A 54,130-nucleotide genomic window follows, 5' to 3' on the forward strand; every position below is an offset into this window, starting at 1 on the left:
AATAAACACCTAACACATACGTTTTTTTATACACAAGGCTTCTAGGCATCAGAGTGGTTCTGTCTGAAACCTTGTAAGCCTTAATCTTCCAAGACAAGGAGATACAACTTTATGCTGCACTTAACTATAGCATTCTCACATTTCGACATACATTTTTGGCAGGGAGTGCCACTTGGCCTGTGCAAGCAGTTTAGGAGCTAAGCTGGAGCTAACACAGCAGCCAGTGAAAACCACAATGACCAAAACTGTCTATCAATGGTTGAGAGTGGCACTGATACTAGTCTTGCTAAAGGCCAGTTCAGTGCAGCATGTTTGGTCAGAGAGCAGACAGAAGAAAAATAAAAGCAGAGTGATATATAAAAGTGGAGCACAGGCTAAATGTGTCTTAGAGTTAGCGGGATAGGCTAGCCACCGCATGGCTAAAGCAAACAAAGAGTTGCCCAGGGGACTGAAGTACACTGTGCTCTGACACTAAACACAAATGGACGGAGAGACAGAAGCACACACGCATACACATAGGAATACACAAGCCCGCAGGTAGCCACAGCCATAGGTTGTCAAACACACACAAATCTGTGTATACTGTAGTAACACATACAACATTTAGTTGTATGTGTATCTGTTTATTGAACAAATAAACAATTTGATTTGAAAAGAAAAGAAGAGAAATGTGTTTTGCTAACCATGATTGAGTTCTGATATCTAAATGCAGCTGCAACTCAGAAATCAGATTTCTATCCCAGAGAGTCATTGAACTTCCTCATAATTGCACTTTTTGGCATATTTATTAATTACACGCGTAGTTTTTCAAAAGTTCCATCAAAAGACTAGTCTTAAAATAAGACTTTTGAGGGCTGAGTGGGACTCAAAGGATTGAAGACTTGTTTGAAGATTGTTGACAAAGACTTGAGTCAAATTTGTATGAAGTGTCCTAATAACAAGTCCAGTAGCTGGGTAATGCCAACAATAATGCAGTCAGTGCTCCTACTGTACTCTCTCCATGTCAACTGAAGGATCTTTTCTCCTCTCTCTCTCTCTCTCTCTCTCTCTCTCTCTCTCTCTCTCTCTCTCTCTCTCTCTCTCCTGAGTGTGTGCCACATATGTGGGCTCTGTGGTGATGTTTCTCTGCTCAGAATGGATACACCAGCTCAAAAACGTCCTTATTATATTTATATTTTACTACACCACTAGAAAACCATGCCAGCTGGGCTGCAGAACTTTGGGCAGAAAGAGGGAGAGAAAGCGAAAGGGGAGGAGGGCAAGTGAAAAAGAGAGAGAGGAAGGAATGAAAGATGGAGAAAAATGGAGAGAGGCAAACAACAAGCAGAATAGAAAAGAGGATAGAGAAAGACAGACAGGTAAATTCGGAAAGGGGAGAACAAATTAAAGTGGAGTAAAGAGCAAAAGAGAGGGGTGGAAAAATACAAGTAAGGCAGACAAGTGGATAGAAGGATGTTGAGTGGGCACCCTGAAATAGGCTGTGACAATATGATTACCCTGGGCGCTAAAAGGTAAACACAAAAATGGGCTAACGAAGAGTGGGATATGAGTCAATTTGCTCTCACACACATACACACTCCCGTGCACACACATACACATGCATATACATGGGCATGCTAACAGGAATCTAAAAAAACAACAACAGTGACCTCTGATGAGTGGAGCTGGAGGAAGGACAGAGGGACGTGGCTTTAAAAGAACGCAGGGAGGGACATAGAGAACGAGAGTTGATGAGGGATGAGGAAGGGAGAAAGTCCACAGATGAAGAGGGAAGAGGTCAGGGGAGGGTAAGTGGGATGACAGGAAGATTTAGTTGAGTGGAAGGAGAGGATGTAAACCCAACAGGAAGGTGTAATGCAAGTGAGAGAGAAGACAAAGTTAGGAGGGGAAATGATTGGAATAGGAATAATTGGTTATGGAGATAAGTAATCAGAAAAACTTCACTGTTTCTCCCCTACTCCTTTATTCATTATGCAGTCTAAACACAATCTCCAAGTTCCATTCATACAGTATGTTTTCATTACATTACATTATATTAATTTGGCAAATGCCTTTGCCCAAAGCAACTTCATAAAATGCATTCAGCCTCCATAGGACCAAGCGCCAAGACTGCTCAGTGCTTCAGTAGAAGTGCTTTCAGTAGAGTTTTATTTTATTTTCTAAGAAATGAGGCTGTAACTCTGCTGCCCTATGAGGCCTGTACAAAGAAGAACCTTAATCAAAATAAGCACTATAGGGTCTTTGGTAGACATCTTCACAAATCGTAGAGTAATAGTATGGTGATAGCGATGGACAGGTCACTGTTTTGTTCCTTCCCTTAAATAAACATATATTCAGTCTTAACGTGTTTGCAAGGCAAGCAGTAAGGCATGCCTTCACCTGATTGTCAAATGATGAAATGATAAGAATATCTGGGCATCATCAGCATAGCAGTGGTAGGAGAAGCCATGCAAGAGTATAATGGAATAAGTGTCCTTGTATAGAGGGAGAAGATGAGGGGGCCCAGACTGCATGTTTCAGACACTGATGCTTTCTATGTCACCTGATAGGAGCACCCATCAGAGCATTAGACACACAACCCTTCAAGAGTGGAGAGGAGGATCATGTGGTTAACATGTCATCAACGCAGCAGACAGAACCAGAGTATAAGGAGAATGAGTTTGCTCTAGTAGTGTGGCAGCACCACTGTCACCACATAAAGGTTTAACTTAGGTAGGTGGCATGCCTTGAATCCAGACTGTTGAGGCTCTAGAAGGTTTCCCACTTCCCTAAATTATTCTACCAGCAATCCAATCCAAATAAAACAATCAATTAAGCCTTTAGCCACCACACCTCTCGTCTACCAACCTCTCGTCTACCATCAGCAACCCTCCAGCTGCTGGTACTAATGCCAACACCACCTGCATCAAGAACCCAAAATCAGAGTGATGATGTTCAGGAGAACCATGTGGCTTACACTTACATCCAATCTTTGTACAATCAAAGATTTAGCATTGATGCTCTATGTCTGTAAATGTATCTGTGCTGATTTGAATGTCATGGTCAAAGACCATCCAATGGATAACAATCCCACAAAGCCTCCGGATAGAATATTTTAACATCTGTTGCCATCAACATGTTATTATGGGGAGAAAACACATCTGCCGTGGTTTCCTTTGAAGTAACATTAGAGTTTTGTTCTGTTTGCAACTCTTGATGCCCTGTCTGCAACTGAAAAAGATACTGCAAAGCTCAATGGGATCTACTTGGCTAAATGAAGATTCATGCATAAATAGTGCAATAGGACTAATGTAATATCAATCCAGCACTTTCAGAACTATGGTTCTTTTGCTAATTCAGCAATAGAACTAAAACAAAATCTTTCCACAGCACACACAAGGTATTTATAGAAATCTACATCAGATTCACTTTCCCATGAGACAACTAATTAGCAGAGTGGAACAGCTACTATTGAGGAAGGAAATTGGGACATTGGAACAATTTGATTGAACAAACATCAGCGTTAATCGAGATTGTTATCAAAAGGAAGTGATACTGGCTACTCCCAATAAAACTATAAGACCACAATAGCCACAGTGTCTAATGCGAGAGCAGGTTTTGGTACTTTTTTTTAACCTCAGTCTTTTTTCAGGAGCACATTGTTACACAATAAATCAAAGAAATGCGTCCACATCTGTACAATACAAAAAATGGCTGTGTGCTCATCCATTGTAATTTATAGATTCATGTTACAGAATAACTGAACAGTTTCCATTATTGTCAAGCCTTCAGCAATATGATCCTTTTTAGCAATCATTCAATCTTAAGACCCCGAGTTCATCTGGTTGTGTAAATTCATTTGAACTGTAAGGCATCACAGTCTGTTGTGAGCAGGGATGATGAATGCATTCATGGAGATTTTGTGTACTGTCCATATCTGTATGTGGCTATGTGTACTGCATATCTAGAGTATGTGTTGCTATGTGTTACTATGTGTTGCTATATGTATTGGTTGTGAAAACAAATATCCCTCTGGGACAAAACATCTAAACCTAATCTAAGTAAGATAACATTTATTTTGCAACTATGAAAAAAGTGTTCAGTATCAATTAAGCAACATAAAAATCCGTCACTTGACTTGTTTCACGCTTTGCAGAAAACCTGTTCATTTATACGAGTCTGGGTGGAGCTGTGGGGAAAATCTGCCATAGATGATTTTCTGTCATTTTGAACAAATTTTCACATCCTCATTCATTAATCAGACACATGCTTGCAAAGCTCATGTGCAACTATCAATTACAACATTTCAGCTTGAGGAAGTGTGAAGAAATAAAAGACTAACTGAGAGGTAAAGAAAGAGAGGGGCTGTCAAGCGAAAAAAGTGACATAAACAGAAGCACAAAAGAGACATGGCAGAATGAGAGGAATCAAAAAGAGAAGGGAAATAGAAAAAAAAAGAGGAACAAAGAAACAGAGTTGATACCGGTGAAAAAGAGAGCAATAACGAAAGAATAGAGATAAAGGAAGAAAGTGAAAAAAGAAAGAGGGCGAGAAAGAGCTAAAGAGAGAGATGGATGGCTATGAAGACTGGTACTGATCAGTAGCTCTTTCTGTGATGCGGCTTCCAGCTTCCAGCCCACCGATTGGTCAGCTGCCTAACTCGGAACATGCGTTCCCACAATCCCTCATCACCACTTCAATCCCACCACACTGGTTCACCACTCTGTGGCTCAAAACAGTGCCTGCTGGCATGGGCAACATATCAATAAATTCATTACACATTTGTACTTAAATATTTATACTGCAGCAGTGTGTTTTGCACAGAGATGGTATTTATAGTGTGTGTGTGTGTGTGTGTGTGTGTGTGTGTGTGTGTGTGTGTGTGTGTGTGTGTGTGTGTGTGTGTGTCTATGTGTACTCATATTTATAGCACGGTGTCACATCGTAGCTCTGTTCTGCGGTGAGACAGCTGTCTGGGGTGGGGGTGGGGGGCGTTGGCCTATGGGCAGGGTGGAGGGGGGGTTTATGCAGAGCAACAGAGAACAAGTGGAAAAATTGGGGGACAGGCATTTAACAGAGACGTAGATGAAGGAAGAGGAAATCCAGTTGATGCACTGAGAGAAAGATGAGAAACAAATGGTAAAGAACAGAAAGAGGTGGCACACAGTAAGTAAATGGGAAAGCAAGAATTAGTGACAGATTTCAATGAAAAATTAAACAAAACAAAAAAATTGCTGAAAACAATCAATATTGCTGCTACTACAAAACAGTGGAAACTGGGGAAAAAAAAAAAAAAATTAAATATTCTTTTATTGGCACCCCCACTCCCACCCAAAGACTCACTTGTGCAAAGAGAGAGAAATATTTATTCTGTGGAAAACAGAAACTAGGGAAATTACATGGTGTTTTATTGTTCAGCTGTTTATTGAATGAAGACATTCCCATTCAGAGGCCCTTTTAGATACTTCACTATTGTTCGTACAGTTACAATGGTTTTCATAAAGTCCATTCAAAACAGTAGCAGGAGACTACGTGCCATCTAGAACATGGCAGCGAGGGTGAAAAGGTCACAGAGGCATTAGCAAGGCAAGAGCTCAAAAATAATTTATGATAAATAACTGTTTTTGCTGTTAACATAACCAACAAGAAAATAAATAATAATTTGTAGTAGCAGATCCTTCTGTGGCCACAAGTGCCCTGACAGTTGTCGTTATCCATGCTAGCTGAAAGTGGATGATCCTATAGTGATGATCAATATATCAATCCATCTCTTTCCCTTGTTAAGAAAATAAAAACTTTCATCGGACTCCAGATTTCCTTTTCTGCCCAGGACTTAACTGTTCCTTTGGGAAACAGTATAGAAAAGAAAATTCCAGCCTAATTATAATCTAGAACTACGGGTCATAAAAGATCTCCACCTTTCTTCCAGGTTTTATCCACAGTTTAGATTCTTCACAGTGGGGGCTGATACTTGATCCAACGTGGAGGTCTGGCTATCAAATCTTAGTGCTTTTTAAGCACTGACTAAACTATGTGAGTACAGAGTAGCAAACAGTATAAAAAGCTGCAACTGATTTTTAAAACATTTTAGCTAATTATAAATCTAGTCCTACAGCTCTAAAAGTCTGAAACCACTTAGGGATGGGGCAGTGATTAGGTCAAAAAGGTAACACCCTTTCTTTGAAGGTGGTAGAAATGTGGGTAACACTTTACTTGAAGGTATCTACATAAGAGTGACATGACACTGTCATGAACACGTGACTCTGTCATGACACATGACACTGTCATGACACATGAACCCTAACCCTAACTCTAACCCTAACCATAACTTGTCATGACAAAAACCGAATGACACTTACTAAAAGAAGCGTTATGTCATAAACGTTTATAACTTGTTTATAAACGTTTATGACACATTCATGACAGTGTCATTTCACTCGTATGTAGATACCTTCAAGTAAAGTGTAACCAAAATGTGTTCAGCATTGAGGTATGTAGGATTTGTGCATTAACATTGTTTGGTATTTTAAAAGGCCTCTGGGGGTAAAGATAAGATGAGAACCTTGATGGTATTCCCAACTTCCATGAAAAACATGGATGAGAAACGTCTTGACCAAGGGTTACACATGTTGTTTTGCCTCCTACCTGGTGGCACAATTTTGATTCTTTATGACATGGGACGCAACTTAAACTTGACAACAACAGACTATACATTTCTACACGTAACAGATTAGTTGTATTACATGGTCAGAATGAATGTAATTCACTACGAGAAGGTCTATTAAGTTAAAAGGATACAACTTGAATGTGAAAGTTGCCTGATACTAGCAAAGCTCATTATGCAGAGCTAACATATGGAAGCTGTAACATACAATTTTTCATCCTGACTTGTTGCTATACTAACCCAGGACACTTTCTTAAAGGATGTCTCTACTAAAGGTGTCACTTTAACCAAACTCTTCATCTGTGTTACAGAGGAAGCTGTAGCTGACTTATGAAGGAATTTACTGATGGAAGATTTTTGGGGTTAGCTGGATGTATTGACTTGTTAACTGCGTATATGCATGTTTACTCAGTCAGCCACTAGTAAAGCAGTGGAACATACATGTGTGTAGAGGTGCTGAAAATATCTGATGGATTTCCTTTATATATGAATGTGTATTTGTGGGATACAGATGGCAGTGCTATCCTCTGATTTGCCTAATCCAATGGGCTTTAGCAAGGACACGTCATGCCCTTTAAATGTTTAAACCAGGTCACTCATCATCTTCTGTCTCAGTGTGCATGTGCATTCATAAATTAATGTGTGAAATGCGTGTGTTGATGTCGGTGTAGAGTTCATAAATGTCCCACTCCTCCTGCTTCTGTTCAAAAACACGGCTGTGTCGCACACACACACACACACACACACAGAGGGCTCCCTGAAAATAACACCCAAGTCAACAACGTCTTCATTTGACTTCATTCACGATCAGCAGCCTCATTTTACCTTACCATAATTATACCTCAACCAGCCTCCATTCCCCAGCGACAACATCTGCACTCCAGTTTCATCAAGCGGCTGAGCGTGAGATTACATTGTCAATGAATAAAATATCCATATTGGAAATATTTAACATATCAATATCATATTAGAAGGTTATCCTGCTGACACATGGGGATTATAATAATATAGATTCTCTAGTGTTTTAATGTTACTTTAAATAGTAAGCAAAATTGAGTTTTATTGCAGCATAAATATAGCATAGTTCTAAGAAACCTTGGGAACCCTACTTTTGGTCAAATGTTTGCCTGATCAGACAAAGTACAGTCACATAATGTGCACAGCCAAACACGCCAGTGGCCTAAAAGGGAGAAATAAATTAGCATAGCTGCTGCAGTGAACCGAAAAGCCTCCTAGTTCATGGTCAGTAACTTGAACTTTTAACATTTCCCAGTTTTAATTCAAAAAGAAACATGCACAAACAATAATTTAGATCCATTTTGTCATGTTTTGAATTACAATATTGTAAGTACAACTCCTCCTTACAAATTTCCAAGGTTGCACATCAATCATACACCTTAACTGAAAAGAAGAGTAAATAATTGTTTATTTGAAATGTTAATTTTCAAACTTATGCTCTCATAAGTTTGAAAGAAAAGTTGGCCCGTGTTACTGATGAAATTGAGCCTGCAGTAGTCACAAACCTTGCAATACAATACATAATGCATATAATTTAGTGTGTGTAGTTTCATGTAATACGCATTTAAGATTTGTGAATGCATACACTTTTGGCTCAGGTTAGCACACTGACCTGGATGAGAGGGCAGCAGTTTTTAGATGTGTGAGAGAGAAACACAGTGAGATGATGTGAGAGTAAGAGAGGTTAAAAGAGAGACAGAAACAGGGAGACAGCGACGGACAGACCGAGAAATTAGGGGCTCCACTGACCAGAAACTGCTCTGACTCAGACAAAGTCAACATCTTTGCTGACATCACTGACCATCAGCTCCATCATTTCAACTTTAAATGCTTTGATGGCCCAAACAACCTTCATTTGTCTGAACCCACAAGGGTTTTACTACTGCCAGTGAGACAGGGGTAGCCCTGTAGCCCTGTAAAAAAAAATGCCATGGCAGGTTTATGCTACATCCAAACACATTAAAGGTTTTTAAGTCAAATAACTTCACTGCAATGCAAAATTCTAGCTTCAGGATGTTAATATTGGCCAACGTAAGTTATGAGTTTGGTATCTCTAAAAGATGTGGAAAAAAATGCCAAATTTCTTCTTTTTTTTGCAGTGACTGCCTACTTGTTAAATGTATTCTGAATAAGAGGACTTCAGTGTGAGATGAGAGAGGTAGACAACTGACCACAGGCGTCCTGAAGGCACCAGTCAAATATACACCGACTTAATTACAACACTTCTGAAAACCCTTAACAAGGCTAACAATGTGATCCATGATAGGTTTTATATATAATATAACACCAAATGGGGATATGTCAGGATGCATGGGTTTATGGCTGTACACATACATGTTCAGCAGCTGGTATGCAAGGTTAGGGAGGCATGTGAGGTAATAATAAATGAATGACATTTTGATGGCAAGTCATTTTGATTTATAAATGCTGAGAATTTGGTAATATTTGATGAAGAGTCAATATAGACTGTTACATTAAAATTTAAGGGAAATATGTTAACATGAAACAGTTAAACCCATGGAGATTGATCTCTCAGTAACACCTATACTTAAGTGTTAAATCTGTTAATTAGACTTTAATGATATTCCCTCTTTAATTCCAACACATGTGATACAAGAATAAAGAAGAAGGGTAAGAGGGAGTTGAGGGTTTAAGGTTGTGGTTGTCTGCATGGGGGGGACAGGCAGGCCAGGGGAAAAAGGGTGGTGGGGGGTTAGGGTTTCAAACCAGCAGCTTCTAATCCTGACACGCTGCCTCTGCCAATTATAAGGGCTTTAAACACAACCGGTGGGAGGAAAAAACATGACCAGGGAGACCAGACTAGCGCCGGGGCGTATTTAGCAACATACAGGCAGACTGTAATTACATATATGGCCAACAGAGAGATTTAATGACTTTTTCCTCCTTCTACTGATTGACAAGGCCGAAGGGTGGGGGGGGGGACGCATTAGCGTCAGTGTTTCATTTTAGCAGAAAAAGACAGCAGAACATTTCTGGATCTTTGACATAATGCATTTACTGTAATATGTGATCAATAAATCTGCAAGAGAGGATTACAAAAATGTACAGTGCAGTGTGCAGATATTTGGAGACTAATTGTTGGGTTGTTTTTGTTGTGGCTCTGTATTCTAGCACATTAGACTTGAAACGAAACAAAGATAAACAATTTCATGGCTTGAGCATGAAAGTTTATTCTTGATCTTGGGAACAACATGTGTGATCTTAACTTAAAGGTCAACTTAGTAGCTTTGTTCTGAGCTTTCAACTGCATCTCCCTTTCTTCATCATCTGTGCAAGCTCATCAGGGAATTGAGCTGGGTCAGGTGTCAGCATGACCATTGAACATTGATAACGTGATAGCAAATGGTGATGGCTAGATATTAACCCTTGCCTTGATTCAAAGATGATAGTAGTATTCACACATAATTACTGATGAAGATGTGGTTGAAAGATATATATATATATATATATATATATATATATATATATAATGTCAATAATGTCAACTCAAAAGTTGAATGTATATATATATATATACATTATTTGACAGTTGACATAATTATTTACAATCTTCAGACATCAGCACAAACCTGGTTTCTTCCCTGGTGATGCTCTGCCGGTCTATACAGGTTCAACATCTTAGTTTAGCATGATAACATTTGCTACTTAGCACTAAACACACGGTACAGCTGAGGCTAATGGAATTTCAGGAATTTAGTCCTAAACTAAACTAGTGAACAAATCAAAAAAAGAAATCTTGATGATTGATGTAGATGAAAAGTCAAAGGATCACCAAAGTCAGAGGGCAATGTGAATGCCGTTGCCACATTTCATGGCAATTCATCCAGTATATAGTAGTAGTTGAGACCTTTCCTTTAAAACCACAAATGTGTACCTCATGGAAATGAGATGATACATGAAACATCTCATGACATGAAATGTCAGGGGATACATTGTTTGTGAACCATATTGGCTGTACAAACTTTGTGCCAACCCATCTAATGTTGAGAAAGTTCACAGGACAAGGGGAACTTTGACCCGCTAGATGACACTGAATATATCTACCAAATTACATGTCAATCTTCTAAAACATGATAATGTGAACCTCATGGTAGATGAAAAATAAGAGGATCACCAAAGTCAGAAGGCTTTATCTTCTGGGGACCACGAATGTTTGTATAAAATGTTATGGCAATCCATCCAATAGTTGGATATTTTATTTTATATATATTTTAATCTGGACCAAAGTGGTGGACTAGCCTGCTGACAGACTAGCATTTCACTCCCATATCAAATGACAAGTAAGAATATTGTATACTACAAACTAAATTGAAAATGAAAACTAATGCTACTTGTAACTGTAAATTATGAAATTGCTGAAGATGTAAGAGTAAATATGTCTATATGTATGTATGTATGTATGTATGTATGTATGTATGTATGTATGTCTCTGTTTCCCATCCAGTTAACCAACCGCCTGCCATGTTTGTTTAGATTAGGAAACAGACGGGGGAAACAGCATACCATTTCTTATTGTACAGTAAATGGTTAGTGATGTCTTCAGTGAAATTTCTACAGCATATCAACTGTTTCTCAGAGGTATGTCACAAAAAAAGCTGATTCTTCATTTAATACAACAATTTACCAAAGTCCCAAAATACCTAAATTCAGCCAATACCTAAATAATACCTAAAAAAAAAAGTAAATTGAATGTGTGCTTATTTTTTCTGGTGAAAATGACAACCGAAATCTACTTCTTCTGTTGTCATCATCTATTTGAGACCCACAGAAACATGATGTTTTCATATGTTGTTTGTAGATAGCGTGCTGCTCTTGTTTACGCCCTTGTGATCATCTTACATCATTACAACCACAGCAACATAATAATAGCGTGCACTGCAGACACACACAAACACACACAAACACACACAAACAGACATCCACACACACACCTCATCCCATCCTTTCATCGCAAACCACATTCACACTTCCCGTAAAACCCTGGCTTCTTAAATCGAAACCCAAGATGGGTCGCAGCCACATTTCCGGTGGGTTGCCACATGATAAAGAGCCCTCATATTGTTTAATGAGGCTGCATCCCATGCTATATTTCTCCTTTTGGCTTTAAAGACAGAGGATGTGAAAGAAACGTCCCCTTCTCTTGGTGATAGATCTCCACCACCCCCCCCCCCCCCCCCCCACACCCCGCCCCCCCGTCCTCTATTCATCAAAAGTCTCCATCTTTAATTTTCTTCTTTCGTATGTCTGTAATCTGTCTCTATCAATATATAACCACAACCTGTTACCATGGAGATGACTGCATCATTGTTCATCACAGATGGTAGGGTGTTACTGTACTATACACAGTATCATTACTGTACACGGCACGGCACTGCAGTTGTTCGGGGGTTTAGTTCGTCAACAGACATTTTTTGATGAACGAACAGGAATAATATCTCAGCTGCTAACTGTACTCAAAGAAGCGTGGTTTCTGAATCACTCGTGGAACGTGACTAAAGCCATGACACGTCCCACATATGTAGATGAAACAGATTTTGGACAGCAACCCAGGTAACAATTTTTGGTTCCCAGAACGTTCTGGGAATGTTTGTTTTTGGTTGCGGGAACGTTCCCTGAAGGTTAGCTTTTGGTTCCCATGGAAAGTTTTCCTGGCGTTTAGGGAACGTTAGTTTTCGGTTACATCGACCGTTCTCAGAACGTTCCCAGAACGTTCGCCTAACGTTGCAACCTTTAGAGAACGTTCCCCTACCGTTGTAACCTTTAGAGAACATTCCCCTAACGTTCCCCTACCATTGCAATTTATATTGACTGTATTGTTAGTCAAACTAAATTAAGTACTGCATCCCCATATTCAAATGTTTGACTGTTACAGCTTATTGTATATAATATATATATTATATATATATATATATATATATATATATATATTGATATTTTATATATTTGTATATGTTAAATATTTACATTAGTCTGGGAACATGGAAATAAATGATCTTAATTACAAAGAAGGGAAGTTGTAAGGAAACAAATGCATCTGTGTTTAGGATTTATTTCAAAGCTTTAGTGCGTAACTTTTTGATATTAAAGAATGTCTGCTACATTCAAGCCATTGCCAAATGAGTTGATACAAAGCTAATTAAGACTATAAGCTCCACACAACTCTCTCTTCATTTCTCAGTATGGCTATGTTCAGAAGACTGTGTCGTCCAGTGACTTTCCTCCCAGTGAAACTCGAGTGAAGATAAATGAAGCTCAGCGCAAATTCTTTCAGGAAGACTTCTAAATTACTTCAATCAGCTCTATCTCTCCCTTAACTTTTAGCTGTTACGTGGCCCTTTCTGGTTGGTTCACTCTTAAGTAAACCAACCAGTATGGGCCACGAAATTCATGATCCGATCACAGCATGACATCCTGCTTTAAATGTCTTCTCTCCTTGCTATCAGCTGTCTTTTCAGGCAAGTGTGCAACCCTCCTCCTCCCCTTCCACCTCCGGGCATTGTTAATCACGACAATCTGAGTCCCTTTCCGGCAGACAGGTCCTTCTTTCGGTCTCCGGGTTCCCTCTCCACCATCACCAGTGTCTAAGCTCCATCGGGGGGAATATCTGGCTTCTATACCCCTTTAAAATATTTTTAATGATGGAGTCTAAAGACTCTGTACATTTCATATTATGCTTATGTACAATAAATCTTTGCATATCTGCATCGAAGTCTCTCCTGATTGAATGACCTCTTCTGAAGGGTCCATTGTGTTTTTTTAATCCTCCGTGTCCTCCTTGCATACTAAGGCTGCGTCTCATTTCTCTATTTACCCTACCCCTTAGCCCTTGGCCTTTGGTTTGCGCTTCCGTGAGAGTAAGTGCTGTCCCAATACTCATTTTGGTCGAGGGGTAGGGCTAGGGGGAAGGGCTATATACCCCTTGACGCCAAGTAAGAACGCAAGCTTACTTGGAACAGCAAGGGCTATCCTGATTCATTGCGCAACAGGAAACATGGCTGCCAGGTCGACCAGAGAGATCCATAAATGTAAGTATTTTCGGCTTAAAGAATTGATGTAAAAATTACAACGATCTTGTTTTGTGCTCTACACAGTCCTGTACATATATATATTTGCAACCATATTTGTAATTGAAACGTTTTTTAAAAATCGCTAGCTTGCTATGCTAACGCTAACGCTAAAGTTAACGTTAACGTTAGCTACATTGCTTATTTACACAACAGTCCCGCATTTCTCTGCCTTGAATAGACTCCATGCATGTCTACAGTGTTAACTAAACTCCATTAGCAATCCGAATTTCGTTTGATATCAGTGTATAACACTACCGTCCTGTATCACACAGGGATGCCGGAGGAAACCCAGCAGCTGATCCACTTTCTGAAAACGAGCAGAAGTTTCTGCGTTCGTGTTGTAGCCATTCATTATTGTATTGGTACTGTATTATTGTAAACATGTGTAATTCATTCCTGTTCATGCACCTGTACATTGTTGTTGGTTATGATAGAGGACACTAATGAAGGAAATGGGGTATGATGGGAAAGGTTACTGGCCAACAGGCATCAGACTGGGGTCTGGAATTTCAGAATAGCTGTAGTTTTTTGTTTGTTTGTGGTCTAGTCTTTTTTGAGTTTTATACATTTGAGTGCCTTCTTTATATGTGTGTGACATGTAAGTTATGGTTCTAATAGTTGATAATGGTTCTGTAATATAACATATTTTTATATAATGTTTTTGCCTGTAGTGTTTACTTTATTGGGCAATAAAGACAGCTTTTTGTTAACAAAGAAAGTGTTTCTGAACATCAATGACATTCAAAACAGTGATAACTGAAACAGATATACAACACACCATGCAGTGTGTATACAAATATGTATTGCAAACAGACCTAAGTATGTATGATGATGTAACCAAGGGGTGTCCCATTTCATAGGGGTATGTTTTCACCCCTACCCCTTACCCCTCGTTTTTCTAGGGCCAAGGGCTAAGGGGTAGGGGTAATAGAGAAATGGGATTCAGCCTAACAACTGCGTGGAGGAGGGGTGGGGGCGAGTGCACGATCACGGAAGGCTGTATCATGTGGACGCACAGAGAGTGTTGTTGTCATTCCTTAGAATTCCTCATGGGGGAGACAGAAACTACGCACTATAGCTTTAAATATCTGACGGCGACATTTTTGAGTAAGGGACTGTTTGTTATTTAATTAAGGGGCCACTGGAGGAGTTTTGGGACCTTTAGTCAAAATCGACCTGACCCTCCCTTCACAATATTAAATTTTGGATGACCCTCCAAAATGATTGGGAGAAAAGGGATGACCCTCCCCAACAACTTATTGTACTGGTTTGTGCTTGGCAAAGATATGCAGTTTCCCATTGTTACTCTACAGCCATGATGACGTACATAACTAAACCTCTGCATTCTGATATGACGCATCACAGTCCTCTGTTATAGTGTGGTGGCCATTTCAGTAGATTTACTCTCTAACATTGTTGTGGAAACACAATAAGCATGGAAACTAAATGCACACTTAATGCATTACTGCATTACTTCAAATACTAAGTTACTCATCTAGTGAACTAGTATTCACATGAAATAAAACAATAAAACATTGAGACCATTCAGCAAAGCACATTGGGTAATTCAACACTGGTTGCTATGGACTCGTCACTAGGCTTCCTCAGTCATTGTATATTTTAGCATAGGTAAGCTTGCCGAAGCTGAACATTATCCAAAACTCAATTTCTCAGATGAGCATCAATTTGGGAGCTTGCATGTTACCACTCCTTCCTTCTCAAATTCCTTGAATAGGCTGCACATTTTCACAAATAATCACAAATAATCACAAATAAAATAAATAAATCACCGGGACCGAAAGGATATACCTCCCGTCTCATGCCCTCTCAGCTGCCAGCTGGTGCTGCTGTCTGTGGCCCGAGTTTCGGCTTTTCAAAATAAAAGCTTGCATCTGGTCAGCTATGTTTTTGCAGGGTTTTTGGGATGTTTTTGAACTAAGCAGTACGGCAATCATGCTAATGAATAAAATTATTTTTTCAGCAGATGTCTTAGTTACAACACGATTGAGCTAGCAAAGCAGTTTTGTGTTTATGTGCAAGCGGGATTTATTCAATTTGGGTAATCCCATAAAGCTACAGGTCTGGCTGACTAAACAGGGAGGGACCCATCTGCTAACAATAGGGGCCGAGACTGAGAGAGCTACATGGAGCTACATGGATAAATATGCACCAAACAAGCCACTTTGAAATGTTGCTGTTCTCATGAATACAACAGTTGGGTGACCCTTCACGGTAGACTAAAAAAAAGGACCCTCCCCTCAACAAAGAATAAAAAGACATGACCCTCCCCTATTTTCCTCCGGTGGTCCATTCCATAAATACCGAAAGGTCCCTAATAAACAGGAAAAGGGAACCGAACAATTTTTCACATGGCAATACATCTCAGCAGGGGCGTCGGACTGGGGGGGGAAAGGGGACTGAGTACCCAGAACAATGCTAGAATGAATAGCTCATAGAAAATGCTTTTCTACAGGGCCCAGAATTTTGTAGTACGCCCCTGCATTTCAGCATATAGAAATCCTTACTGCACCTGTCAGCACACAGTTGAGTCTAAAGTCCCTTTTTTCTTTACAAATAGATATTTGTATGACCAAAATCATCAATTTACTTAACAGGAATATGCCCAGGCCAGAAAACATTATGCCATGAAGGTCTTTGTTTGATGAAGTCAAAGATTCAAAGGCATCTTGAAGGGTAAGTAAAATGGAATATCATGTGTTTGTGATAAATTAGGTTGAAATCACATCCTTTGTTTTACTGTATTATATCCTATAACAATTTACTAAATATTTATTAAGTTCTCCTGCCAATAACAGTCTAACCAGTACTGGACTTACTCGTCACTCTGAGATTTAAAAAGCTTTTTAAAGCTGGCCCCTCAATTCCAAGCCCCCCCTGAAATACCCACCAGTGCAGCACTTAAGAGGTGGACAAAGCTTTACTTTAAAAAATGTCAATATTCATGCAGAGTATTTATTGACCGGTATGCGTTTAATAAATCTTTCATGCATTTCATAAAGATGTGACAGAACTCACATCATACAATTTCATTATGTTGGATAGACTAAACATAGTGGCTTCAGGGATATTACTTAAGTCCTGGTTTTTAAAATTGAAAATAGCAGGTGAAAACTTAATGTTGAATTAATCTAAAAGATTATGTAAAAGTCTGCAAGCGTTGTACCTTTCTACACTTACGTAAACTATTAATGCTTATATTTTTCTCACTATCGCCTACTATTTTGCTATCACTCAAACAGATCTGTAAACTGGATACCAGGGCAGTGTCCCTATATGCACATGCTCACACACACACACACACACACACACACACACACACACACACACACACACACACACACACACACACACACACACACACACACACACACACACACACACACACACACACACACACACACACACACACACACACACACACACACACACACACACTTACATATTGCTTCCAGCAGATGTTTCGTCCACCGCTGCCTTCCCAGAAACCCACAAGTGAGCGTATTTTCCCGCCGCAGGGTCGGGGAGCAAAACCACTGAAGAAGACCGCTGCACCCCAACATAAAACAAAACACCAGAGGGAAAAAAATGTACAGAAAACCTTTCAAAAAGGAAAGGAAGGGAAAAAAGCAAAGGATTTTCTAATCCATCCTTTATTGAGGTGGCTGGTTTTCGGCAGTGCAACCTTTTTTATGTGTGAGAAGCCTGGCCTGTAATTTGGGTAGCCACTGCGACCAGAGGGACTTGTAATAAAACGAGACTCTATTCTGGGATGCTCTGTAATAATGGACGCCACCATCCAATCCTCTTGTTAGAGATGGAGGGATGGATGGAGGAATGGAGATGGATGGACAGAGGATGGATGGATGGCATCACATATGGACAGGCTGAAAGACCGATGGACAGTGGATGGACATGAGCGCTTTATGAGGAATGAAATTGGACCAACAGAGGAATAGGTCAAACAAAAAGCAAAAACTTGAGCTAATAGCCAGATAGAGTATTGATAAAAAGATTAAATGGATGGACAGATGAATAGACAACTGGATAGTTGGCTCAGCGGATAAACTGATGAAATCAGTCACTCAAGCTCACACTAGCTAACTCATTCCCTCTCAGGCTACCTCTCAAACACACCAACCTACCTGTTGCGATCCATACTTGGCAGGACTTCTGAGTGACCATTTGTCACTGTTACAAGTCCTTGTGGTTGCCTTTTTGCATTCAGACACCTCTCTATAATCTCCACGCCATGTTAACAGTCACCCATTATGCCAAGGCCATAATTAGGAAATCACATTGGCATATACATCCTTTCATTAGAAGTGTCTATTGCTATTGCATTGTAATTACATTTTAGTAGGTTGTTATTACACCATTTAGAAGCTGTCCGTCTTACCTCAATCTCCTCCTTAATTGGTCATTTTGGTCTGTCCCGCCCCCCGGGTCCGCCCACCTCTTTGACGGAACATTCCAGTGGTCTAAGCATTTTAAGCTGGAGAGTATTACAACTGAGTCTAATATGCCACAGAATGAAAGAAATGAAGAAGGAGAAAAAAAAGTGGGCAGAGAGAATTTGGTGAAAGACAGAACTTGGGAAGAGGGGTAAAGAAAAAAGGGCTCAAGAAGAAATGAAAGAGGGAGAAAAGGGTGAAAAACACAGTTTTCTTGTTGCATGACAGATTCCCTCCCAGTCAACCAAGGCTTGTCCTTTAATACCCAGAAGCCTTCATGTGGCTTCTCAACGATTGCACATGGGGCAAAGCTGACCACATCGCTGCCACGCTTTTATTATACGGCATTGCTCACACTCTTCATGTGTGTTTGCATGTGTGTGTGTGTATGAGACTAAGTGCCCATGTACAGTAAATGCGTACACATGCAAGTGTGCATGTGCATCTTGTTGGACAGCAGCATCAGTCATGCAGAGAAGCGTTCAATGAGACTTGCATGTCCTAATTTGTCAACACTCTGGTGATGGATGGGAGAGAGAAAACTGGAAGGAAATTTTAAAATAGATATGAGAAATGTGATAGAAGAGATACAAGGGAAGAAATGTTGATTTTGTATTATTTTGCAATAGTATTTAAACAGAAGCAAATCTTGTAAAAAGATATATAATCCGCCCTCTTATGTATCAGTTTGAAATGGGTAACTATGAGCAGTGTGTCAACTTTTCTTTAATCGTTAATAAGCCCATGTAGGTAATCCCATGTACAGAAGGTCTACAGTAAGCAAATAACCAACATAGTACTATACCAACGAGGCTTGACTTCATTATGGTATTTCATACAAGTGCATAAAACTATACAGGCTCACTCACAAAAAAGGGCTCACTGGACACACTGCATTAGCTTTCCACCACGGTCAGAAGCAAGAATAGATGGATGAAGGAGAAGAAAACGAAGGACGCAGACTATGACATGAAGCAAAACATGTGTTCATTTCTACTGACCGCAAGGGCTTCCTCTTTATAACCTTCGTGACCAGCCTTGTCATGCACACACATGCACACATAAACACGCATGGACAGTGCAACTTTCTAAAACTCGCTATAAGTCAGATATCTGATAAAGAAAACACATATTTGAATGTATATAAAGCAATTATGATTTTTTTTTAATATGATATAAAACATTCCGATCTAAAAAACTGAAAACAAAACAACACAAATGGCAGGAGGAAGAGAAGGCATGAATAAGGTTGTCTTGTTTTGACAGTGACCCCTGAGACATGCAAAGACAGAAAGGTGCCAATCAACAGTAATGTTCACGCTCAAACAAAAATTGACTTGAAGAAAATACATACAAGTACAGTACTAAATACAGTAGACTTGTATAATGGTAGTTTTACTCAGTAATGCACACTAATACTGCAATGTCCACCACTTTGGAATAGCATATGAACAGTAAACCAGCAATGGGATGTGTATGTGGAAAATATGTATATATTATATTAAAATTTAAACACAGAAATGTTAATTTTATGCATTAATACTCACGTTAAACATAAATGTTAATAGTGCAATAGTTTGACTGACTGTCCAATATTACAATTGCTCCTATTGTTAAATTGTGTCAAGCATATAATGATAGGCAATATATTATTAAAAAATATATAGTACTGGGCCTTTTTCATAGTATACATTTTGACATGTCACATGAAAGAGACCTATTATACTTATTCATACTCATATTACAGTATGCCCAACGCTTACTGATTTTGAACAGGTGGTTGTGCAACAACATTATTGGATTTTGCTGCCCTCTGCTGTTCAGCAGTCAAACTTCAAAAGGCTGATTAATATTTATCTCTAACAATTGAACATACAAAGGGAAGAAGTGATTAATTTGAACAACATATGATAGTCAAATGAACCAGTGAGCTGAAAGATTTTTCTAGACAATATACCTGAAAAAACAAACATTAAAATGCACAGTCGTGTGTTTAAGAAATCATTTGGAATAGCAATTCATTTGCTATTTTAAAATGTGCCTTTTGGCATGTACAATATCCAGTTGATCTGTATTAGTTATTAGTTAACAGCAGGTATTATTCTTGATTGTCTCCAGACAGTTGGACATGAATATCATGACTTAGTGTATAATGCACACAAACCCATCTAAATTATAGTCACTCATCATCTTTAGGTCAGAACTTCCAAATATAAACAAGACAGGAAGAAACACACACACACACACACACACACACACACACACACACACACACTGTACATAGTTTATTGTAGCTTAATGTTCTTGGTCAGAGGGTTAAAAAAAGTTGTCAAATGGCCGATTATAGTCAGCCAAATAGGGCTAGAGGTGTGTGTGTATCTGCGTGCCCGTGTGTGTGGACAGGAAGTGGTGGTGGCTGGTTTGAGGTCAGTGGCAGGAAAGAATGGTAACTATGCTGTTGCTGTGACTACGGCTGGTCACAGCGCAGAGCTTTGGGTTTCCTGACACGCTGCAGCCTAAACCGCATCCCACCATCACTCCATCCATCTGCCCATACCTGCTGCATCTGTCTCATTGATGCTTTTACAATAAATCATTATGTTAAATAATCTCACTTTTTTTTTCATCTTGTATGCATCTCTTTGCTTCTCCCTCTTTGTATCTCTTTTGCATCCACCCCGAATTCCACAACAACCCAACACCCAACTCCATGCCCAGTGGCATCTATATAAAATGCTTCCTTACTAAATGCTGCTCCACCCTTCTCTTTAACCATTAAACGCTGCACAAAGGCGTGACCACAGGAACTAAAAGGCCGTGTTTCTGTGCTGTTTACTAGCCTGAGACATACCGCATCCCTCTCATTCACATCTGGGCCCACAACCATCTACAACCAATGAGAGAGGGACCAAATGGCACCTTTTCAGAATTTAGTTTTCACACACCATGCAAGCAATAATAATTTTTTTTTAATTATTTCTTTAATTAATGATGTAATATCCAATACCTTTTGATATGATAAAACCCTCATAATCTTGATTTTAAAGGGTACCGTACAGCATGTTTAAGCATTGATCTTGAGCTGTCAACACAAGTATCATACGAATGTAACTACTTAGTGATCCTTCAGTGGGAAAAAAAAACATTTACATTTGAGATTCTGCAAACTGAATCAATTGGTAATGGGCATTTCCCAAATATGTAAGGGTAATTTTTTCCAAAGTTGCCCAAAACAAGAAATCACACAAAATGAACAAAAGTACGGGCTCTGGTGGCAAATGAAAATAAACAAATCCCAAGCCAAAATTATACCAGTAGATGTCAGTCTTGACAAAGGAAAACGTCAAAGAAAGATTTAAAAAGAAAAAAATGGAGCCAAAGGAGAGTACAGAGTTCACCAATTCAGCACTTTCAGAAACCATCAACTGATCTGATTTAAATGTGCACCAGCTTGAACTATAATCCATCCATCCATCTTCATCCGCTTATCCGGGGTCGGGTCGCGGGGGTAGCAGCTCCAGCAGGGGACCCCAAACTTCCCTTTCCCGGGCCACATTAACCAGCTCCGACTGGGGGATCCCGAGGCGTTCCCAGGCCAGGTTAGAGATATAATCCCTCCACCTAGTCCTGGGTCTCCCAACTATAATCATGTTGGCTAATACCAAGTCAATTACAGTTTTGTTGTGCTGAACTAAAACTTTAAAACTTTATATGGCCACTTGCAATATTGCCGCAATGTCAGTACAAATATTACTGCATTGTTGCATTTTACATTATATTATATTATTTTAAATAATAATTAAACAGATTGCCAGATATGATTCTGATATTAAATTGTTTTACTCTTGTAAACATTTTATTTATTATTCTATTATTATTCTATTGTGTTTTATTATTGATTTAAAAAAAAAATGTTTGGCCATTTGTGATATAATGGTGATATAATTAGTAATTCAATACCGTTCATTTAGTTCTATCAAACATTATCACTGATCAGTGGCCTCAGACTGAAATGCGCATGCGCACAACAGCGGGAACCCTCTCTGCCAGCTCAGCTGACAACAGCAACTCCTCGGCCAGATGATGATGGCAGACTCTGGAAGTAACAAAGAAGTAGCTGTGATCGTTAACACCGACATCACTTCAACAGAATCCGAGAACAACCTTATAAACACGGTCGTACTTTTTGTTATTCTCTATGACAAACATGTTTGGAGTTTAAAAGCCTGTCTTCACTATTAAAAACTTCCCCATACAGGCCTAACGTAATGTAAGCTAATGATAGGTGGAGTTAACAGTGACATGAAGCAACGGAGACTTTTCCACTCACTCTCCTTTTCAAAAAGCTGTTGCAATGTTTAGAATCTTAACTGGCTTCAAAACTAAATGTAGCTACTAGTTCTTCAAGGTAACATAAATGTTACAAAGTAACGTTAAGCTAAAGTTGAAAAATTGCTAACAGTGGTTCGTCTTTGGTAAACTACTCCTGACGTTAGCTTGCTAGCTAGCACGTCTGAACGCTAAGCCTAAAGTTTAATTTAAATTAGAGTCCTCTTTGTGTCCTTCATGTCGGTCCAGTCCTAATTACCGTGGTTTCTAGTGAGAAAGGACAATTTCCGGGATACACGAGCAACGATTTCTTTGCCTTTGGTGGAAGTAGTGGAAGTATTGGCTTGTCTTGTGACCAGGGCACACGCCTGTCATAACCCTGTGTAAAGAATCACAGTGTTACAGTACCTTCAATAGCAAAACATCTGCCTGCTTTTCTGTGCTCATCTAGTTTCATGCTTATCAGTCTGTTTAGAATTGAATAGAATACAACTGTATTCTTCACCAGAGTGGAAAATTGTCTTTTTTTGTTCTCTAAGACCCTGAGAACACACACACACACACACACACACACACACACACACACACGCACACACGCACACACACACACCTGTCTGTTTACATGTTATTTTTTCTGATGCTCCATCATATTTTGGCCACATACCTTTTATGTTTTTCTCTCCCTCTTCCCTTCTCCCTTTCTTTGACGGTCTTTTCTCATGCTCACACAATATGTTTTCTTGTCTATGTAGATGGTGGAAAGAGGGACAGCTCTGTTGAGAAAAATGGAGATAAACGTGGCAGAGGCAGAGAAAAGAACAGGAAAGAATACGGTTAACATGCAGGAAACCTATACAGTCTACCTCATAGAAATACGGTAGGTCATAAACTGGAGTGTCTAGTTTTCTGCTGCCATTTAATGGCAGTTTCGTTGTTTTTGAATAATCTACTGTTACTTTGTGCAAAACATAAACAACTTTTCAGTTTCTTTACCCTGATTGTCATCTGGCTTACTGGATGTACAATGCTGGGATTTCTCCTCCCCTTCCGCTATCCCCGCTGTCTATTTTGCAAGGGTACCTTCGCTGCATCTGGGACTTAGCTCCTTACAAAACAATTGTGAAAGCAAAAGCGCTGTGGAGATAGGTCTGGCAATGCAAGACTACCTTGATTGTGACAGCATATGCAAAATTGCATTATGCAATATGCAATTGCAATATGGTGCAGAAATAAACAGCAGGGACAAGAAGAGTGGAGTGGGACCACTTACTCCTACACTTTATCAATATTAAAAGCACATAGGTAGGCCTGCAACTAACGATTATTTTCATAGTCGATTAATCTGTTGATTTTATAAAATGTCAGAAAATGGTGAAAAATGTTGATCAGTGTTTCCCAAAAGCCCAAGATGACGTCCTCAAATGTCTTGTTTTGTCCACAACTCAAAGATATTCCGTTTACTGTCACAGAGGAGTGAAGAAACTAGAAAATATTCACATTTAAGAAGCTGGGATCAGAGAATTTGGACTTTTGTCTTAAAAAATTACTCAAACCGACTAATCAGTTATCAAAATAGTTGGCGATTAATTTAAGAGTTGACAACTAATCGATTAAACGATTAATCGTTGCAGCTCTACACATAGGACATATTTGCTTTATCTTGCACAGTGTTATTTCGAAATGTCCTTAGAGTAATTAAGCCAAAGTTAGATGAGATATGTTGCTCATTATGTGTCTTAAGTTGCTTTGAACAAGATCAGTAGCTTAAATGCCTTACCACTTCTATCATGACACCTGATAACAATGCTGTTTTCTCATTCCTCTGTCTGCAGGCCAGCTGAAACTGTTCCAGAGGGGGGTACGCCTGCCACACCTGACACTTTGTGGAGACGCTACAGTGAGTTTGAGTTGCTGAGAACATACCTCCTGGTCACCTACCCCTACATCATCATCCCTCCACTACCTGAGAAAAGGGTGAGTGACACATACTGTAGGTGGAAGGAGACTTATAATTAATAAATAAAAAGATAAATTAAGGCCGTTTATTACTATAGTTAATTTGCTTTGGTCCGAATGACTTGATGAGTTTGTAAACTTGGAGCGTTTTCCCCTTGGTTCGGTTTCATTTTTACATGGAGAAAAATCCTAGTGAAAATGCATCACTACCAGAGCTTATTGGTCAGATGTGTCTGGGCCGGGAGCAAGAAAGTAAATACAGGAAGAAGGTCCTGTGTTCTGGACTAGTGCATATTTCTTGCATCTCCATGGACAAACCAGCTCATTTCATTTAAATCATTTTTCGGACAGTGTTTTGCGAGCGATGTTACCACGTCTGCTCTACTCATGAGACTTCGCTCTGTCTCCAACTTTAGCGCCAGCTGGTTTGACCATGGAAATGGGAATGACGGCAAGCTTGACTGCTGTCTATTTCTGTGAGAGAAACATTGCAAGCTGCCACAGTTTGCCTGCTCTGCCGCATCGCAGATTGCAAAGTACACCTGACTACAGGAACCATTTAGCTCAGACTTGCGGAGTACACATATAGTTTGGGCGGTTCGAGGTCAGGTCAGGTTCTCGCCACAAACGAACCGCTCCAGAGTTTTTTTGAAAGCATACTGAGACCACCTCTTCAGTTTTGGTACGCTTGTTTGGTCCGCTTTTGGCACGCATCCGAGTGCAATTGCTTCATTCACACATGCCCAAACAAACCGCACCAAGGGGGAAATTGAACTTTAGTGTGATTGAACCGAACTTAATGAGGCAGGTGTGAAAGCCCCCAAAATGTAATTAATTTGCTCGGTAAAGCTAAGGAGTTTTTGTGATGTAACTACTTCATCTGTAGTTAGTTAATGACATTTATTTAGTCTTTCTTTCATAGTTAGACAGTTTCTTCCTAGTAGTAAATGGTGTATACCCTTGTCTTTTGAGGTGGAATTCACTTTTTCTTTTTAACTCCCTGCATTGGGCCTCTTGTAGGCAGAGTTTGTGTGGCACAAGCTAGCAGCCGACAACCTCGACCCAGACTTTGTTGAGCGACGAAGAGTTGGCCTGGAAAACTTCCTGCTGCGTGTTGCATCGCATCCTGTCCTTTCCAATGACAAAATCTTCTTCCTCTTTCTGACTGAGGTTAGTACTCAAGCATTTCATTATTATGTTCCACATAATGTCCCATTGAATTCTGCCATACATATGGCAGACATGGCACACAAAACAATGCACGATGCCGCACTGGTAAGAGGATAAAGACAAAGAAGAAGAAGTATGAAAGGGCAATTCCAATCAGAAGGGATATCATGCTGCAGCGGAAGAAACAGGGGATGAACCTGTTGCAATAGCACCCCCTGCCGTACTTATTATTATTATTATTATTATTATTATTATTATTATTATTATTCCTTTTATTTTTGCCACAGAGCTATTGCATGTGCCCATACCAGGTAGAATAACTACAAGTTCATAATTCTATTTTCTGTATGTCTATTAGTATGGAAGTAGTCTATATCCTTGACGTTCCACTTCTGGGGTTGCTGACGGAAATTCCGCCGGATTTCACTTATTTAGGCCGGATATCCGTTGCCTTGGGCTTCCTCTGTGTTGACATTTTAAACTCCGGTCGATTTATGAGGACTATGGTTAACCTTTTCTCAGATCTCTGCAGGGTAAATCCAGACAGCTAGCTAGACTGATCTGTCCAATCTGAGTTTTCTGTTGCACGACTAAAACAACTTTTGAACGTACACAATGTTCCACCAAAATAAGTTCCTCCCCGAGGCTATTTTGCAGCGGCACCGCGGCTTTTCCCGGTGCTAACACCGCCCAGGACGATTGTGATTGGTTTAAAGAAATGCCAATTAACCAGAGCACGTTTTTCTCCCATCCCGGAATGCTGTGTGGACTAGCCAGACCTTCTTCCGCAGCGCTGTGGAGGACGGTGTGGCAAAGCGAGACTAGTATGGAAGTAAGCAGTTAGCTGGTGAACTTTTCCCAGTTTAAAAATCCTTCTGTCCTTATGTTGCCAATACACCTTTTTACTGAACTTCCGGATTTGCATTTGGTCTTCTCCCTGTAGCCTGTAGCAACATGCTCAATCCAGCGCAGCACCTTGTGGTGTTTTGTTGTAGTGCAATTTTCTGCTTGAAAATCCCATTTTTACACTGTGTGGTTGTTAATCCTGTCTATCAAGTGTCTGTCATCTGTCAATCATCTGTCCTCAGGAGAAAGGATGGAGGGAGGCAGTTTTGGAGACAGGCTTCCAAGACAAGGTACACAGTTAGTTGTACTTTGTCTCCTTCACACTTTAGTTTGATAGTACATTGTCTGTTTAACAACTGTTTAACAAACATCCATCAAATTCCTCTTTTGCTGAATTGCTTGACTGAGAATTTAGTTGTAAGATAACAGTGTTTCAGTCACTTGTTTTATAAAAGGCAAACTGGATCATATGTATTCCTTTTCATAGATTCTCCTGTATGCCATATGCATATAAAAATCCTGTTAACGTGTATAATTCTGTTCCCTGACAGGTTGACTCCAGACTAAAGTCTCTGAGTGCCATGTTCAGAGTCAAAAACCCTGACAAGTAGGTGTACAACAGACAGAAAAAAAAGTGTAATGATCATTAGTTTTACCAGAATTTATACAAAGCAGGAAATTTAGTCAGATTACTGAATTATCGTGAAAAAATGGTTTGAAAGTTGTTAATGAGTAGACTTAAAAGTGAATGATCCCAGTGGAAAAACAGGTAGTACGAGGTAACATTGGATGGTAATTAAGTGATAATAAGAGTTTCTAATATGTAAACATCACACATTAGAGCAAAACAAACTGAAGCACAAAGAAATGCTAAGAGTCAGTTAAACACTGTTTTTAAGTTATGATCCATTTGTTGTGTTTTCCAGGCGATTCACAGCACTGAAACACTACAGTGATGAACTGAACACTGTCATCTCTCAGTTACTGAGGGTGCGGGTGGTGAGTTTTGGGATGTGCAAACAAACACACACCTATATTCAAATGTCTGCTTAGGTTTGGCCTGTGTTTTTTTGTATACCGTACTGTGCTTTGTAACATGGGCATTAATATTTCACTGGCATTTAGTCTGCCTACTCCTCCTGCAATAAAAGAACTGGGTATTTAGCTTGCTAGATTTTTGACCTTCTTCATCAATTACTTACCATTTTGACTAGGGCAAGTAGTACACAATTGGTGTGTATGAGCTTCTTTGAGCACTACCTACATTTATTTGTGAAGCAGCATCATTCTGGATTTATTTTTCTGACTATCCATAACGTATTAATGATTTGATTGTCTTTATTTTAGAAAGTAGCAGACCGGCTGTATGGAGTTTACAAGGTCCATGGTAACTACGGCAGAGTCTTTAGGTGAGAAACACCTGTCCTGTTGTAACTGCATTTGTACATAAAATCATAGTTATGGCCTAAAAGAGGGCACTACATGTAAACAAAATAGAGCATCAACAAGCCCTGAGTTAAAATTAAAAGGCACTCAGTGCATATACTCTATCAAGATACCTTTGATCTACACAGTTGCTTATAGCCATATTTTATTTAACATCAGGTTGAATTTCGTATTTCTTGAATTCTGTATTGTTGTGTCTCCAGTGAGTGGAGTGCTATTGAAAAAGAGATGGGAGACGGACTACAGAGTGCTGGCCACCACATGGACACGTAAGTAGACTAAAGATGAAGCACTTTAACTAATGTACCCTCTCTAACACTCAAACTGTAGCTTACACTTAAGCTTACTAAAGCAGTAATAGACTATAGTCTAATGGACTATAGTCATTAAACTACTAACTTAAACACATTCTTACACATACAGTAATACTTCTTTTTGTATTGGTTTACTTATGAATGTGACGTGTACACAGGTATGCTGCATCAATAGATGACATTCTGGAGGAAGAAGAGCACTATGCAGACCAACTGAAAGAATACCTTTTCTACACTGACGCTGTCAGGTGGGTGTTTGTGTATGTTTAAAAGAGATAGAGCCAGGCCAAACAAGAAGCAGCCATGTTTTATTAGTTCATTGAGCTAATGCACTTGTTGGTATTGACAGAGTATCAGACTAGATTGTAAGTCAGCACACTTGATTACCATTTGGTTTGAAGAAATATCACAATATGTGTTAAAGTGGAATTGACATGAAAGCATCATACATACACCCAGTATTAACCCTGCTGGAGTGTTCTTGACTGGTATGATGCTAACTCTGACCTTTTTAAAGGCTGGGCTCAAATTACATCAGGCTCAGGAGAGGTGATCCTTAATTTGTCTAGAGCTCCAACAATAAGTCGAATAATCAACTGAGAGAAAATGAATCGCCAACTATTTTGATAATGAATTAATTGTCTAAGTCATTCTCAAGCAAAAATACCGAATGTGATGGTTGCGGTAGACATTTTTCATTGTTTTCTAATGTTTTATAGATCAAAAATGAACTGACTAATCATGAAAATAATCTGCAGATTAATTGATAATTAAAACAGTCATTATTGCAGCCCTAATTTGACGGAGAGATAAAGGATATGGCCCCTCCAGGGTATTGGTCATTAGTCTGGCAAGAGTAATGTTAGTGGTTGTAGAGATAAGCTCTTATGTTTATGTTTGGTTAAAGCTTTTCTTAGGTGGGTTTTAGAGGTGTCTGTTAAATAAGGAAAACATTTACTTTCTGTGCTTCCGCCTCATGCTGACTTTGTTCTATATATTTCTATTCAAAACAAAGCAATACGCAGTGGCGCAATTGCAAATATTTCATGGCATATTTAAACCGTCTTTCAGCAGAGCATATAATGCAGACCTGTAGCTGTCAACAGGCACTGAGGTTATGGCTCCTTTATTAGATGAAGATCAGCTGTGTCTTACTTTATTAATAGTGGTAGTGAAAGTGTAATTTCTGTTTGACTGTATTAGTATCAGGATGCAACAATGTCATAGGACTACACATTTTTGGGGTTTAAATTTGAAATAACTTTTAAAAAAATGTCTGTGTGTTTGTGAATTAGGTCAGTATGTAGGAAACATGAGTTGATCCAGTATGAATTGGAGATGGTAGCTCAGGACCTCGTCCATAAGAAACAACAGAAAGAAGAGCTGGCTACTGGGGTAACGCACTAATACTTACACACTCGCTTATTGTCTCTCACTTTCTCACACATTCTGGGCACATACACAAGTGGTATACACACACACACACAATGACTGTGTCAAGTCAGTTGTCAAAATTGTGCATGATTACATATTATATTATATTGTGTGTGTGTGTGTGTGTGTGTGTGTGTGTGTGTAGACAGTACGTATCTTTTCTCTGAAGGGGATGACCAGTAAACTATTCGGCCAAGAGAGCCAGGAGCAAAGGGAGAGCAGGTTGGCAGCCCTGCAGCAGAGTATCCAGGAGGGAGAGGAAACGCTCAAAGAGAAAAACACAGAGTGCCAGTAAGCTCAACCTCAATTATTAAATCCTCCACCTTCATCTAATTTGTCTGTCTTTTAAATGTATTCCTTCTTAAATGTCTGGTCCTCTCACTCTTTTCCTCTGTCTGGAAATACAGTATATTGTCTTTTTTTTTATAGTCAAACAATTTGCAGATACCTTATTACTTTTTCCAAGCATGAAGTGGTGGATAGAGTTCCATCTTTGAAGTCTGAATCATAGGCCGGGTAGCCCAGAATCAAAATCAGGTATTATGTATGAATAAAAATGCATCAGTAATATTACTCAGTAATTTTGAAAACAAAAACTACCACATTGTACGTTCTTCTTTCTCTTCCGTGTCTTCTGGTCCACCATCCCCACCCCTACTTAACACAAAATGATCTTTCTGATTGTGTCTCTTCAGCGAGTTTGTGCAAACAGCCTGGGAAGACATTGAACGTTTTAAGGAGCAGAAGGACAAAGATTTGCGTGAAGCACTAATCAGCTATGCCATTATGCAGATCAGCATGTGTAAGAAGGTATGGGGCTCTTTTCCACAACACGTATGTTCTTGAAACTTGCTTACTTAAAAACTTACTTACTTTGTGATGTTGATTCTTCAGCATGTTCTGCTCCCCATCTGATTTGAGATTGAGAAAATTGTCTTGTTTTTGCTGTCTTTCTTTCAAAATTGCTCTCGGACACTTCATCACTGTCTCAGGGAATCCAGGTGTGGTCCAACGCCAAGGAGTGTTTCAACAAAATGTGAGCCACTTTCCAGCCAATCACTCTCTTGCACCAAAATAATAGCCAATCAGATTGTTCAGAGTGGGATCATCAGCCAATCGTGTAACTGCAGTCTTACGGAGATGGACCACGGGAGCCCAAATACTGCCTTCACTTTGTTTGTTACGTTGAATGATTCTCTGTTTATTTTTCCTCTCTCTTTCTCCCTCATGCACACACATTTATTTCCAAGTCAGTCATTTGGTGGATCCATGCCTTTTTTTTTTTTAATCCAAGTGTGTTAACAGTACCATTCTCTTGGCTTTCTACTGATGTAGCTTTCATACTTTTTGTACCTTTTCCTCCTTTGTTGCACAGCTGACGGTATGTCCAGGAGGAAAATACTGCACTAATAATGCATGATAGTTGCACATTGGGAATTGCTGTGCAGTGTATTGTGGTACTTACACTTATTTTGAGTTATCTCTCACCCTGAAAAATGTACATTAGTTATGAGAAGCTGTGCATTTCAGTCAGTGGTTCATTTTACTCTTTTTAGAGTTCCCTGCCTTAGAGAAGTTGAAACCAACTGTGTGTTGTGCCTTTCCGATGTTTTACTTTTAGAGATTGTACTCTTTCTGATGACAGAGTGAAAACAAGTTCTACAGCATCAAGCTTGTTTGGTCTGATTTTGACCCTTTTAAACACTATTTGTCACTGCACTAAAGCATAAAACTTTTACTTGGATAATGAGCCTGTCACCCATGCTGAAGTCTGCAAAAAAATGTCTCTCTGCTTAAGCATCTATAAACCATGTTCCCAGGCCTTCCAAATGTAGCAGAACTGCACATTGAAATAAAAGGGCCGACGTTAAGGAATTAGTCTGGAAATTGTTGCCAGGAATTATATCCAGAATAAGAATACTTCTTCTCAGCTTCAAAAAGGAAGTGCAATCTTTTGAAATTCTAGTTATTAAAAATGTTAGGCGGAGATCATTCAGAAACAAGAAATTAGATTGTAAGGCTAGGGAACATAGACCAAGCTTTAGGAAGTCACTACAAATTCACTTCCTTCTCTTCTTTTCCTGAAATACGTTTTTATACACTTCATGCGGATGTCAGTCTTTATGCTGTTATTGATTGATAGCCGACCAAAGTGCTTATGACCAAGTACCAGTCTGTATAGTACGGACCACAGGAGAGGGGTTGACAAGCTTAGGGTAGTTTTGGTTATTGATACAGTCATGAAGGCCTTACAGCGTTTTGGTTACAGTAGAGCCTCTTTTTCTTGAACCCATTAATGGAGTTTTCGAAGACCGAAACATTGCACCCCCAAAAACTACCTGATCTACCAAGTGCAACCATAAGTGTTGTTAGCAAGCAAGACACTTACAGATCAATGGAGCCTTTTCTTTGCTGTCGAGTTTTATAGCCTTAAAACGAACATGGGGAGGGACAAAAAATTTGTTTGGCCCTCTTTGCCGACTGTCAATGTGCCTCACCCCTTTTTCTGATGTTAAGTTACTGCACTAACTAATAGGCATGAGTTCAAAGCATGCCTTAGGTCAATGTTTATGAAAAATAGTGACCAAATAGTGGAAACCTTTAACTACAGATATGTTGGATCCTCAAATACTTCTACTTATGCTATGTACATACACAATACATGTGCTACTTTTGCTTCCTCAATGATATCCACCTGAGGAGGAAGGATTGGTACTACTAATGGACATGTAAAAGTTGTGCAGAGGCTATTTTCTGTCAGTTTACCCTACCCTTTCAGAATAAACAATCAATTCACTCAAATAATCCCAAATTGAAGCTTTATGTATGTTTTTATAATAAACGTGTAAAATGAGATTGTTTTTATGTTCATGTAATCATTGTGCTAAGACTAATAAACATATTTCTTTTTTTAAACTATTTTCAGTGCGTTTTCATAAGAAATAATGTACAAATGAGTCTAAGGTGATACTGAAAGCTAGGACGATATGTGACACTGCTGGTTTCACACAATGTTTACAGATTACTGAGCCAGGATGCTTGATGACTTTTCATGTATGGGACATTTTGTTTTTCTTTGTGTCTAAAAGACTAAATAAACTTAAATGAGCACATTCTAAAGGTCAGACTGTTGTAATTCATCTGTGTCAAAGTAACAGCCTCACAGCCCTCACCCCTATGCTAGGCTTATCTCTCTCTCCCTGGATGTAGCCCTCCATTCACCATTTATGATATACAATATGAAAAACAGCTGAGATATAGGCCTAAAGATGATTCAAAGGAAATTCGCACTATGGTGGTTTGTATTGCAATTATCTTGTCAAAAAAGGGCTTTTGAATATGTGTACACTGCAGCTAGCTAACATTTTCACGAGTATTGGGATTTGAACGCCTCATATAGAAAAGACTGGTTGAAGGTGTGAACTATAATTGTGAATGAAAGGCGCCACCTGTCGATCAATACTAGTAAAGGCATTTCAAGTGGTAATGAAAAGGATCTAGGAACATGCTCTCTTTTCAGATCCACCTACTGGTTGGTTATGTGGTCATGTGAGGTTTTCTCAAATGAAAACCTAACAATAATTTAACATTATAAACAGACCAAATCCTTACATTTCCAAATCCATTAATTCAATGTTTCTTAGAAACCCAATAGGGCCTAGGCTACTTTAATACATCCAAGTCAATCATAGCCTTATGAGGCTGTAAGAAAGTAGCACAGACTTCCCTAAATCCTAGCAAAATTATAATGGAAATGTTTTATTGTATAGGCCTAGACATGCTGATAGGGGAGATATTTTTGAGACTTTTTTTTTAACAGGATGGATGGATCCTGTCAGTTATGGACTAAAATGAAAGGGGCACGATTACAATTTCATCTCAGTAATCTAAAAGGGCGAGGACTGGAATATTGTCCTGCATAAATGAGCTTTTTCTGGCACTAATGTTGATGATTATGTTGATAAAGACGCGTACCAAATTGTTGATAACAGTCATAGCATCGGAATGGTAATGGTAAAAACACCCATTAGAGGGTAAGTAATGCCTTCACAGCAGCACCGTACACAGCCCTTCTGTCCGCCTGCCTGCCTGTATTTGAGAGAAGAGACCCGCCCACCTTAATAAAGACTGGACCTTCTCTCTTCAAATCCAGACAAAAGGATCCGCGGCGGCGCGCACTGAGCCGAGCATCTGAGCACCTTTGGAGACACCACGGGTTTGATCCGTAGCGCAAGAACGCACCGGCACACCGACACGCACGCCCCCCAGGTCCACCTGAAACCTTCAAGCCGGTTAATTGACCTGTTGGAAGGCCGAGGAAAGAGAGTCTGAGCCCCGGTTCAATCGCAGCCAGAACACCGTGTTCCCATGATGTCATACCTGTGGATTCTGCTATTAGGAAGCCTGCTGGCGGCAAGCGCCAAGGCACAAGGTAATGATTTATTTTCCAATTAATTCTGCCCAGCCTTCAGCTGAATGTAGATGTTTTTGTTTGCACGCACATTAGTATCTATCTATCTATCTATCTATCTATCTATCTATCTATCTATCTATCTATCTATCTATCTATCTATCTATCTATCTATCCATCCCTATCATGTCTGTCTGTCTATCTTGATATGTCTTCTGCCTTCTGTCTGTGTGTTGGTCATCTTCATCTCACTGTCTCTTTTTCCCTCATCCATATCCCTCTGGCTTTAACCTATATATTTCTCTCCTGCATTTTCTCTCCTCTTCTTCTTCCGTTTGTCTCATATGTGTCTGTGCGAGTGCAATTTCCTCTTGTCTCTTTTGCCAGCCTGTCTGCCTCCCTGTCGGAATGTCAATTCAATTCACCTTTAGCTGTAATCGACTTGGTTTACTCAGTTCTGACTGAATGAATAAAAGCAGCTCTGTCCTCTTCGTCTGTATGGATTGTTCATGGACCTGCAGCCCAGACATTATCAGTGAAATAGGTGTGTCATGTAATGTGGCCATATATTTTTGGACATGAGTTTTGTCCCACTGGGGTGTGGTGGGCCCATTATCCTTACATAAGTATGTCCCTCTTTTTTCTCTCTTTCACCCCTCCTAACTCCTCTTTTTATCTGTTTATTTGATCCCTGATGCTTTTTTTTAAAGTCACAAGTCTCTCTACCTCTCTTCCTCCCTCTCATTTTATTCTCTATACCATCATTCTTCATTATTTGCTCTCTCCTTCCTCTTCCTTATTCTTCAGCTGGCCCATGGGCCCCTACCCTTCCCTGCGGAGCATGCAATGATTTCAGATTGTTCAAACGAGCAATAAAACTCAGAGGGAGAGAAAGTAAGCATTGAGAAAAGCACAGACAATGGGAAAGATGGAGGGAAAGTTTGGGAAATGTTGGAAGAAGATAAAAGAGAAATGTTGTAGCAGATTTAGAGGGAAAACAGAGAGATGTACAAGGACGGAAAGAGTGAGAAAGATAGTCAGAGCAACAGTGAGCTTCATCATCATTATGCAAACAACATTTCAGTTGAAAAACGTTGGCTTTGCTTGGATATGATCTAGTGTAATCTCACTCTACCGGTTCACGTTTTATTAACGAACGAACAAACCACCAGAGAGGAATCACCCTTACACACACACACACACACACACACACACACACTTTTTTCTAATGCTGAACTGTAACCTCACTGTAAACCCAATGGGTTCTGGTGTACTGTGACACAGGAAATATCCATGGGTGTTTGCTCGCTGAAAATTATGGATTGTTAGGTCAGTCGCATGTGTGCACATCATTCACAGTGTGTGTAAGCTATAGAAGTGAAGGATAGGGAGTGTCTCAGTAACTAGATCCAGCTCCAGCTGTAGACAACACCCAACAACACAACTAGTTTCAGCGCCTTCCTCTCCCCCAGGGCCCTCAGCATGTGTGTGTGTATGTGTGTGTGTGTGTGTGAGTGTGAAAGAGTATGTGGGTGTGTGTGGGGTATGACTTTAATGTACAGGACATGTGGGAGTATGTGAGTGCTTCATTAATGTGAGTGTGTGTAGTATGATTCAGTTATAGAGCATATGTGTGTGTTAGAGGCAGATGAAAGCAAAAAGAGCTGTGTGATGTGTGCCAGGTGTGTGTGTGTGTGTGTGTGTGTGTGTGTGTGTGTGTGTGTGTGTGTGTGTGTGTGTGTGTGTTTACATTTTTAACTACCAACACATAAATCACTCTTTTAATGAAAGACACACATGCACATGCACACACACTCTCTCTGCTCCCATGGGGGCAGTTTAAAGATGTGCATAATTGGGTAAACAGCACTTTCTGTCCTACAAACACACAATAGAATCATACCTGACAAAACAATGTGCAGTGAAAGTGTTGTTATATCACCTGAGACACACACACACACACACACACAGTTTCTGGTATACTGTTACGGGGCAAGGCTTATTGGTGTATGTACATGCAATATTACTCGTTGAACCACACACAGGTAATCTCACACAAACTCACGCCAGAAACCAAATGAGTTGGAAAATTAAGTTCCTCTTCCTTTTGGCATTAATAACATGCCTCAGACTCCATTTTATGTAATGTGGACTGTGTGTTTCATAACTAAAAGTGCAGTGATTTAGAAGAAAAAGATTCCCTTATTTGTTTTTTTCTAAATTCAAAACAAAAGGTGAACATGACGGAAATTAGAAATATTTTCAGTTTTTTATTATCAGGCTTACCAAGAAATGTCACTAGGTGCCATGGTGAACAGTTTCATCATGTATCACCCGTGGGATATCAAAACAGTGGCACCGGCATCAAACACCATTACAGCCCTAAAATTTCCATGAAGCGTTTAAAACATAACACTTCAAGTGCATTCTTCACACAGTATTGGCTGTTGTCATAGTAGCTCACCAACAACATGATGTAACTTGCTGATAGTGCTTACAGTTTTACTATGTACGTGTATTTCGTTTTAATCGCAATTGGTGCCACATTGTGATTGCGATTGTGATTTTGTTTTTACCTGTTGCCAGTAAACAACTCTTGCAAAAGCTGAGGATGCCCCATATGTATCTTTGTATCCAACACTTTGTACCTAACACTTAGCAAGAAAGCGCATTTCCCACAATGTTTGAACCATTAATTTAACAACTTTTCCGGGTCGGCTATATGTTTGTCTATTCGAAGGTCAAATCTCAAATTGTTTTCTCTATCAAATGATTCAACAGAGAGATATCTACGCTTTATGAGCTACACCTGTACAATTCAACAGCTCAGGCATACATTTGACCTTTCAATAATTTTCAATGTTTTGATTGCTACTGTCAGAGAGCTATACGTTTAACTAGGCTATATGTTTAATATAGAATATGTGGCAGAGCTGTTGTATTGGATTGCATCCGATGGTACATGTACAGTATAGTTGTACCTGATAAAGTGGCCATGGAGTGTACGTATCGATCGATCAAACCACTTTATTAGTTTTCCAAAATAACATAATGTTACTGACAGTATTTTCCCACGTGTGTAAACAGGTTTGATTTAAGAGTCTTCCTCTGGGGGACCTTTTTGCATTTTAATACTCCACATGCTGTACAGCCTCATACAATAGCGTGCAGCCATGTCAGAGACACACAGATGACTCATCAGCCTCAAGGGAAAGCAGTGGCAGAGAAACAAAGTGAGTTTGGGAGAGAGACAGAGAGAGGAAAGGGGGGAGACAGTCCTAAAATCAAAAACAAAGCAAGAGCAGGAGGGAGAGAGGTTTGGATGTGCAACAATTTGTTTCACTGCTGCGCTAACACAAAACAGGACAGCACTTACTCAGTGTGAGAGTGAAAGTTAACTTGCCTCACGTGTGTGTGGACATGTGGTTGTTTGTATGTTTGGACTGAAAGGAAAAGGTGTTTTAATGAGTTTATATGCACGCAGACACGCACATGTGTGTGCGCATGCATGTGTGTGTTGGTGGGTGGGGGTCTGTATAGGAGTTTGTAGCGGTTGTAGTTAGAGGAAGTGGCAAACTGATAGATGGGAACAGAATGTTCTATAGAGTGGCAAGAGAAATACAGTTTGTATGGGGGGCAGTCTCTCTCTCACACACACACACACACACACACACACACACACACTATGTGTTACATGAGAGCCACATATCTCACACTCACGTTCATATAGGCACAATGTCATTAAAAAAATGTGCCCACTTATTTCCACATTTACTGTTAACGAAAACATAAATACATATACACACATTAACAGAGACCCTGGTCTGAAAATAAACAATAAAATGTGAGTTAAAAGTTCATACAATTCAACAGGTTCAATGTCGTGCCACGGTACGTTTGATTTAGGCAGTGATTTCCGAGGAAGTCGTAAGATTGTGAAATAGAAACACCCACGCAAGCACCACATTTGCACATACATGTATTTATCCAACTCGGAATGCTGTTTGATTCTTAAGAAACCATTGATGGCACTGATTATTGTTTAACTTGAATGCTAAGCTTGTACAGTGACATTCACTGGAGAAACAGGGATTGAGAGAAACAAAGAGTGCTTTTTATTTTTTTATTTTTAACCATGCACCTGTGCATGTCTTACATTCATGTTTCTGTACATGAGTGCATGTATAGTGTGTGTTAAGCCATGCTTGTGCACACTTACTTGCGTGTGTATGGATTTGTGCGATTCTGAAAACAATCTCACTTGGCAAACTTGAAATTTGCTTGTCAATGAGCAACTGTTGAATAATTATTTTTTTTGAGCATGTTAAGGAAGAGATTTGTGATACTGAGCAGTAAAACCTCACGACTCGTATTAATATACATGTATGTCTAATTTTCTAGTAGTGTTTTGGCACCCGTCCTGCCTTCCTGTAAATTTTCATCAACTTTTTCAATCCATTCTAAATACAGTTTTGCCAACAGACAGCACAGCATCACTAATACCATCATTTCTAAATGATTATATCTTTTATTTAATGGTTGGTACTCGTATTTGGAAGAAGGTACTGCTCCGATGAACCAGCATCAGGGTGCTGCTGAAATCAGCAGAGCAAAGAATGCTCAAGTCAGAGCACAGTTTTGCTGTTTCAGCTTCTCACGTGTAACTGGGGAATTTCACAGCACTGGCTCAAACACACACAATCACCATGCTCATCTCACACACAGAATGACAAAGACATGTGCTTTGTATTTTCTCATTAGTACAGAGTTGCAATGCCAGTACTGAGGTCGAGTCGAGAGATTTTGAGGCAGGTGAGACGTGATCGATGCGTCTGTCAACCAGTTGTGGCTGGAGCGTTCACATCAGGGACCAATCAGAGTAGGGTGTGGCTCTGCGTATTTGTGTGTGTGTGTGTGTGTGTGTGTGTGTGTGTGTGTGTGTGTGTGTGTGTGTGTGTGTTGTTCGTGATAGTTGTGTAAGAGAATGTGTTGAATCTACAACATCTTAAGAACCATTCAGACAGATTACTTTAATGGTTTTAAATTACAACAGATGGAATAAGGGCATGCTGCTTTTAATTACCAATGGTTACACTAAGCACTACCAGTCTTACATTCTATTGGTTCTATTTTAAGTTATACTATTTACTCTTATTTGTTTGTGAATAGAGAGGGCATGAAATAATGGTCAATACAGCCTGTTTTGGATGTTGTGTTGTCAAGTTTAAGCCTCCAAAGGCATAAGAAGTCAGTTTTGTTGTTGAAGCACCAGGGTTTCAGGACAGCCCTTTATTTTTCCCACTTTTTAAATTGATGTGTCAGTAGTCAGTATATCACTGTATGGGTGCTCTGTATTTAATTATTGTCATGATTTCTCTCTTTACACATCTCTGTGTAGATGATGTAGCCCCAACAGAGGAGGCAGCAGCTCTTGAGACCCCGGCCCCTGAAGCAGATGCAGCACCAGAGGTCAATGAAGAAGATGAAACTGACCATACAGCCGAGGTAAAGAATAAGAATATTTTGTTTTGTTTGATTGTTTATTTATTTTGTTCATTTGTCTTTTATCTGAGTAGAGGTATCCTGTCATGTAGCCTACTGACTAATTCAATTGTTTTATACTTACAACTAGAGATGGTCCGATACCATTTTTTGCTTCCCGATATCGATTCCGATACCTGAACTTGCGTATCGGCTGATACCGAGTACCGAGCCGATACCAGTATCAGTGTCATATATTTTATTATGTTTTAACAGCTGTATACTACTATCCCTGTATGGATGTGATATTATTTCTATCTTTGCTGTTGGTCTGGCTCTGGTTAAACTCTTTGTGAAACATGAACGCCACAGAACTTTCTTTATTTATGCAGTTTGACAGTCAGTTATAACGGAAAAAGAACATAAATAAACTACTTTAATGTAGATTTTCTTTAGGGCTTTATTACGTGGTATCGGATCGGTGCATAAACTCCAGTACTTTCCGATACCGATACCAGCGTTTGAGGCAGTATCGGAGCCGATACATCTCTACTTACAACTGGTCTTGAAAAACAGATACCTAAAAAAGTGACGTACTGTAAGTGCAGGTCTGACTAATGTCGTCAATAATGTAAAGGTGAATATAGTTATATAGTAAATAGTTATTTTCAGTCTGTGTTACTGTAACATTGCAAACTTTTATTGCCTTTAGACCTCATCCTTATTCCAAACTCTTATCTTGCATAGCCAGGAGCACAACTCAAAGGGTTAAGCCCTTTAAAAACCACAGTACTGACACAATATATACATAATACATAAATAATCTGTATCATGTCTTGTTGGTGATTACTGGAGTGTGACCTTAAAGATGTTTTAATGCTTTTGCAAGAACAGACAATAAAGTGTTATTTTATCTTATCTTATCTATAAATCCTGTCCAGCGCTAGGCCACCTGAGTTATTCAGTGTTTCTGGGTAACAGTGCCTCTGCGCATTATGTAATCAAGCTCACTGAAGTCTGGAGAAAATCTAGTTCTAAATCCTTAGGCAGTTATTTGATAATCTGAGACGTATCAAATGGCTGAAAAACGTGTCATGTTACTTCTTAGTTGGATATTAAAAAGTTTTATGTAGCATTATGTTATTGGCTTGAAGTGTATTCGCACCGCTGTGTCTGCCCTTTCAGACTGACTTTTGGGTTTTGTATTTCAGCATAGCTCCAGTTTGCAAGCCAGTTGTGCTTAGTACAAGAGATGGTGAAGCACTAACAAATAAGCAGAAGTTATCCTAAAACCACCCAACTACAGGAGGGCCTTCTGAACTATAAATGTTTAGAGATTAGTTTTTCTGGATCATTATATGAATGTATAAGATGTATATTGTGTGCTGAATATAGGAAATACCGACTGATCCTGAGCCCGAGCCCGAGCCCGAGCCCGAGCCCGAGCCCGAGTCCGAGTCCGAGTCCGAGTCCGAGCCCGAGCCCGAGTCCGAGTCCGAGTCCGAGCCTGAGCTTGAGCCCGAGCCCGAGCCCGAGCCCGAGCCCGCTGCTGACCATGAAGATGGAGCCGATGAACCAGTGACTCCTGCGGTTGAAGACGCAGAACCAGCGACACCTGCCCCTGAGGAACCAGAACCAGAACGAGCAGACACTGAGGCAGAAGCAGCTGCAACACAAGGTGATTACTAAGTGTTCAAATATGCACACTGAAAATGAAATACAGTGAAATCGAAGTAAAAAAAAAAAAAAAAAAAACACAAACACACTCTGACACAAATTAAATACTAACATAAATAAGGCCTTAGTACCTAAGTTCTCCATTTGCACATGGCCTTCCCTGTTTAAACAAAGATTTCAGTCAATCAAGTTTTGCAATTCTTCCTTGAATTTCCCCTTTCTATGTATTACCTACTCCTTCCATTCACCTAGTCAATGTGCAAAGGTGTGGCACACTACTTTTTCAACCTCTTTTTAACAGTGCAATAAAACAAGCCATCACAGTCCATGTCAACACTTTGGGTAAATGAATGATAAAAACATGTCAATGATCTAATACTAGCCCTTCCCTCTGTTTCACTCTCCTGTCCAGAGCCTGCAGCTGATCCAGAGGTTAAGGATCCAAAGGCTGAGGAACCAACAGCTAATGGAGAGGAGGAAGCTACCTCAAGCATTGGTGCAACACCTGCTCAGGAGGAGGTCAGTAGCAGTGTTAGAAAGTCTACACGGATATTATTCAAGAGTTAATGTGTCCTTACAACATGTTTATATGCTATATAATACATTTTTTAATAGAGTGGACCTAAAGCCACACCAGCAGCAGATCCAGCTGTAGCAGATGAGGAAACACTTACTGATCCAGCTGGTGATGAAAATGTAGTACCACAAGTGGAGGTCCTTGTCCCCACAAGTAAGAATATAGATGCTCTGGTACATATTATGCACACTTTGGAAAATAAGGCAAAAAGGCTCCTGGTGCCACTGATATACAGTAATTCGTGAAAGCAAGAATTCCCATGCTTGTTTCCGTGTTTTTTCTTGGGAGTGGGTAAGAACTTATAAATTGCTACATTCTACGGCATTTTGGATAGAGTGTGTAATTTGTAGGTGTGAAATAAAAGTACACAGATATAAAGATGAGTTGTAGAGAAAGCTGAACACATGTATTCTGTACATGAGCTCACCTCTACAAACATGTTTGTAAAACTTTGTTCTGGTACATCCTGTCTAATTAACATGTCAGGTTGTGTCATGGTATCAACATACTTTTTAAGTCATGATACATCTCCTATATTCAAAGTGTGTGATGCCTTAATTAATATATACATAATATGCAGTGCAATATAGAGAAATTAGACATTCACATATTCTCTTTTGTGAACACTTTTAGAAAGCTGTTACAACTTTGGGTGCTTATATGATTTAAGATGCATTAATTTGGCTTATTTTTTAACTAGCGAGAGAGAGAGAGAGAGAGAGAGAGAGAGAGAGAGAGAGAGAGAGAGAGAGAGAGAGAGAGAGATGAGAAAACACCATTTCTGCTTTTGTAATTGCATCAAACCATGTCTCTGTTCTTTGTCTTTGCCAACAGTTACAGAGGAGATTGTTGCTAAGGTGAATGCAGGTAAAAATATATTTTTCATTTCATTTATGCAATTTCCAAAGCCACATTATATAAACCTCAATCTTTCTGGAGCCATCACACAGTTAAACAAATTACTAAGGCACACCACAAATAATTGCTTGTGTGTATGACTCAGAAGCTGTTTTCATTATACAAGAGAACTGAGAACTTCAGGACAACATAATAAAAAGCCACGTATGTTAGTGACTAAGGTAACAATGAATACGCAGGAACTAACGTTTAATTGACGCTTGGGACAGATGGAAATGTTGAAATATTACATACTGTAGGAGCATTACATGACATTATTGTGAGTTGGAAATAGCTTGGAAATCACAGAACAGTATCAGCAGTTGTATTTAAAGAGAGACATTTTGAAGTCTGTATGGATTGTGTTTGAGCTAATCTGACTGTCGTGTATTTCCCTCAAACTCTGAACCTACTACAATATGTCAACACATATTAAATCTCCATTGTGTCACCATTTGACCCCAGGCATACCCATGAAAGTATTGTTGTTACAGTCATTTTGTGTTATCAGTCATTTAAGATCATATACATGTCCTGCTTTCATGAGATATAATATATAATTTTGCTGCAACTCCCCATTTTCTGAACAAATTAATGGGAAACAGATGTGCTTTTGTTACCAACTTAGGAAGGTTATGAGGTGGGATTTTGGCGCAAACAATTTTACCTCATTAATCAGTTGCTGTAGAAGGTTTCTTCCATGTGATAAATGGCAGAGAAACATTCTTGCACGGTGGTCACAAGAGGAAAAGAATTGAGAAATGGAAAGGAGGATAGGAGAAAGAAGGAAGGAAAAGGAGAGGAGAGAAAGGAGAAGGTAAAAGGGAGGGAGGGAAAGTGGCAAAGGCAGAGTGAGATGTAAAAGCAAAAAGAAAAGAGATAACGGGAGAGAGAGAGAGAGAGAGAGAGAGAGAGAGAGAGAGAGAGAGAGAGAGAGATGAGAAAACACCATTTCTGCTTTTGTAATTGCATCAAACCATGTCTCTGTTCTTTGTCAGAGAAGTATAAAAGAAGAAATAGATAGAAATGAAAGCAGGAGAATTATAGTATTGGAGTAAAACTTGGCTCAAAATATGGTTTGATTATTTAACATTCATGTGTGACAAATGGTGCTTTACAAAGTGAGCACAATGCTTACTAACTGTGATTTAATGTCAGGATTAGTTTTAGATGAAAAAATAGCTCAATGGATAATTGTGCCCCTGAGGTTCTATCTAAAATAATTCACCGATCCTACCTCGCCCTGCCCAGCCTAAAACTGTTGTATTAGTCACTTGGGTTTTCCCTAATTATATGGAGTCAGGGTATGGTATTGTTTCTGGCAGATAATATGCCTTAATCTAAGTCAACACTAGTTCACAAGATCTCTGTCACACCCTTGCAACAGGTAGTGTTTCAGAATCCTTATCGAGGACACCTCTGCAGGGTATTCACTCTAGGGGCCATTAGGGACTGAAAGCTTCCATGATGGCTGATATTATCATTAAATAGTTCAACATGCAACGGCGTAGTATAGTGTGTTAAAGAGATTACATGTTTTTGGTGAACATCTGGAATATATCCCTCTTGGGCGGGACACTGAAAAGTGAATTTCCCCTAGGGGGATTGATATTACATTCCTGTCACCAATGATATTGTTTTTTCAGATGTAAGATTTAACCTGGAAGATGCTCTGGCAGGAGGAGAGAATGCAGTGAACAGCCAAGGACGGAGCCGTTCTGGAGGTTAGTAACTTCTTATGACAATTACTGTTGATATCGTCATTGTAACCAATAACCAAAACGTAGGATGCACAAGAACCTTTGGGTACACAGTTAGCAATACAAACAGACACTGGTAAAGACATAGTTCAGTTTGAGTGGAATTGTACTATCTTTTCTAGTCACCACAATCTCATATATGCCTTTTTTATCACTCTGCACGCTGTTTGCAACTATGTGGAACGGTGAGATTAACCCCGCAGTAACTGGATGTCTTGGGGATCAGAACGATCTCAACTATAAGGAATAACACCTCTTACATAAAGGAGTTTTATACTTTGAGCTATAAGCCTAAACTTAGTGACTTAATAAATATAGAAATTACAACAACATGAATTAGTTAGACCAGTCATCACCGTTGTGCTTCCTGTACTACCTAATTGATAGATATTTGTGCATTGAGCCAAAACAGGCTAATCTCACCATTCAGCATTATCTGTAACTCTAAGTTGTTCTTGCTTTTGTCATATTTATGCACCTGGTGTAACTGGCTTTAGTCTGGCATGAAAACTACAAAGTAACTCTTCCAAATGGTTCGTACCACGTCAAGACAACGCCTCATACAACATGCTTTTAGACATCTACTGGTGGATCTATATACTGCAAGAATGCTGTTCTAATTTTATGAGCTCTCTTCCCATGACAAGAGAACAAATTGACCCGTTTTTTCTCCTGGGTCGAGAAAGCTTATTCACTAGCCACAGAGCAATTTGACAGCAACACTTTAGCGCTGATTTCTCGCAGCGTTCACCCTTTATTCCCCATCAGAAAGCTGATTCATCTTTGTCCGTATAATTATTTTAATCTAGTGAAAGGCACTCTTCTTTTAGTGCTCTGTTATTAGTGGCTTTGTCATGTTGAAGCAGGTAGAGGGCAGCCATGATGTCACAGGCGTATAAAGACAGGCAGCACAGAAGGAGATAACAGGGTAGTTTTGCATATGGATCGAATCAAAGATCAGAGAGAAAGACATAGAGGGTGTGTGTCTCTCACAGATATGTTATTGCTCTGATATTATAAAGGTGTCTCTATGAGTGTACACAAGGGACATTTCATGCAGTGTGTGTGTGTGTGTGTGTGTGTGTGTGTGTGTGTGTGTGTGTGTGTGTGTGTGTGTGTGTGTGAGTGAGTGAATAGTCTTGCTCCTCCCTTTTTGTTCTCTGTTGTCTGTGCTTTACATGCATTATTAACCCATTTAAACTTGGAATGATAATGCCTTATCCTTTATCCCCATCCTCCTTTAATTACTCGTCTTTCTTTTCTTTCTTTCTTTTTAGCACATGTTGCTGGCGCCATAGGAGATGGTAAGACTTTTTTGTGTTCATTGTCAAAAATATGTATAATAACAACAAAAATAATCACATCACGTCATCTGCAGTCCAAATCCCAGTCATATAAATAGCTTTACAGCCATAGCAGCCGTAGTAGGGCTAGTAGTAGGGCTCATGTAGTTCGAGAAACTGGTGAAGCACACAGGATATTACTGGCATTCCTCTGACAATACAAAAAGGATACAAGACTCAGCGGAAAAAAGCCTCTCCCCTATTGTTTTAGTTCAAACAATGTTCGAAACTGGTCTTCTGAGTATTTTCCCTTGAATTCTCAAGTGCAGTTGCGCTACATCTGTCAAAGGTGCTACTTCTCAAGCTTGGACGTAACTCCCGTTCTTGACTCTCAAACAGATACAGTAGGGATACAGATACAGGTGCATGTTTAAATAAACCGTTCCTTGTGTCACATTAATGTAACTCCCATAGTGTTAAACCAGTTTGTAAATGGTTCAGTTTCATGTTGTTAACTGTATTTGTGTGCTCTCTGTTCTAAACAGCAGACAAACCTAAACCCAACGGTGAGTTAATCCTTCTTCTCTTTACTTTAACACATTAACACATTATCCCACCCACCCATGCACTGCCCCAAACATGCATAAGCATTGCCCTATTTTCTTGTGTATCGCAAAGAGCCTTGGTGTGTTGTTGTTGCAGCTGCTGCATGACATTTTCCGAACTTTCCTTTAAACTTCAATAAGTATCTTTGAATGAATAATGAACTCCAGGCTAAGGAGGCAAATGGGGTGGTTGTATCTTAAATTGGCATAATTTATCCAAATCATTAAAAGTTTTTAGCATACATTCATTGCCTGTGTCGGCTTTCAGACAGGGTGGTGAAAATGCAGGTCTTTATATTCATTTTGAATTTGGGGTAGTGCGTTTAGGCTGCGGCGGTGGCTCAACTTTTGGAGAAACGCAGCCTGACGGCACGTTGCGGTGGCCAATCATGTAACCAGCGGTCAAACTTGGCGGCTTTGAGGCAGTGTGAGAGTCCCGTACAGTAAACAGGAAACATTACTGCCTCTATCGCTGCCACAAAAAAGTTTCAAAACACTATGAGGGTAAAAAAAACGAAACACAAGAACTGAACTGCCCAGGAGTTTGTGTAACAGCTGAATGTTTCCTTCAACAACAAAGCAGCGTCTCCCACACCGCCACACCACCCAGCGGCAAATCGCTGGATCCACTTTTTATTTTTTTTATTTTTTATTTTTTATTTAACCTTTATTTAACCAGGTAGGCCGTTGAGAATATGTTCTCATTTGCAACGACGACCTAGCCAAGAAAAGTGTAGGCGTGCAAGACAACAAATAGTTTCACATTCAATACAGTACACGAATACAGAATACAAAATGCTACATAAAGTGCAGAATAAGTGGGCATTACAAATGCCGGCACGTAGTGAGGTGTAAGTGTTGTTGCTGGTGTGAATGCAGCCTTAAGTCGCCAGAGCTGAAATGTGTAGCTATGGATGTTTAATGATAGTCAGAACACCTCTTTCCAATTATATTTCTTATCTATGATATATACAATAATCTGTCTAAGTATTACAAGTCATAGATCAGTTTGTTTAGATCATCACATTGTACAAGTCTAACTTTTAGCTATATTGACAAACTCTACTGTAGATTTTCCTCTGACCTCAGCGTTGTATCTTTCAGTAATGTGATAGGGGTTGTGGTTGCTGACCACATATGGTCCCCATTAATTTGTGTTTTCCATAGTGCATCTTGTCTGTCAGTTTATCTCTTTATGTTTGTATGTACACTGTATGTGTGTGTGGGTGTGTGTATTCATGCAGCCTTTTTGCACCAAATAAACTGGTGTGTCCATGGTGTTTGTCCTGCATTAGTGCATATGCATGTTCATACTTGTCCGTGTCTACCCACCTTTCCTGCCTTGTACTGACTCACTGCCTTCTCTGATTTTATTCCACTTAATTTCACTGACTCATTCCTTTTTTATTTATTTATCTTGAGTCACGCAAGTTCTCTGACTAATATCTGTCCCTTGTTATTCTCACCTTTTGTTTATCACTAGATTTACTGAACTCTTTCATTCTTTCTTGTGTGCTTAAGTTGCTGACTCACCCACCACACCCCAACATCCTTCCATCCTTTCTCTCTTTTGCCACTTATTTTGCCGTTATTAGTCTTTGTTGACTGAATCCACTAAGGGGCAATAAAGAGCTACTTTTAGAGATGCAATGAGGAAAAACAATAATATAGGACAATTTTACAGTATACAATCCATTATCACAAAGTACATGTAGTGTAGACGCCTGCCATTTGTTGTTAAATCTTTAGTTTATATATATATTTATAGGTTAGCCTATGTATAGGCTGAATGCTTTTAGGGGTCTAGATTGTTAGGTAGGCGAATGAAGTGGGATCAGAAAATGCTACGACTACATGATATATCTCTCTCACACGCACACATTATGTCATGTCATTGAGCCTCACTGCTCAATTATTTCAACTGCAAAATGGCACCCAGTGTTGATACTGAACATTACAATCTCTTTAAGTAGCTGTTACGCTGACAGATGTTAGACCAGTGCAGTCATTTCTGTATAATAAAACATGCTCAAAGTAATATGTTTAGAGTTTAAATGTTTGTTTTTTGTTTTTTGTTTTCAAATGATATTGACAAAGTTGACTATACATTTGCAGCTCTGATGCAATTATCTTTGTATTTGTTTGTTTCCTACAGAGGCCAGCTCCAGCCCATTAGTAGGCATCCTAGTTGCAATTGGTGTGGCTGTAGTGGGAGCAGTCGTTGGATACTTCACCTTTCAGCAGAAAAAGCTGTGCTTCAAAAATAGACAGGGTAATTATCTTGCTGATTAATTAACTAACTGGGAAAAAAACATGATACCTAACTGTTGCACACAAGGCTTAATATTTGCTTTATTATGGCACTTATTAAAGCAATTCCTTTAGACTCTAGTTTCTTGAACAATGATCTGCAAGGCAATATTGTGTTGTTTTTCTATTGCTATTTGGTGCAGCATAAGTGAGTACTGCATATGGTTGACTTGGACCATTGCAGAATCTCAGTCTTGATTTAAGATAGCATCTTTAGTAACACTTTGCCTTTGCCAAGCTCCAGTGAGACATAGGTGGTGTGTGTGTGTGTGTGTGTGTGTGTGTGTGTGTGTGTGTGTGTGTGTGTGTGTGTGACGTTTGGTCTGAATATTACAAGTTCTGAAGGTCAGCAGTCTTTCTTTGAGACATAGCAGACTCAGCTTTATCCCTTAGAGAGTGTTGTTAGTTCCAGTCAACGCATACACATCCTGCATATCAATACTACCAATTCAGCAAAGTTTGAATTTACAGTCAACATGAGGAAAAGGTCTTTCATCTTAAGCAATGTAGGGTAAAAGTCAGTTTCAGGATAAGGATTATACTGTGACTATGAATAGCATGTATTTATCAAATATTCTAAATTTGAATTTTAAAAAAATCACTTCTATATATATTTAGTATTATATATGTATTTAGTCTTTATGAATATGAATGATTCTCCCTCAGTAGTGAGTGAGGATTGTCAATAGCAATGTAATCAGTAAGTACAGTGCTGGAGCTGCTCCTTTGACAATAAATGGACATGCTTGACTGCACATGAACAAGTAGTTTTGAGGTTTTACACCAGAAAAAAATGAAAAAATAAATTCATGGTGGTGATAAGCAATTATAGCCGAGAAATATTAACATCCTCGGAAACTCTCCCCTGGGTGCTTTCACTGTCATACATCATTTATGGTCAGTTAATTAAATGCTTGTGAAATCTAAACTGACATGTGATGACTTATGGGCTTCATTTGGATGTGTTTTTGTGTCTATCTGACTTTGTCGATCTCTGTGATTAGAAGCGGATCCAGAAGCTGCACGCAAAGCGGATACAGCAGAGGCTCAGGCAGATCCCCAAGGTAGGACACACACATAAATACACATATAATGCATTTTAAGAAGATACAAACACACAGATCGAACACATACAGTATTCTGAAATGTTCTGACCTTTTTTTTCTTCCTTTTTGCAGTCCTAAGCCACCTGCTGAACTCCTCCTAGACCAGCAATGATCGCATGACTGCCTAGACCAACTACTGGCAAGCAAAGTGGCAATCTCACTGTTAGGCTCTATCTTTTGCAGAGCTAAATTACTGTGAGGCCCCAGAGTAGGGCTGTGTGTGCACGTGTCTGTATGTGTGTTTGTGCAAATGTGAGTTCATTCTTGTGTGTGTGTGTGTGTGTGTGTGTGTGTGTGTGTGTGTGTGTGTGTGTGTGTGTGTGTGTGTGTGTGTGTGTGTGTGTGTGTGTGTGGGAAGTAAATATATGTGAACCTTAGGGGTTGTATGATTGTTAGAATATAGGAATGTATTAAATGATTGGACAAACTTTCTACTTTGAACCAAATCCAACAATTTTTTAAGAGTGGACATTAAAGGGATTAAATCTCAAATTAACCATAAAGTGGCTAAATTATAGAACTGCCGTTTTTATTTTATTTGTATGGCTATTATCCAGTTCTAGTTATTCAGTGTGAGTATAAACCAGTGACAGTCATGGATGTTGTAGATGTTTAACTTTGTACTGAATTCTTAAAAAAATGTTGTTATGCTAATTATGTTGTTGTTTGAGACACACATGATTTAGAAAATCAACTAGCAACAGCCACTTAAATAAAACATTTTTTTCTTTTTGTAATTGTCTGCAGTACATATGCAGGGTAGATGGATAACAGGGGGCTTCAATAACTACCACTGTATTTCCTGGATTCTGGCGAGGAAGAAATAGTATAAGATTATAGGTGGGCCACTGATATCACTGTATGTGTGCGTGTGTTTGTGTGTGTCTTTTTTTGGTTGGTGAAGGGGCTAAGATTTAAATCTGGTTGGGTGACTACCACTTTTCCTCAGTCAGTTTAATAAATTAGAGTAGAAGAGTGGAATTTCCAATTAAACACAAACAAAATAAAAATGATACAAACTCAGTTAATTCATTTCAAATTGATTGAACTATTAAAACATATCATATGTATATACTGAGATGAGTTGAAGTGAAGTCTACTCCAACCCTGTTTCTGTCAATGGGTGAATGTTCACCTGACATGGAAAAATTCAAAAGAAGTCATGTAGTAGTGTATTAGACCGTTTTTTGTTGTAGTATGTGTCAGTCTAGTTGTGATGCAGTAATTTCTATAGTGCCTTTCACTGACACAGCCTGGCTTGACCAATCTACAGACACACAGGGAGAGAGCTGGCACAATAAATGTGAAAACAGGCAAATAAGTAGTTGAATGTATCAAAATATACTAGACAATTGAGGAATGTATGATCTTAATTCATTCATAATTAATGTTGGTGGTTGAAAAGCCTCACCTTAAACTGCTAGTGTATGTGAATCTGTTACATTATTCTAACAGCTATCTGTTCACAGTCGGCTGGTTGCTGTTTAATTTCCAATACTTTTTTAACTAATATACCGCATTCCAAACTCTTTTAACAGCCTCACATTTCAGCAGTACAAGTATCCTTATTGTGTGTCTCTTTATTTGAGCAAGCCAGTTGCTGTCACAGTGTTTTTGTATCATTCATATTACCACGTAACACCATTCACCTGTGATTTTTTTATATGAATTTTACATTTAGCAGTGGTGCCTCAGAGCTGACACAGATAGTCTATAGTCAACTTGTTTGCTGTAGTATTTTGTGAATATTATTGTGAAATGCCTCAGAAGCAACGCTACTGCATTTTAAAGAAGAAAAAAAGCCCAACAGTTTTTTTTGCGACTGTAGCACAAAAAATATTAACTTCTGAATGTCTTTTTGTTGCCTTGCAGTTTTGTACTTGCTCTGCTCCCTTTAAACTTTGAAATAGGGTTATAGAGGTTGCATAGTGCTGCAGTTCATGTCAAGTGTGTAACTTGTAAAGCACCATATAGCTGCAATACAGGACAGAGACTGTTTTTAACAGCCTAGCCTCAAGCTGATAACTATTAATAGTCTGTGATGTCAAATATTGATTAATCCTACTGTATAAACTGTGGGCTGGATGCCGGGTCAAAGCTCGGTTTGAAATGCCTTCTTATCCTGTAATCTGTGATAGATAAATGGATGGTGTGTCTGAAATCTCTTACTGCATCTGCTACAATGGCATAGAGTGATAATGCACAAAATATCCACTAAATAACAAGCTTTCACATATAGCCACTGATGCCTTCAAAACAAAACTTCCTCCTTTAAATGTAGTACTCTCCCCCTTTGAGCACTCCAATAAGTTAAATAGGAATCAACAAAAGCACTCTTCTGTCGTGCAGTGCACATTCAGAAACCTTACTGGCCTGGGACTGATTTGATGTAAAAGAGATTAAAACAGCAATACATCGATAAAAAATTGCACAAGGAATGCTTGTGTTTTGAGCATTATGGTCCACTCCCAAATAGTCACATTCCTTGTAAACATAACTATAACACAAACTACTGGAGCATTGCATCCAAACCAGAATGTAAAACCAAGGAAATCGTAGACTTATTGGGTCCTGAAATGCACTTCCCAGATAATGCCAAGGCATCAATCGTGGCGCTGACCAGTCCTGCCTTATACCGCCTCTTGAGTATTCCAGAGAGGAAAATGTCATCATCAGAACGGAAACGGTAAAACAAACAGAGATGCTTTGCAGGTGATTTTAATAACACAATCTCTATGGGAGAAGCACTTTCTTATCCTGTATACATCTTGATTCATTAAACGTATTTAGACAATTCATTTTTGATTCAGACTAGTGACCCTTTTTATTTAAATACACTGTGTTTTTATTTTGTGCAGGATCTGTCTTCATTTTTTGTCATCTGGCACTTGTGTTGTTCTTCTGGAAATGTGTAAAAAATGTTCGAGGAGTCAATTAAACAGTTTTCGTGGGAGTTGGTGTTTTATTTCCCTGCCAAATAGTTTTGTCTGGTGTGTGAGTAGTTCAAAAAGACTGCATGATGCATCACTGATATTAAAGAATGATATTCAAGTATTGGTATTTTTAGAGTTTATATATATATATATATATATAATACATACATAATTTATAATTGTTTCCATTAATCAAAAAACACATTTACTGTATGTAAAGTTTGTGCAGCTGCTTGTACCTCTCTGTCTCTCTCTCTCTCTCTCTCTCTCTCTCTCTCTCTCTCTCTCTCTCTTTGTTTCGTTATAGAGCCTGCAAGCTGTTTGAAAGTTAAGAAAGCTCAGGAGAACAAAGAGCATCACAAGACATGACCTGAAATGTTTAATATGTCAGCAATTTATAGAAGGAAACTCATGAATGATTGATTGATGGTGACAGGTCCATAAAGACACACACCTGAGGCCCTTAGAAGTAGAACGAGAACCTGCGTAGGTTTTTCTTACCAAACATATACACCCACAATTCCTGTACATGTGCACATATTCATTTCATACCCACCAGCCATTACGTCCACGTCAACTGTAAACCACCTAATTAAACCCAGCACTGCAAGTGGCTGTGATGACGCGATACTGACTCAGTAATGGAGTTGATTTTATTATAAGTAAATCAGACTTCATTATCTTTAATGGTTGAAACAATAAAACTCTGCTGCGTTGGTGTCTGCGGGGTAAACACACTCATAAAAACACCAGAGGTAAAAGAAGCATTCAAATCATTTACTCAGGTAAAAGTACCGTGATCCCAGTGTTTTGTAATTCCATTACAAAAGTGGTATTGTTATAAAGAATGGTTCCAGATTATTGATGGACTGTATTATGACAGCAGAAGTTTAATGTATAGCCGGTCCATGTCGACCTACTATTCCTGTACTGTTGGACTATTTAAACCAGTGATCAGAAAGCCACACGTGGTCACAAGATAGATGTAAAAAGTAACTAACACGACAAGACAAGAAAAAACAAGACAAAACATTACTGCAATACTAAATTGAGTTTAGTTTTACAGACTTTTTGCTTTTTTTCTTCAAGAGTTTTGACTTGACAGAACTCTAAAAATGGTTAAAAATGACCCAGTATGAGAACAAAGCCACTGCTTGGTTTAACTGCTCTCAACTCTCAGACAACCTGTGCTGAGGGGTCGAGAGTATACATTGCCTTCTATAAAAGATCACAAGGCAAAAAGGTGGTATCAGTGGTTTAAACTACAGCAATGAGCAATGTATCATGTTAAATTATATCATATGTAAGATATCATATTAAGTATTGATCTACAAAGTACGTGGTATTACATCCATCAGAGACATTTAGTGGAAT

The 54,130-nt window shown here is 39.2% G+C and overlaps 2 protein-coding genes across 3 annotated transcripts; both read left to right on the top strand.

Moving 5' to 3' along the window:
- Positions 1-22,246: 22,246 nt before the first annotated feature.
- LOC144525144 (sorting nexin-4-like) lies at positions 22,247-32,841 on the top strand. Of its 2 annotated transcripts, XM_078261686.1 has the most exons (14): positions 22,250-22,397; positions 23,303-23,427; positions 24,383-24,524; positions 25,527-25,676; positions 26,765-26,812; positions 27,074-27,129; positions 27,449-27,521; positions 27,870-27,931; positions 28,172-28,237; positions 28,441-28,530; positions 29,578-29,677; positions 29,862-30,007; positions 30,412-30,526; positions 30,709-32,841. In XM_078261686.1, exons 1-14 carry the CDS (start codon positions 22,302-22,304, stop codon positions 30,754-30,756), a joined length of 1,317 nt encoding a protein of 438 aa, XP_078117812.1. In that variant the 5' UTR covers positions 22,250-22,301; the 3' UTR covers positions 30,757-32,841. The 2 variants fall into 2 exon arrangements, with proteins under 2 accessions (XP_078117813.1, XP_078117812.1); XM_078261687.1 differs by lacking the exons at positions 30,412-30,526; positions 30,709-32,841 and adding an exon at positions 30,146-30,375 and having other exon boundaries at positions 22,247-22,397.
- A 1,008-nt stretch (positions 32,842-33,849) lies between these two features.
- On the top strand, positions 33,850-52,776 carry LOC144525145 (uncharacterized). Its single transcript, XM_078261688.1, has 12 exons — positions 33,850-34,148; positions 39,526-39,632; positions 41,004-41,286; positions 41,698-41,804; positions 41,901-42,015; positions 42,697-42,729; positions 44,406-44,483; positions 45,797-45,823; positions 46,348-46,368; positions 48,563-48,679; positions 49,722-49,781; positions 49,896-52,776. The coding sequence occupies exons 1-12, from the start codon at positions 34,085-34,087 to the stop codon at positions 49,922-49,924; spliced, it is 1,041 nt and encodes a 346-aa protein (XP_078117814.1). The 5' UTR covers positions 33,850-34,084; the 3' UTR covers positions 49,925-52,776.
- Positions 52,777-54,130: the final 1,354 nt, after the last annotated feature.

This window comes from Sander vitreus, chromosome 11 (assembly GCF_031162955.1).
Source record: "Sander vitreus isolate 19-12246 chromosome 11, sanVit1, whole genome shotgun sequence".
Classification (NCBI taxonomy): domain Eukaryota; kingdom Metazoa; phylum Chordata; class Actinopteri; order Perciformes; family Percidae; genus Sander; species Sander vitreus.

Excerpts from the sequence above, each read along its gene's own strand:
- LOC144525144 (XM_078261686.1), top strand. The coding sequence starts at position 22,302 with ATGATGATGGCAGACTCTGGAAGTAACAAAGAAGTAGCTGTGATCGTT. Across the intron at positions 28,238-28,440 it reads GCTGGCCACCACATGGACAC|GTATGCTGCATCAATAGATG; the intron begins GTAAGTAGACTA and ends ACGTGTACACAG. Across the intron at positions 28,531-29,577 it reads TTCTACACTGACGCTGTCAG|GTCAGTATGTAGGAAACATG; the intron begins GTGGGTGTTTGT and ends TTTGTGAATTAG.
- LOC144525145 (XM_078261688.1), top strand. The coding sequence starts at position 34,085 with ATGATGTCATACCTGTGGATTCTGCTATTAGGAAGCCTGCTGGCGGCA. Across the intron at positions 41,805-41,900 it reads CAACACCTGCTCAGGAGGAG|AGTGGACCTAAAGCCACACC; the intron begins GTCAGTAGCAGT and ends ATTTTTTAATAG. Across the intron at positions 45,824-46,347 it reads TGCTGGCGCCATAGGAGATG|CAGACAAACCTAAACCCAAC; the intron begins GTAAGACTTTTT and ends TGTTCTAAACAG.